This window comes from Corylus avellana, chromosome 2 (genome assembly GCF_965113065.1).
Source record: "Corylus avellana chromosome 2, dhCorAvel1.hap1.2, whole genome shotgun sequence".
NCBI classification, from domain to species: domain Eukaryota; kingdom Viridiplantae; phylum Streptophyta; class Magnoliopsida; order Fagales; family Betulaceae; genus Corylus; species Corylus avellana.
In genome coordinates this window covers 14662031-14734119 of record NC_142491.1, presented here as the reverse complement: position 1 = coordinate 14734119, position 72089 = coordinate 14662031, and the positions used below count along the sequence as shown (strand labels likewise).

The 72089-nt window shown below is 34.4% G+C and overlaps 4 protein-coding genes across 4 annotated transcripts; 2 read left to right on the top strand and 2 right to left on the bottom strand.

Annotated features, from left to right (window-relative positions):
* Window positions 1-48625: 48625 nt before the first annotated feature.
* Window positions 48626-50080, top strand: LOC132171289 (uncharacterized). The gene is made up of 2 exons (XM_059582576.2): window positions 48626-49441; window positions 49526-50080. Exons 1-2 carry the CDS (start codon window positions 48626-48628, stop codon window positions 50078-50080), a joined length of 1371 nt encoding a protein of 456 aa, XP_059438559.2.
* Window positions 50081-51493: 1413 nt separating this feature from the next.
* On the bottom strand, window positions 51494-52246 carry LOC132171299 (uncharacterized). Its single transcript, XM_059582587.1, has one exon. It carries the CDS (start codon window positions 52244-52246, stop codon window positions 51494-51496), a length of 753 nt encoding a protein of 250 aa, XP_059438570.1.
* Window positions 52247-52890: 644 nt separating this feature from the next.
* Window positions 52891-54648, bottom strand: LOC132171308 (protein NUCLEAR FUSION DEFECTIVE 4-like). Its single transcript, XM_059582598.2, has one exon. It carries the CDS (start codon window positions 54646-54648, stop codon window positions 52891-52893), a length of 1758 nt encoding a protein of 585 aa, XP_059438581.2.
* Window positions 54649-67096: 12448 nt separating this feature from the next.
* On the top strand, window positions 67097-67489 carry LOC148587390 (uncharacterized). The gene has a single exon (XM_088512586.1). The coding sequence runs from the start codon at window positions 67097-67099 to the stop codon at window positions 67487-67489; it is 393 nt and encodes a 130-aa protein (XP_088368712.1).
* Window positions 67490-72089: the final 4600 nt, after the last annotated feature.

Genomic DNA, 72089 nt, shown 5'->3' with positions numbered 1-72089 from the left:
TCTACCAGCGTTGGTGGGAAAATCTCGAATGGCGGCTTTCAAGAAGCTAAAAGATAGAGTTTGGAAGAGGCTATAGGATTGGAAAATCAAATTTCTATCTCAACCAGAAAAGGAAATTTTGCTTAAGGCTGTCATTCAAGCTATACCAACCTATGGTATGAATATTTTTCTCTTACCAAAAATGTTGTGTTCAGAGATAAATTCTTTAATGCAACAATTTTGGTGGGGGCATTAAGACAAGTCAAAGATACATTGGATGAGCTAGAGTCCTTTGGGTTTGTCTAAGAGCGATGGCGGAATGGGATACCGAGACCTAAGAAGTTTTAACAAAGCTTTGTTGGCAAAGCAAGCATGGCGTCTTTGGAAACAGCCGACTAGTTTGACAGCTCGTATAATGGGAGCCAAATATTATAGGGGGCAGAATTTTTTAGACTCCTCCCTCGGTCATCACCCATCTTATGTGTGGTGGAGCATTCACAGCTCTCAGGCTTTTTTAAAGGAGGGTTTGATGTGGCGGATAGAGAATGGGATGACAGTCCGCATTTGGAAAGATCGATGGGTTCCTCGCCCTTCCACTTTCAAGATTCTTTCTCCACCTGTTTTGCCATCGTCCAGATGCCAAGGTCAGTGAAATTATTGACGCAGACACACGTTGGTGGAAGACCTAGTTGCTGGAAATTTTATTTTCTGAAGAGGAAGTGCAGTTAATTCTTTCATTACCAGTTAGCCATTCTAATAAAGAAGATGTGTGTTTTTGGCGAGGAACAAAAAATGGCTTGTTTTCTGTTCGATCTACTTATTATATCCAGAAGGAATTGGAAACAAAAGGGCTGGCTGAGAGCTCTTCTGCCAAGGGACACTATTCAATTTGGAGAAAGATATGGGAATTGCGAGTACCAAACGTAGAAAAGAATTTCTTGTGGCGAGCTTGCCACGAAATTCTTCCTACCAAGAAAAATCTGCAACGGAGGAAAATTATTGATGATCCACTATGCCCTATTTGTGGATTAGAGGAGGAAACAGCGCTGCATATTCTGTGGGAATGCCCTTCGGCGAGGGAAGTTTGGTGTGTGGGAAGCATTAAATTACAAAAAAGCTCAAGCTATGGAACAAGCTTTTTTGAAATTGTGGATGAAGTTTTTAAGAAATGTAAGCCGGAGGAAATAATTCAATTTGTAGGTATTACTCGACGGTTGTGGCTGAGGCAAAACACGGTCGTGCATGGGGGGACATTCATGACTCCTAATGCACTGGCGTAGAGTGCGTCACTTGTTGCAGCAACTTATGCTGATTCGCTGCAATTCAGTACCATACACAGAAGTGGGAGAATGATGGAAGCTTGCTCGAAATGGAGAGTTCCTACCCCGGGTTGGTTGAAACTGAACTGGGACGCCTCTATCGAAAAAGGGACGGGAAGGGTGGGTTATGGAACTGTGTTGCGGGACAAGATGGGCCTGGTTGTTGCTGCTCAGTGTAAAACCTTCTCGAGCACTCTTGATCCGACAGTGGCTGAAGCAGGTGCAGTTTTGATGGCAATTGACTTATGTAGAACCTTGGGTTTCCAAAGGATCCACTTTGAGGGCGATTCGAAGCTTGTGGTAGATGGAATAAATCGATCATAAGAAGACTGGAGCCCATTCGGAATGGTACTAGAGGATACAAAATTTGAGCTAAAATCAATCCCCCAATGGCAGATGACTTTTATTTGTCGAGATGGAAATAAAGCGGCTCATACTCTATCGAAGATGGCTGTAAAAAATAATGTAACCACTTAGTGGTTATTTACTATTCCTGATTGTATCACTGATATTATTAGGATGGAGTATTCCGCTCTATCCTCTTAAGTTTTATATCAATGAGAACGTATTTCTACTTAAAAAAAAAACTGCTGGAGTAGGCATGAAACCGTTATAAATGATGCCAACACTCTCTTAAATAGCATGCACGAATGGCAGATGAGCCATGCAAGACGAACTGCTAATGTGGGTGCTCATATGTTGGCCAAATATGGGTTAATATAGTTGGAGAGGCCCAAGTGTGATGGGATGAGGTCCCGAATGTATTCGTCATATTGTAGCCATGGAACTTTAAGCTTTTTTGCTGCGATAATGAAATCTCAATTCAAAAAAAAAAAAAACTAGTGAGTTCATAAACTAACATATTATCTAGTTAATTAATATAAACTAAGTAAATAAAGCAACTCAGTAAATATAATTAACAATAGGTTACTCAATATTTTTATATATGTTATTTATATTATTATATATGCGTGTGTGTTATATGTTAATAGTAACGTACTAACTAGTAGAGCATCCCAACAGAGTAGCCAATCTAGATTATTTTTTCTTGTACAAGTATAACTATATATTATATATATTTATAACTTGCTCACATTATAAATGTACTATAGTTTCTATTATCTAGTTATATATAATAATATATTGTTAATTTGCTACCTAGGTAATTGAAACCTTTTTAAAAAAAAACAGTCAAAAAATAAGGGCAGTTTTTTCAATTTGTTACAAGAACTGTCTTTTCATTCCTAAGAAAAATAGTTAGATAATTTAGTTTGTTGATCCGCGTGATTCTAAAGAGAAATTTGGTTTGCCTACTTGACGAAATTTTTGACAAATGGATGAAAAAATTTGGCTTCATTCCTTTAAAAGTTAAAATTCAAATCGAGTATTTTAACTGTTCATGAACATATTTTTTACTGTAAACCTCTTCTTCTACTTCTTCTTTTTTCTTTTTTTTTTTTTAAATGTAATTTTTTTCCAATAAATTCTAATGAGAAGTTCAAAAGTTCAACAAAATAGTATGGAAGGAGTATGGCGGGCAGACAAGGGCATGGGAAATGAATTTGTAGAGGCTAAAAAAATATACCTTTTACATTTTTTATTTCAAATATTTTGAGCAATATTTTTGCAAAAATAAAGAGCAGGTTGGTGAGAGTAAGTACGTACGAAAGGCATAAATTATAGGTTTATAGCACTAATTTCTTTGACGTATTCATGACACTTGCATTTAATTAATTCTCTGAAGAAATCGCAACTAGGAAAAAATTGGTTGGTTAGTTTATAATAGGGCATTATTGTAAATAATGATGAGGCTGATTGATTAGTTTTCTTTTCTTTTTTTTTTTTTTTGAATTGGAACTCCAGATTAATAATCAGCTTTGTCGGTGGATACAATGTCATGCCTAAAGGGTGGGAACTCATCACTCTATACTTTATCCTGCCCTAGGGACTCAGGGAGATCGAGCTAATTTTGCTTCTATGCCATATCTGTCTTGCAACGATGGCCACCAGTTTCATCTCCTTCCTCACTAGTTCGCTTCATCATCTTCTCCATGCTGCTCAAGAAATCAATGTAGGCTGATTGATTAGTTACTTAACTAAATGCTAACATTTTTTTCTTTTTTATACGAGTTTTAAACTAATTATATTGCTAGGGTGTTTTTTTTTTTTTTTTTTTGTGCAAACACATGGTTATTTTGTTTACCAAATATTGAATGTTGAAATGAATTGATTTGTCGATGTTATCCTAAAATAGTTTCGAAAAATAGTAGACTTACAAATAAATGTTATAAAGTAATGTGTCACAGTATAATTGGATTTCTCAAAATTTAAAAATAAAACCTAATTTAGACTTTCGAATAGAGTAAAAATAAAAAATGTTATCGGTCAGACTGCTAAGATAAAGGTTTTAGACTTTTACTATGAATTATTATATGCATGACATAAAAATGGAGTATATATAAGCCTTGAACTGTCCAATGGCTTGGCCGTGGGTTTAGACTTTAGAGTGACCCACCTGAAGAGTTTTCAGAATTTGTTTTTTTAATTTTTCGTTTTTTTTAAGGGGTAATTTAACAAAAAAAAATTAGTGAAATTAAAAAGGGTAAACATGAGTTATCAACATTACAAAATTTTAAACCTTGACATTATGATTGTAATGCCACTTATACCTTAAGAGGTGTAAGTGAAGTTTTCACAATATTTAATTTAAATAATAGGTAAATTATGGAGATAGAGTTCGATGAAGAAGAAAGTTTAAATTAGGGCGTTACATATGGGCAAATAATATCTACAACTATTCACACCTGCAAATGCAGATAGTAAAAATCACTATCCTTATATAATATATTTATATATTAAATTCACCAAAACAACGTCGTTTCGGTGATCATAATATACTACACAAGTATGGCCCCAAACTATTTCAAAATTGTTTAAAATATGCCTTGCTCAAAAGACTAAAATGAACCCATTACTTAAAATTATGAGGATAGCGAATAATAACCATATCAATGTGGATAATAATTTTATGATGCTGATGCAAATGCAAATATGACTAATAATTGCATTTGTATCCGTATGTGCAGTCATAGTTTAAACTTATAAAAAAATAATTAATTTAATAATTTAATTAATATTTTAATACTTTTTTACATACGGACTCAAAGTAACTTGAATAAGTGGGGCTTAATACCTAAAGTATTTATTATTATTATTATTTAAAAAAAAAAAAAAAAAAAAAAGAAGATAAATTGTGAAGACAATGTTCAAATTCAAGAAAGAAAAAAAAAAAAAAACCAATATTTTGATCTCATATTAAATTAATTGTACGGTTTTATGTGTCCAAGAAGAACCGAGTTCAGTGACCCGCAACTGTACCCGAAAGTGGGTCCGAATATGTCGAGTATGGTGGTGCGAAGTTGCTTGTGTTGTATGGCAGAGAAAGATTGGTTAAGAGGTAGAGCATGGCTTTTTTGTTTGTGGCATTTAATACTCCGCAACCACTATTGCCGTTTCCCTCCTAGGGGGGGGGGGGGGGGGTGGGGGTTGGATGAAGGACAAAAGACTGAAAGATGAAACATTTGACTAAAGCTACAGTAATGAATTACGTGTGGGAGTTTAGCATGTGAATTTCAACTATCTGTCCATTTGCTTTTACTTGTACCACACACTAATTATGGAGGGCAGGTAGGCAGGTAAGAATTTGAAAGAGTAGGTGAAAATATAAAATAAATGAGACTCTGAATTCACCTGAATCTGAAAACTGGTTTCACGTACAGCTGCTTTCATGTAAAACTAAAGCCTGCTCCACCTGTTCTTACAGTTGTCATGCAAATGCATTTAACGTGAACCATCTCCTGGATTTATCTCTCTTTTTTTTTTCAACCGATTGATTGGAGGCAGTAAAAAATGTGAGGACAAACACAAATAAAATCATACATAAAATATGGTTCAAGTACTGTTTGACTTTCAAAGTATATATACAGTAATACTAATTTAACATCCTATTAATTAATTAATAAAGATAAGAGAAGGCATAAATAAGGATTTTTAATGCAATCAAAGCCTTCTTCAAGCATTCTGAGTCTATTATTAATGTACAGTGTGTTAATGTTTGAAATGGTCTAATCCAGTTGTTAAGTCATCGCATGTTTTTGAAAACTTTATTCCCTTGAGCATTTAAGCATTCTGAGCCTATTATTATTTAACCATCTCTAGCGATTATACCTGTTTGGCTGGACGTACAATTTGGGAATTTCATTGATGTGCCAAAAGAATTGCCCAAGGCTAGATACTTGAGTACAAGCATTTGAAAAAGAAAGGAACAGAAACATGTGCCAAAAGCCTATGTGCAAACATGACAAGTCATACGCTTTTAGACTGATTTATTACCATGTTGTCCCTCATTGCTAATCATATAATTTCACTAGTAATTTCACTGTAGATCAGGAGTCCTACCATATATTTCAGCTACCGATTTGGGTATGTGCTGTAAAATTTTATATGAAATTCATATCTTCAAATAAATTTTAGGCATTATACATATGCACGTGAATTCTATATGGAGTCTTTTATATTATTTATTTATTGAAACGTACCCACGTGGAAGGAGCTGGGGGCATCCCACGGACACCCAACATATATTCCTTCCTTCAGAATTCCCAGATGACAAATAATGCAGTTGTTTGTTACCAAAAATAAACAAAAAAAGCTCTAAAGCAGAAGCAGATAACAAATTTACATAATTAACCATCCTTCCATTATTACAATATCCCACCACAAGGACACTATGGTAATCTGGCCGCCAAATGCTTATATAAAGACAATATGGTAATCTGGTCTCCCATCGCCACCAGAAGCTCGATCTCTCCCTCTCCCCCTCCCCCTCTTTGTTTTTCTCTTCCCCACAAACTCTTGCTCACCTAATAATAAAGATACTATGGTAATCTGGTCTCCCATCGCCACCAGAAGCTCGATCTCTCCCTCTCCCTCTCTTTGTTTTTCTCTTCCCCACAATCTCTTGCTCACCCAAACACTCTTTTGTGAAACTCTGCTAAAATGTTCCCCACAAGCTCTTACTCACCCAAGCACTCTTTTGTGAGTTTCCCACTCTCACGGTAACTCTGCTAATGGGTAGAAATGGTTGAGTCAAAGGCCGAATGGTGGCAAGAGGCAGATCAGATGTTTGCAGCTTTTCTCATCATGGCCGGCCACTTCAGGTGGGGCGTTATTTTTTCATTCTACTCCAGCCATGGGATTGCAAGGGAAAGCAATGCTTTCGCTTATCTTTTATGATTATGGCCATTGCAACTTCATCATCTTGGCATCATCAGCCTCCCGATCTTCATTACATTTTTTTTTTTTTTTTAAATATACGCTTGTCTGCTGATCATTGTCTTTTTTCTCATTCCACCACAACTTCATCATCAGAAGATGATGCTACGTCAGCCTCCCGATCCTCATCACCTTGATTAGTAGAAGATAGTGCCACCTCAGTCTCTTCCTTGCCACCTCTATACCTTTGGTATATATAACTCTTGTAAAATTCTAGCGTTCTTGCCGCCAAAATCAAGGAAAGAACAATCTTTTATGTTTATGGTCATTGCAACATTGTTTTTTAGGTATTATTTCCTTGATTTTGGTGACAACAAATTTTACGAAAGTTACATACAGCGAAAAAGAGACTAAGGTGACATTATCTTCTGCTAATCAAGGTGATGAGGATCGGGAGGCTGACGTGGCATCATCTTCTGATGATGAAGTTGGGGTGGAATGAGAAAAAAAGACGGTGATATGTAGACAAGCATATAACAAGTCTAGTACAGAGTGTGTTATCTCTCTTTTTTTAATGTTTTTTTCTTTTATTATTATTAATTCAGTCGGAGGAAGGGAAAAGGGATGTCTCGATGTGTGTATGTTATCTCTCTCTTTTTTTTATTTATTTTTTTTTTCATTTTTTTTTTTTTTAATGTTATTCGGTATGAAGAAGGGGAAAGGGGATGTGTTATATATCTCTTGTTCATTATATATCTTTTGTTCCTGATGTGCTGTAAAAATTTGCAACGTGTACGGCTAGCAGTTTTTTCTTTTTTTTTTTGTTAAGTGGCATGGCACAATTATCTTAATTTTTGAAAAAATAATGCTACATTTACACTCAATTGTTTTCACAATTTTTTTCACTCATGTGACTTTTAAAACTATCATTAAATATGAAATTTTTTTAAAAATTTCAATCTAATAATAATTTTAAAAATCACATGTAAATATGAAAACAATTATATAAAAAAATCAAAATAAATGTAGCATTGGGCTTTCAGAAAACCTCAGCTTATCTTTGTTGTGAGAGCAAAATCCAATAAGCAGAACATAATACAACATTTACACAAGGCTGGAATATACATGGTCCACAGCGTAAAATTTACTAAAACAATTGTGTATATATATATATATACACGTAATGTGCTCCCAGCTGGCTCCCGGCCATCTCCTCCGTCACTGGCTCCGGTGTCCTTTTCCATACCAAGGTTGACGAGTATAGCATAACACTTTTTCACTTTTCCATACCAAGGTTGACGAGTACAGCTCAAAAAAAGCTCAAAAGCAGAATTGGTAACTTTTTCACTTTTCCATACCACTTTTTTATTTTTTTTATACCAAATATTCTTACTTTTTTTCACATCAATTTACATCAACTACAGTATTTAGGCCATCCCATTTGCCAAACACCCCCCAATTGATTCAATTCTGTGCCGCATCATATGAACTCCAATCAACTCAGCAAAGACTTAATTACCACCTGCAAGTTCTGACGTAAAGTGAAGGATACTATATATTGAACTTAGACACCATTTGTTTTGACGTAAAATAATTTTTAAAAAATACTGTCCATATTTACGAGTGAAACTGTCAAGAATAGTCAACGAAAAATATTTTTCGATTTGACTGAAAGAGCCTCTTTAATTTTCGAACAATAATCCGGGACCCCACTGGGCCACCACCCAGACTTTGCTAGGACTCTGTTGCGACCTGGTTGGAACCCTGCCAGGACTTGGTCATGCCACCACCGGGACTCAACCAGGACCTTGTCGGGCCACCGCTCAAACTTCGTTGGGACCTAACTAGGGCTTGACCGAGAACTTGTCGAGACCTGACCGCAACCTAGTTGGGACTCCCTGGACTACTATCAAGGCCTGGCTGAGACAACACCAAGACTTGGTTGAGACAACACCGGAACCTGGTCAGAATTCGTCGAGACTTCACCAGGACTTGGTGTGGACTCGACGCAACCCAGCCGAGCCACCTTCGGAACCCAATCGAAAGTCGCTGGAACCACGCTTGGACCCCGATAGGTAATTTTTAGTTTTTAATAAAAGAATGTATTTATCTTGAAGAATGCTAGGTCTTTTTATTTTTATTTTTTTAAAATCTAGTTTCCAAAAAATGTGTCACAATTCCATTACTATATGCTTCTAATCTATATTGACTAGAATAATAAATACACATAAAATGGTAACACATAATTTGAGAATTTAATTTTTTAGAAAAAAATTAAAAATCCTTATGCTTTCTCTTATCTCTATTAATTAATAGGATGTTAAATTCATACCTGCCTAGTGCCTGGCCTCCATAATGAGTCTGTGGTACAAGTAAAAGCAAAACGACAAGTTGAAATTCACATGCTAAACTCCTAGACATTATTTTACCTTTAGATGTTTCCTCTTCGAGTTTTTTGTCCTTCATCTAACCCCCTAAGCTCTCTTCAATTTCTAAAAGCAAAAAAATTTTAAGATAAAAAATATATATATTATAAGGTACGGGCTCCTGTCCATAATAATCTTGCCCTCTGCCAATTATTATAAGGTTCTGCTCTACATCATTTTAAGCTAATGAATTCTTCTGCTTTTCCCCTTCCTTTTTTTTTTTTTTGGTTAAAAAAAAAATAATGAATCTTACAACTATTCAGGTGGGAGGTTTACGAGGTAGGGTAGATGGATATATTAATGGGATTCTTGGCCTTCTGACTTTATTCACCAAAGGTAATGAACTCTTTCCATTTTAGGAAGGTTCTTCACGGGACCAATGCTTTTATTTTGTTTTTTTAATGTAATAATGGAAGCCGACCTGCAAAACAACGGACAGATGAAATCTCTCTGTCCATTTCTTCAATAAATGCCTCCCATCAATATGTATCAGACGTAGGTCCACTAAGCTTTCCAAAAACTGGACCAGTGGATGGGAATAATGAACGTTGAAGTAATTATTATTTTTTTAAAAAAAAATTCTTTAAGCAAAAATTGGATTTCAACTTATATTATTAGCTCTTTTAAGTTCTGAAATTATTTATGACGACCCTACGCATTATCAACAATAGCTTTTGGCCTCACTGATAATGCGAGGACTTATCCACAACAACTTGTCGTTGGTAAAAGTCATAAATGATACTTATAGACTTTTAGCAAGGACATTACTTTTTTTTTTAGTGTGAGTCAAAATTTATTAATTTATCTGCTGAAAATAAAAATCATAAGTATGGTGCATCTTATCCATACCATTCAAATTATTTAGTAGGATAAAGATGATTAATTTATCAATTAAAAACGACAGTTATAATGATTAAATCAGCCACAAATTAGTGAGCTTAAGTTTGTCAGTTGAAAATTTTAAGAGAAAATTATACTTTACGTCCTAAAGTTTTATGTAATTTTCAATTTAACTTTCAATGGCTCAAAAATTATAATGCACCCCATCAAAGTTTCAAAAATTTTCAATGTTGCCCATCTGTTAACTATTTCCATCCAATTTGACTGAAAATTGGTCATGTGTCAAGCACGTGTATTTTTTTTGTCTTAAATTTCTAAAATTGTCCCATATATTTTAACAAATTTTAAAAAATACCCTCAAATCAAACCAAAATAATAATAATAAATAATAAATACCCTTGGGTTGCCGGCCATTTGGGGGTGGACGAGCCACCCCCTTTGGTCACTTGGGGATGGCAGAGCCGCCCTTTAGAGGTGGTTTCGGCCACCCCCATTTGGGTCCTTGGGAGTGGTCCACCACCCCTCATGGGTCGTGTCGACTAGAGTCCATCTCCTTAAAGTTATATAAAAAGAGAAGTAATGCTAGAAGGAGGACTAGAGTTTTATTTGTGTCCCTCTAAATGTGAGATGGCTTTTAAAATTACAATTGAATTTGAGATGATTATTATTAAATTTTGATTATTTTAAAAGTTTTACGAGAACATAATGAGAACTCTAATCCTTCTAGCATTTCTCACAGTTTACTTCTAAGTTCTCACTTCCTGGCGTGACAATGAAGATCACCAATGGATGCTATATATACATTTATTTATAATTTCATTCAAATATAATTTTTGCTGCCACGCTAGAGAATGAGGATTTGGAAGTAAATAGTTAGAAGAATGAGCATTTATTAGTTATTAAAAATAGTTTAAGACTGAACATTTATTTGTAAAAAATTCTTGAATTTGTTTTTCGTCAATAATTTTTTTAAAAAAATTGTTATAGTACCAAAGAATTATTTTATTAATTTCAATTTATCCGCTACAGCATTCTCTAGCCCTCCCTTTTCATTTTCACTTTATTTTATTTATTTTTTTCTTTTTTCATATATATCCTTGAAATCCATAAAATTCACAAGCTAAACAACTTGTGTACAACCAAGAAGTTCAAAGCAAGCACGAGCGCCTTTACCATTACCTTGTCCGGCCTAGTACAATTCAGGATTACACCGTAAGACAAATAAAAAACAAAGAAATGAGTAAAAACGTATATGCACCCCTGAGATTGATGAAGATATTTTCGTTTCTAGAAGTAAGTTGTTGACTTTTTCAAAGCTCATAATAAAAGGTGCGTTTTTTTTTTTTTTTTTCCAACCTTTAAAAACTCATAAATATGTTTTAATTTTCGACAGTTGGCTGACTAAGAAAAGATGCAGAGCATGAGAGTTACTTAATGGGAGTAGTCACGGGTCTAACATGAACTGGCAAGGGAGACATGGGACCACGCCCAGGAGAGATGGACGTTGGTGACGCAAGAGATGAGGACACCGGAGCCAGTGACGGAGGAGATGGCCGGGAGCCAGCTGGGAGCACATTACGTGTATATATATATATATATATATATATATATATACAATTGTTTTAGTAAATTTTACGCTGTGGACCATGTATATTCCAGCCTTGTGTAAATGTTGTATTATGTTCTGCTTATTGGATTTTGCTCTCACAACAAAGATAAGCTGAGGTTTTCTGAAAGCCCAATGCTACATTTATTTTGATTTTTTTATATAATTTTTTTCATATTTACATGTGGTTTTTAAAATTATTATTAGATTGAAATTTTAAAAAAATTTTCATATTCAATAATATTTATTTCATATTTAATGATAGTTTTAAAAGTCACTTGAGTAAAAAAAATTGTGAAAACAATTGAGTGTAAATGTAGCATTATTTTAACAAAAATTAAGATAATTGTGCCATGTCACTTAACAAAAAAAAAAAGAAAAAACTGCTAGCCGTACACGTTGCAAATTTTTACAGCACATCAGGAACAAAAGATATATAATGAACAAGAGATATATAACACATCCCCTTTCCCCTTCTTCATACCGAATAACATTAAAAAAAATAATAATAATAAAAAAAAAAAATTAAAAAAAGAGAGAGATAACATACACACATCGAGACATCCCTTTTCCCTTCCTCTGACTGAATTAATAATAATAAAAGAAAAAAACATTAAAAAAAGAGAGATAACACACTCTGTACTAGACTTGTTATATGCTGCTTGTCTACTAATCACCGTCTTTTTTTCTCATTCCACCCCAACTTCATCATCAGAAGATGATGCCACGTCAGCCTCCCGATCCTCATCACCTTGATTAGCAGAAGATAATGTCACCTTAGTCTCTTTTTCGCTGTATGTAACTTTTGTAAAATTTATTGTCACCAAAATCAAGGAAATAATACCTAAAAAAGAATGTTGCAATGACCATAAACATAAAAGATTGTTCTTTCCTTGATTTTGGCGGCAAGAACGCTAGAATTTTACAAGAGTTATATATACCAAAGGTATAGAGGTGGCAAGGAAGAGACTGAGGTGGCACTATCTTCTACTAATCAAGGTGATGAGGATCGGGAGGCTGACGTAGCATCATCTTCTGATGATGAAGTTGTGGTGGAATGAGAAAAAAGACAATGATCAGCAGACAAGCGTATATTTAAAAAAAAAAAAAAAAAAAAAAAAAAAAAAAAAGTAATGAAGATCAGGAGGCTGATGATGCCAAGATGATGAAGTTGCAATGGCCATAATCATAAAAGATAAGCGAAAGCATTGCTTTCCCTTGCAATCCCATGGCTGGAGTAGAATGAAAAAATAACGCCCCACCTGAAGTGGCCGGCCATGATGAGAAAAGCTGCAAACATCTGATCTGCCTCTTGCCACCATTCGGCCTTTGACTCAACCATTTCTACCCATTAGCAGAGTTACCGTGAGAGTGAGAAACTCACAAAAGAGTGCTTGGGTGAGTAAGAGCTTGTGGGGAACATTTTAGCAGAGTTACCGTGAGAGTGAGAAACTCACAAAAGAGTTTTTGGGTGAGCAAGAGATTGTGGGGAAGAGAAAAACAAAGAGAGGGAGAGGGAGAGATCGAGCTTCTGGTGGCGATGGGAGACCTGATTACCATAGTATCTTTATTATTAGGTGAGCAAGAGTTTGTGGGGAAGAGAAAAACAAAGAGGGGGAGGGGGAGAGGGAGAGATCGAGCTTCTGGTGGCGATGGGAGACCAGATTACCATAGTGTCTTTATATAAGCATTTGGCGGCCAGATTACCACAGTGTCCTTGTGGTGGGATATTGTAATAATGGAAGGATGGTTAATTATGTAAATTTGTTATCTGCTTCTGCTTTTGAGCTTTTTTTGTCCGTTGTTTTGCCGATCGCCTTCCATTATTTCATTAAAAAAACAAAATAAAAGCATTGGTCCCGTGAAGAACCTTCCTAAAATGGAAAGAGTTCATTACCTTTGGTGAATAAAGCCAGAAGGCCAAGAATCCCATTAATATATCCATCGACCCTACCTCGTAAACCTCCCACCTGAATAGTTGTAAGATTCATTATTTTTTTTTTTAACAAAAAAAAAAAAGGAAGGGCAAAAGCAGAAGAATTCATTAGCTTAAAATGATGTAGAGCAGGAACCTTATAATAATTGGCAGAGGTTAAGATTATTATGGACAGGAGCCCGTACCTTATAATATATATATTTTTTATCTTAAAATTTTTTTGCTTTTAGAAATTGAAGAGAGCTTAGGGGGTTAGATGAAGGACAAAAAACTCGAAGAGGAAACATCTAAAGGTAAAATAATGTCTAGGAGTTTAGCATGTGAATTTCAACTTGTCGTTTTGCTTTTACTTGTACCACAGACTCATTATGGAGGCCAGGCACTAGGCAGGTATGAATTTAACATCCTATTAATTAATAGAGATAAGAGAAAGCATAAGGATTTTTAATTTTTTTCTAAAAAATTAAATTCTCAAATTATGTGTTACCATTTTATGTGTATTTATTATTTTAGTCAATATAGATTAGAAGCATATAGTAATGGAATTGTGACACATTTTTTGGAAATTAGAATTTAAAAAAAATAAAAATAAAAAGACCTAGCATTCTTCAAGATAAATACATTCTTTTATTAAAAACTAAAAATTACCTATCGGGGTCCAAGCGTGGTTCCAGCGAGTTCCGATTGGGTTCCGAAGGTGGCTCGGCTGGGTTGCGTCGAGTCCACACCAAGTCCCGGTGAAGTCTCGACGAATTATGACCAGGTTCTGGTGTTGTCTCAACCAAGTCTTGGTGTTGTCTCAGCCAGGCCTTGATAGTGGTCCAGGGAGTCCCAACTAGGTTGCGGTCAGGTCTCGACAAGTTCTCGGTCAAGCCCTAGTTAGGTCCCAACGAAGTTTGAGCGGTGGCCCGACGAGGTCCTGGTTGAGTCCCGGTGGTGGCATGACCAAGTCCTGGCGGGGTTCCGACCAGGTCGCAACAGAGTCCTAGCAAAGTCTGGGTGGTGGCCCAGTGGGGTCCCGGATTATTGTTCGAAAATTAAAGAGGCTCTTTCAGTCAAATCGAAAAATATTTTTCGTTGACTATTATTGACAGTTTCACTCGTAAATATGGACAGTATTTTTTAAAAATTATTTTACGTCAAAACAAATGGTGTCTAAGTTCAATATATAGTATCCTTCACTTTACGTCAGAACTTGCAGGTGGTAATTAAGTCTTTGCTGAGTTGATTGGAGTTCATATGATGCAGCACAGAATTGAATCAATTGGGGGGTGTTTGGCAAATGGGATGGCCTAAATACTGTAGTTGATGTAAATTGATGTGAAAAAAAGTAAGAATATTTGGTATAAAAAAAATGAAAAAGTGGTATGAAAAAGTGAAAAAGTTTTGTTTTGTAGTGATTTTTTTATTTGAATAATAATAAAAAGTGAATGATTTGATATTAAAATTGAAAAAGTTAGAATGTTTTGATGTTGATTTTTTTGGGATATGGTGATGAATAGTATTTGGGTCAATCTCATCCCCATTACCAAACAAAGCCTTGATCAGAAAATTGTGCGAAGCTTAAAATGGTCTAATCCAGTTTTTACATTATCACATGTTTTTGAAAACTTTATTCCCTCGAGCATTTAAGCATTTTGAGCCTATTATTATTTAAGCATCTCTAGCCTCTAAGAAAATGAGATTATACCTGTTTCGCTAGACGTACAATTTGGGAATTTCATTGATGTGCCAAAAGAATTGCCCCACGTTACTTGAGTACAAAGTACAAACATTTGAAAAGAAAGAAAAAGGCAACCATTTTAAATTTTAAGATAAATCATAGGCTTTTAGAATGGTTTATTACCGTCTTGTCCCTTAGTGCTAAGCATGTAATTTTACTAGTAATTTGACTGTAGATCAGGAGTCCTACCATGTTCCTCAAAAAAAAAAAAAGGAGTCCTACCATGTATTTCAGCTACCAATTTAGGTATGTACGGTAAAAAACACTTTTTTAATATATATATTGAAGCCCTCATTCATTTTGATACTTAAGTTATTCTATTTAGTCCCGTTGGTTTACGTATATACCTTTGAAATTGTCTTGCTAATTTTAGGTATAACTATTTCTCTGTTTGGTAACACATTATTCCAGCAAAGAGTTCAGGGTGGTACGACCACCCCCGTCGCATTTTGGGCGGCTACGGCCACTCATATTTGCTTCAGGGGTGACTGCGGCCACCGACAGAGCTCCTGTAGGGTGGTCTCGGCCACCCCACAGGTCGTCGGGGGTGGCAATAGCCACCCCCATTGCTTCTGTGAGGGTGGTCGGCCACCCATTTTATTTTAGGTTTTTTTTTTATTAATATGAGTTTGAAAAAAAATTATAGGTAATTTTGATTCAATTATAATTTTTGCACGTGTATTGTTACCAAAATAAGGAATATGAATAGTTATTTTATTCTACACTCTTCTAGTCCTAATAGTAGCTATTTTTTTTTCAATGAACTAGACATTCTGAGAACCAAACAAGGCATAGTCTTCGTTCTTTTAAAGTACATCATTAACGAAGATAAACACTATAATCTAATTCTGAGAGATTGTGTGTCAAGAGATCCAATCAACCGAGTTATATATTCTGGTAGGCACGAATTAACTATTAATGATAACGCTCTTGTGTATAGCATTGTAAAATTTTTCTTACTCTAATTTTATTCTATTGCATTCTATAATTATTTTTAAAATGTGAAATTGCAAGCATGTCTTGATGCATGAGCATGATTACTGACCCATCTAACCAAACTTATCCCAACCACCCAAACAAATAAAGATGAATGCTCCCGATCTTGTTGGCTTTATAGATGAACCCAAACCAACACCCATTGAGCCCAACCAACCCAGCATTAGATTCAGATCCTCTCCAGTCCATTATGGACTAGAGAATATCCAGTTAATGGTCAGAATCTCTTTCGAAAGATCCTGAGACTATAAATAGGACATCTATCTTATTAATAAAAATAAGGGTTAAATACTAAAAAATCCCCTAGGCTTTGACATTTTTATTTTTTGTTCCTTAGGGTTTGATTTTTATCACAGAAGGCACATGTGGTTTTCATAAAGACGGAAATAGTACCTCCGTTAAAATTCCGTCCAAAACTTAACGGAATGCCACGTCAGCACCAATCAAACGTCGACACGTGTCATGTTATTAATTTTTTTATTATTATTTTTTTAAAAGAAAATTAAAAAGATTAAAAAAATATATATTTTTTCAAAAAAAAAAATTGGGGGTGGCCGTAGGCCCGTAGCCACCTCCTTGGCCATTTGGGGGTGGCCGAAATCACCCCCAGTGGATACTAGGGGTGGCTCGGCCACCCCTAGTTGGTACTGGGGGTGGCTTTGGGATCTAGTCTCAAAGAAGAAGATTGTTAGTAGAGACGTGGTGTTTGATGAGGCCTATATTTTACGAAAGGGTGAGAATGAAGCATCGAGTGAAAGCCATAAAGGAAAACATGTAGTGGAGGTGGAGCTTGATGAACAACGTTCACTCACAGATATATGTGATGAAGAAGAATCGTCAAGAGATTTAGAGCATCGATAAGTGCCTTATTCTTTAGCAAGAGGTAGGGAGAAACGTGTCTTATTCTTTAGCAAGAGGCAGGGAGAAACGTGATTGCAAAGCACCAGAGATGTATGGATTTGAGGACATGGTTTCTTTTGCTAACATTTGGTAGTGGAGACTCATCGTCTGTTCAGAATGGCATGCCGACAGATGTGGAGTTACTACAAAAAGGTAAAGCTTCGAATCGACAGAATTGGTCAAGGCAAAGAAGGCTAAATGGTGCAGATGAGTCTACAAAAAGAAAGAGCCAACAGAGAAAGATGTGTGGCTAAGAGGACTGACAGAAAAGCATGGTAGTCTGTCTAAACCAGGTCCTATACTCAAGTTCAAGATGTGCTTGGACTTAAGTTTCACTTGTAGATTGTGATAGCCCTTAGGGGCTTGGACGAAGCCTTCAAAAGAAGATTCGTATTGTTGCAATTTGATGGATTGCAAGTCAAGGTGGAGATTGTTGACATTGTGACTTTTTTACCGATCAATTAAATAGGTGGGGACATTGTTTTTCTTTTTGATTTTGGTCTTCCGTAACCTACTTGGAGTAGGATAAGAAATCTCCTTTGGCTTGGAATTCAAGGCTAACTTGTATAAAAAAATAGGCTAACTGACAAGAGAAGACAAACATGGCGGCACAAGTATAATTTTGTGGGCTGTTGTGTTTAAGGACAGCAAGCACCATATATCGCACATAGAGCCGTACAAAGGCTAGTTTCAAAAGGAGAGGAAGAGTGGGCTGCTGTGTGCGGTAGAAGAGGGCGCTGATTGTTTTCTTCTTGATTTTGGAGGAGCCAAAACAATAGAAAAAAAAAAAAAAAAAAAAAAAGGGTGCTACTATAGAAGAGAGAAAAATAGAGAGACCAACCGCCATTGTATCCAACAAAAGAATAATAGTTTGTATTTCTGTTTTTTTTTTTGTATTCTCTTAAGGAAATAATTTCGATTGTGTGATAGTGAGATTTGGGTGTATTGGAATCTTGGGTCAGAGTGATTTTCTCTCTACTATATTTTTATACTCTATCTTTCATAGTGAATTTCTTCGTGATCGCCTCCACCAGTGTACGTACCTCACATTTGAGGGAACCACATAAATCTTAGTATTATCTTGTGTGTGATTGTTCTCGCTTTATTTAATCATAATTATGATCGTGTTTTTTGCACAACAATATATATAATAGGGTTGCCAATTTTGATACGACCCGACAACCCGACACGAACATGACACGGAATTACCAGATTTTGGTTTACCCAAAACGGGTTTGGGTCATAAACGAGTCATTCATGACCCGTTTATTTTGTGTCTAGCCGGTCAACCCGCGGGAGTGACCCACCACACCCGTTTAACTTTTTTTTTTTCTTTTTTCTTTTTTTCAAAAGGCATGTCGATACCAACTGCCCTTCCTCAATCTTTCTGCTATAGCACGCTTGTCTAGTAAAAACTGAAAACTGAAAGCACATCACGTGTTTCAGTAGAATGCTATCATGATGGATACCTACCGGAAATATAAAAAATTAGGGTAAAATCCACATATCCTCTCAAACTACTACCAAATTGATAATGTCCCCCCAAACTTTCAATTGCAACAATGTACCCCCAAACTACCAAAATATTGTCAATATCCCCCCAAAGCTAGCAAAAAGATCAAAATGCCTCTATATATTTCTCAATATGACAAAAATACCCCTATAAATCTTTTTTTTAAAAAACGAAAATTTTAATTTTTTAAAAAAATGATTTTTTTTAAACGGAAATTTTTATTTAAAAAAAAAAAAGATTTTTTTTTTTTAATTTTTTTTTTTTAAGATTTTTTTTAAAATATGTTTTAAAAAACGAAAATTTTATTTTTTTAAATGAAAATTTTTTATTTTTTTTAAACGGAAATTTTTATTTAAAAATTATAAAAGAAAACATTTAAAAAAAAAATACAAACGAAAATTTTCAATTGTTATATAAAAAAAAAAATCAAAATTTTTTAATTTTTTTTCTTATAAAAAGATTATTATTATTATTATTTTAATTTTAGGTTTTTCCATCAATTTTAGTATTTTTTTTTTTTTACTTCACTAAGGGTAGTTTCGTCATTGGGGGGCATTGACAATGTTTTGGTAATTTGAGGGGTATATCACCGCAATTGAAAGTTTGGAGGGATATTATCAATTGTTTAATAGTTTGAAAAGGGTATTTAGACTTTTCCCAAAAAACTAAATAAAAATTGATTTTTTTTTTTTTTTCCGACAGAAACACGCACTGTATTAATTTTCACTTCCCGGTAGTGCCATCATCTTATGCTTTTGGCCTTTTCCCTTCCCCAACATTGAATATAAAATTTAAAAAAAAAAAAAAAAAAAAAAAAAAAAAAAAAAAACATTGAATATAAAAAACTAAATAAAAAAAAAAAATAATAAAAAAAAATTTTGATACCCTCTTCATCTTCCTCTTCCCTTATTTACAGTTTGCAAATAGTATACCCATCACCTATGGCGTCTCTCTTTCTCTCTCTCTCTCTCTCTCTCTCCCTCGCCTCTAGCCTTGCCTCTCTCTCGCAGTGCCCCTCGCTAGCCTTACCTCTCTCTCTCGCTGCCGCCGCATCCCTCTCACTCTTAGCTCGCGTCTGTTTCTCCTTCTCACTCCGTCTCCGATATCTATGTTTCTCTCTTGATCTGAGCCTCTGATTTTGTCTCAGGCTGAGGATGCTCATATGGTTTAAGCAGGTCATGTCGAGTAACTCATGAAATAGTCGTGTCGTGTCTGGATTTGGTGGGACAGACCCGTTAGCTAAACGGGTCGTGTTTGGGTTTACCCTAAACAGGTGGCGGGTCAAATTATTAAAGTGTGTAAAAAATGCCACTTTTTTTTTTTTTTTAATATATTCATATAACACATCAAAGGGGCGAATAAATACAAAAAAAAAAAAAAAAAAAAAAAAAAAAAAAAAAGAAGAAGAGTTTTTTATGGAATAAATAAAAAATTAGTCATTTTTGTTGGCCTAAATTACAAATTACTTTATATTGTATAGAGTGAAATGAGAGGTTTCTAGGGTATGCCGATAAAAATAAAAAAATAAAAAAAATTTAGCCCTTGAGTCAAATCCCATTAAAAAATTTTGACAATAAAATAAGTGACACATATCATTCTTAACAAAAAAAAAAAAAAAAAAAAAAAAAAAAAAACAAATGATTTATGAAAAAAATTAATTTTTTAGTTTTTTATTTTATTTTTTTAAAAAAATAAGAGTATTATAGGAATATAATTTTTTTTTTTTTTTTTAAATGTGGCCTGATTGACACACTTTAGTAATTTGATAAGTTACTTTAACACATTTTGAACATTATGAAGCTCTTCGAAAAACGGCTTTTAGTTTGAAAGGTTTTTTTTTAAAAATAAAAAATAAAAAATAAAAAACTTTTAATTAGGGTTGAATTGGGATGAGGAGATGAGAACTCATTAATAAAAGGAATTGCATGTTCCCAGTATTTATATTCATGTATTGGGGCTTGAAAAACACAATTCTTTAGCTTTGTAAATTCTCTTCCAATTAAAACAATCAAAGTAACTGCTATACAATGATGACTCCATCATTAAGAAATAGAGATATATACGAAATTCACAATAATTTCAGGTAGTGAAATTATAGGACTTCATCCCAAGCCTTTGATTATCATTACCGGACAGTGAAGTAAAAGAAGAACTCACAAGTGGTAAAACACTCTTCATAAAAATAAATGACAAGTAGCCCATCATCCAATTTAAAAGGGAAATACTATACATTCTTTCTTGATTTTTTTTTCTTATTTTCACAATTTTTAAAATTACTATTAAATCTGTAAAATTTATGTGAGTCCCACACATAAGCTCACAAATCTAATAATAATTTTAAAAATGCGAAGGATAAGAAAAAAAGGGAAGGAACAATCATTTTTCTAATTTATTAGGTTAATATGACAAATGCACTTTAGCCTTGAGTACTTAGAAGTTAGAATGGTAAACTTGCATGAACATGACAAAATGTGTTAAATAATATCCATGTGCAGTTTATTAGGGGTTATGGGCTTAAGCCTAGGCCTATTTATCCATTTAAAAAAAAAAAAAAAATTGCATTATTCGACCAACTATGAGCACGATATTGTTCACTCAAAAAGAGATGGCTCCATAAACATAAAGTCATTTGGGCTGGCAATAAAACTTGCTCCATTTGGATTGAACATCTTTTAAGCCCAATAAAGGCCCATTTTATATAACGAACATGCATGTTATGGTAGGCGTGCGCTAATTCATATCAACAAGACCAAATCCCTCTAAGAGGTTGGGCATAGAGATACACTAACAAAGGCTCAAAGCCCATGTCATCAAGCTCATCCAAGTATGTTATTTCTATTTTTAATAAAAAATAAAGTAAGATAAAAACCTTCGCCTTTTCTTTCCCTTTCCTCCGTGTCTCGTGAAAGTATAGCATATTGGCTGGGAAATAAAAATAAAATAAAAGGATAAAATCATTTTAATTTAACCCCCACGGCCCATCCTAACACTTGTTTCACATCACTATAAAGTTTTCTGGCGAAAGAAACTACAACGTCCTCCCAAACTACCAAAATATAGTCAATATACCCTCCAAACTTACATATCTGCACAAGTGGAGAAAAAAAAAGGAAGGAGGTTTTGATCTAATGACTTAAAGACGTGGTTTTCAATTGAATGAGATACCAAAAAGTTATTAGTTATGAATATTTTAATGGAAAAAAAATGTTTATAAAGCATTTTATTAGGATATATAAGAGTTAAGTAATAATGTTCTTTTTATGATAGCCATCTATCACCTTAGGTTTAAGACTATTTGTATTATTTAATGGCATTTACTAATGAACGAAAGGAAGTTGAATATTGGTATTATAATACAATATTTTGGGAGTTCTCGACTCACTTGAATTAGCCAAGTCAAAGCTCCCTCAAACCAGCCCATCTATCATTTTCCTGTGTTTTTAACTAATTGGTTTACATCAATTGGAATCGGAGCCACGCTAATTGTCTTCTACAGCAATCATCGATCCATTTGCCCATCACCTATCATCGGAAAATCAGCCCTGCCTATCAACTTCTACTTCACTGCAGAAGAACGTGCAAGGATATAAAAGATGCGATCCGAATTCATGGCATGGAATGAAAAATTCACCAAGAAGATGGAGGAGTGTATGAGAAAAACTGAAAGTTTTTCTCCGCCACACCTACTCCGGTAAGCCAATCCCCTCCCATCACACCACAACCGGCTGACACCGTCACAAAAAAGAGGAAGAAAAGAGTTGTTAAAGCAACGAAAATCCATCCATGCCGGCGTCAAACCAAATCGCCGCCAACCAGAAGCAGAGCCACCCACCTCCGTCGCAGATCCAAAAGCCACCGCTGACGCGCTTACAACCACCGCACCGTCCCTCCGCTCTACTCATCCCGCGCCAGCCCATGCCGCGCCTCCATGCCTCTGGAAGTCAGTTTCGTTACTGGGACGAGAGAAAAGACCGACAGCATCTTTGTTTGGCTCATAAGAAGAAAGTGGAAACTAATTAATAAAATGAAAATGAAAATTAAAAAAAAAAAAAAAATGTGTGCAAAAGAAGAGCTTCATGTGTGTTCTGGAAGAGAAAGACAAGAAGAAAAGAAAAGAAAAAGAAGTGACCCATGAGAATTAACCACGTGGACTTCAAAGGGCATTTGTAGTTTTACTTATTTATTATTGTTTATTAGTTTTTATTTAGATTAGTTTTTGAATTTTTTTATTGGAGACAAGAAAATTATAAGAGGAAGGGAATGATACGATTCTAATAATTAAAGATATTATCTAAAGAATTGTAGATAATGGTAGAGTTATCAATAAGAGTCTTCTCTACATGATAATAGGAGTAGTGATTTTTTATTAGGATATATAGGAGTTAACAGATAACGTTCTATTTATGACACTACAAAAAAATGGAAATCTTTTGACGTGGCAAACAGTATTCAATTTTTGCCATGTCAACAAATTTATTTTTGACGTGCCAAAAGTGGCCCGTCAACATTTATTGATGTGTTGAATATAACACGTCAAGATTTACTGACGTGTCAATATTTGACACGTCAGTAAATTTGAATTCAATTTAATTTTAAAACTTTTTATTTAAATAACTTAAAAATTTAATATTTATTGACGTGTCAAAGTTAGACATGTCAGTAAATATTGACATGTCACTTTGACACATCAGTAAATATAATGTTTATATATATTTATATTAGGTTTATTTATATTATATTTATAAATAATATATAATATGATCCCAGCATTCAATGATAGTTCTCTACAAAACAAACACTTTATTTCCCCCTTATAACCTCATTTCAACATTCAAAATTACAAGACAATTTCTGACTGTTAGCCATGCATAAGAGCATCTTCAACAGTGTAGCTAAAATGGAGATATTAACTACATTTAGCTATTTTTGCCCTCTTTTTTTTTTGCTCCAATAGAATAGCTTCATATTAACTATTATACCTTAATTGCTACAGTGAATAGCTTCATATTGCTATTCACTGTAGCACACTAGATTGTTGAATATAATATTATTTTCACATTATTTTTTCTCTCTTCTCTCTCCCCCTCAACGTTTCTCTCCCTTCTCTCTTCTCTCCCCCCTCAACGTTTTTCTCTCTTCTCTATTCATTAATTTATGATACAAATTTAAGTTTTTTGAATCACTAAAAACTCCCAAAAGAAAATTGTAGAGCTTGCCATGGGGGGTTTGGGTTGAGAGGGAATAGCTGGTCATGGGAGGTTTAGGTTTAGATTGAAAGGGAAGAGTGAGTGAGTGAGAGAGAGAGAGAAAAGTGAAAAAAATAAAATAAAGAAAGATTAAAAAATACTATTTAAAAAAAAAAATAAAGAATGATGTAAATAATCTGTTGGAATTGGTATTAAAAAATGAGTAGATAAAATAGAGAATTGTGCTTTTTGACTAGGTAGAATACCTCTTACTGCTGGAGATGCTCTTACAAGAAAGCGTGCATGCTTTAATTGGGATAGTATATATACATAGCAAAACCAAAAGGATATATAACATTTTAATGTGCATGGTTCAAACCTAAAGGATATATAACATTTTCCTCATTAAATTAACATGCTTTAATTTGGAATCTCATTAAAATAATTAAAGTAACATTAGTTATATTGAAGTTTTGACACACACACACACACACACACACACACACACACACATATATATATATATATTTCATCTAACTTTTGTTTTTTATTAGGAAGGATTTTAAATGAAAATGAGAGTCAAAATCTTTCTGGATCTTTATTAAATAACTCTATTGCTGCTCTTGGCCTTCCGATCCGGATTTCTTTGATTTATTATTCTTCATTCGCTTAGTATAGTAATTAAAAAAAAAAAAATTAAAATCTGTTTTCTGCTCTGTCTTTTTTTTTTTTGCACGAAAAAACACTATTTATTTGTAGATAAAACAAAGAAAGATGAAATGAAATTGTCGTTCCATCTACTAGGTTTTCTTCTTCATGAATTCTTTCGTCTTTGTCTTCTTCTTCTTCTTTTCTTGTTAATCAATCGGACCATTTTACAAAGCTGTTTTAGTGTACAACAAACAGTTATATATAATACGGGCACGATGACAATTTGATATTTTCCTATATATATATATATATATATATATATATATATGTGTGTGTGTGTGTGTGTCAAAACTTCAATATGAATAATGTTAATTTAATTATTTTAATCAAATTCCAAACGAACAAGGAAAATGTTATATATCCTTTAGGTTTGAACCATGCATGTTAATAAATTTTTATTTAGTATTAGATCAGTGTGGGTTAACCACATCTTACTTATTGAGTGCATTAATATCTTCATTCATCTTATTTACTCTTGTTAATAATTTTCACCATCACCTTATTATTTAGTTTGAATTTGCCAAAAAAAAAAAAAAAAAATTAGTTAATAGAAATTCTGATGTGCCATCTTTGTCAAGTCAGAAATTAATGATGTGCCACATATGGCACATCAGAATTTCTTTTGTTTTTTTATTTTTATTATTTTTTTTATATCATGTTTATTTTATATATATAAATTCCTGATGTGCCTATGTGGCACGTTAGGAATGTGCCTTGGGAAGGCTAGCAGGCCCATCGCCCATGCCTTTTTTTTTTTTAATTTATATATATATATATTTCTGACGTGCTAAAACCAGCACGTCAGTATTTCTTAATATTTTTTATTTATTTATATATATATATATATATATATATATATATATAAAATAAAAATAAAAATTAAGAAATACTAACGTGCTATATTTCTAACATGCTAAAACCAGTACGTCAGAAAAAAAAAAAAAAAAAAAAAATAGCGGGACACTCAACTTAATTTTCCCTCTTCTTTCCCTCTTTTATTATTTATTCTTTTCCCAGATATACTTTTCTTATTTAATTCAAGATCTTTCCCTCTTCTCAATCTCCTCTCTGCACGCATGCAGCAAAAGCTCGCTCTTCTCTCTCAATCTCTCTGAATCTCCCTCTTCTCTCTGAACCTCCCTCTTCTCTCTCAATCTCTCGGCACGGCAGCAGAGCTAGAAGAAAAGCAGATCAAAAAGAAGAAAAACAAAAGGAGAAGAGAAGATCGAAGAAGAGAAGCAGAAGGGAAAAAAAAAAAAAAAAAAAAAAGAGAAGAGAAGAAGATCGAAGAAGAGAGATTTTTGATTTGAAGAAGCTCTGATTTGGTTTATTTTGATTTCATTTGAGAGATTTTTTATTTTGATTTTTGATTTGAAGAGAAGAAGATCGAAGAAGCATAAGATTTATTTTTTGATTTGGGTTTTTGAAAATGGAGGAAAGAAGAGAGAGAGAGAGAGAGAGAGAAAATGGAGGAAAGAAGAGATGAGGGAGGGAGCTGGGGGAGAAACGTACGGTTGTATTCCAGAATTAAAAAAAAAAAATATATATATATATATATATATATATATTATTTTAATTGAAAAATAATTTAAATTAATAAATTTTTTAATTGAAAAAAAATATTTGACACGTCAGGAAATTTAAAAATTATTAAAAAAAAATAATTTTTCTTTTTTTATGTTTTTATTTTTATTTATTTTTTTATTTTTTATGAATTTTTTTTTAATTAAAAAATTTACTGACGTGTCAAGTCAGAAAGTGACACGTCAGAAAATTTTTCTGACGTGCCAATTTTGACACATCAGAAAATTATGACGTGTTAAATCTAACATGTCAAAAAAATTTTCGTTTCTGACACCCATAATTTTAACACCTGAAACACGTAAAAAATGCCTCACCATGAGGATTTTCTGAGGTGTCAAACCACCCGTTAGAAAACTTATGTCAGCAAAAAATTGATTTTTTGTAGGGTGATAGACATCTATCACCTTTAGGCTTAGGACAATTTGTATTATTTAATGGCATTTGCTAATGAATAAAAAGAAGATGAATATTGGTATTATAATACCTTCACTCGAAGTAGTCAATTTTAGGAGTTCTCGGCTCACTTGAAGTAGTCATTGAAGGTCACGGCTCCGTCGAACAAGCCTATCTATCATTTTCTTGTGTTTTGAACTAATTGGTTCACATTAATTGGTATCAGAGCCAGGATGATTGTCATCTACAGCAATCATCGATCCATTTGCCCATCACCTATCATCGGAAAATCAGCCATGCCTATCAACCTCTACTTCACTGCAGAAGAACGTGCAAGGATAGAAAAGATGCGATCAGAATTCATGGCATGGAATGAAAAATTCACCAAGAAGATGGAGGAGTGTATGAGAAAAATTGTAAGTTTTTATCCACCACACTCCGCTCCGGTAAGCCAATCCCCTCCCATCACACCACAGCCGGCTGCCACCGTCACAAAAAAGAGGAAGAAAAGAGTAGTTAAAGCAACGAAAATCCATCCATGCCGGCGTCAAACCAAATCACTGTTAGCCAGAAGCAGAGCCACCCACCTCCGTCGCAGATCCAACTGCCACTGCCGATGTGCCTGCAACCACCGTACCGTCCCTCCGCCCTGCTTATCCCGCGCCAGCCCATGCCGCGCCTCCATGCAATGTGTGCAAAAGAAGAGCTTCATGTGTGTTCTGGAAGAGAAAGACCAAAAGAAAAGAAAAGAAAAAGAAGTGACCCATGAGCACCACGTGGACTACAATTAAAGGGCATTTGTAGTTTTACTTATTTATTATTGTTTATTAGTTTTTATTTAGATTAGTTTTTGAATTTTTTTTATTGGGGACAAGAAAATTATAAGAGGAAGGGAATGATACGATCCTAATAATTAAAGATTTTATCTTAATAATTAAAGATTTATCTGAAGAATTGTAATTAATGGTAGAGTTATCAATAAGAGTCCTCTGTACATGCGAAGAGGAGTAGTTTTATTTTATTATTTATTAAGATATATAGGAGTTAAGTGATAATGTTCTATTTATGATAGACATCTATCACCTTAGGCTTAAGACTATTTGTATTAAGTGGATGGCCCCTTCTCTAGGTTGGCACAAGGTTAATTGGGATGTGGCTATTGACAAATTAAATGGAAGAGTGGGGATAGGTGTCGTGATTCGAGAGGAGCAAGGACGGGTTATAGCGGCGATGAGCAAAACTAGATTGGGATTACTGGAGCCGACGACGGAGGAAGCATATGCAGCGTTTCTTGCAGCCTGCCTAGGTAGAGATCTGGGTTTGCAAAATTTATGGTTGGAAGGAGATGCAAAACAGATTGTGGAGGTAGTTAACTCTCACACGAGTACATGGCATAGGTTTGGACACTTAATAGATGACACAAAGCGCATTTTATTATCTTTTCCAAGATGGAGATGCAGTTTTGTATTTCGAGAAGCCAATGAGGCGGCACACCGGCCGCAAAAGCGGCTATAACCGATGTCAATGACAGAATTTGAAATTTTACAACTCCAAATTGTATTAGGGATATTGTTTTGATGGAGCAATTAGCTCTATCTTGTGATTGTTAGTGGAGTCTTGATGCTCCACTTTCTATTATATTATCAATGAGAATTCTAAATCTTTTCAAAAAAAAAAAAAAAAGACTATTTGTATTATTTAATGGTATTTGCTAATGAATGAAAGGAAGTTGAATATTGGTATTATAATATAATCTCTATATTTTGAGAGTTCTTGATTTACTTGAAGTAGTCATTGGAGGTCACGGCTCCCTCAAAGAGCCTATCTATCATTTTTCTATGTTTTGAACTAATTGGTTCACATCAATATATACTTTGAGAGAAATGCTATTTTTCCTTATCATAATCAACTACAATCCAACTCTATCTATAATTTTTTCAAATCTACTATTGAATTTATAGAACTTATATGTGGGTTATACAAATGTAATGGATTTAAAGGTGAATTCAAAAAGGAGATGACCAAGAGACGGAAGAATAGTAAGTTATATATATAGATATGGATGAGCAAAACTACATGCTAAGAGGGACTAGCTAATTTTGATTTGTTTTTATGCTTGCTAATATTAGATGATGACAAAATTATCAGTGCTAGTTAATACCTTGGCAGGAAGAATACTTTAAGACTGAATATTTATTTGTAGAAAATTCTTGAATTTTTTTTTTCCAACAATGATTTTAAAAATAAAAATAAAAGAGAAAGAAGCTGATGATACGACCAAAGCATTATTTTATTCATTTCTATTTATTCGCTACAACACTCTAACCAGAGACGGAGAGAGGGGGGGACCGGGGTGGGCCATGGTCCCCCCCAAATAAGGAAGAAAAAAAAATTATAAGTAAAAAAAAAAAGAAAAATTAAATTAATGTTTTAAGTTTAGTCATTTGGCTCCCTCCAAAAAAAAAAAAAAAAATTGGCCCTATTTTTAGATTTTTTGGCCATATCCAATAAAAATTTTTGTCCCTATTCGTAATTTTTTTGGGCCATACCTATTAAGGTTTTTTATTTTTGGTCCTTACTTTCAAAAGTCCATTTTTTGGCCCTTACTTTCAAATGCTCACTTTTTTTGGCTCTTACGGTAGTCTTTAGTTCATAAAAAACAATCAAAATTATTTTTTTTAATAAAAAAATTCTAAAGAACCGAAAAAAAATTTTGGTTGGCCCCTTCCCATAAAATTTCCTGGCTCTGTCCCCGACTCTAACCCTCCTTTTTCCTTTTCACTTTATTCAATTTTTTTTTTTTTCATCTCCTTGAAATCTATAAAATTCACAAGCTAAACAATTGGAGGTCGAGGCTGGCAACAACATTTATTTGGATTCAAACAATATGCAATAACATCAACCATGCTGCAGTGGGACACGCAAGTCTGACTAACACAGTCACAAAGCTCAGAGCAAATTCTACCATCTTGTCCTGATACCATTCCTGTTATTCAGGACAAAAAAACAAAAGTTATTAAGGCAAATATAATAGTTTTATTATGGTGCTAACACACCTATATTGTAACAATATTACATGTTAAAACTTAAGTACGACATAAAATAATACAAATAATAAAAAGAGAACACTTTGTATGTACTAGGTTGAAATATATCTTAAACTACATACACATTCTCACAATATAATTGAAAGATATTGAAATTTAAGCAGAATATTTGTGCCTGAGAGAATTAATAGGCTCATCGTTAGGCTCAACTAATGAAAGTTTGGAATCATGTTGTGATGATAACAAAAAAAAGAATTAAGAGCAAGTAAGAGAAAACAATGTAATGGTCAAATTAGTACCACCCTACAAAAAAAAAGTGTGGCCAATTTTCTGAAGACTAAATGTAAAACCTATCTTCTTCGTTTTTTTAGCACCAAATAGAATTAGCAACTAGTAAGAAAATTTATACACCAATATGAAAAAATTAAACCAAAATAAATTTGAATATTAAGAATTTGTATTTTTTGTTGAATATAAACAACAACAACGATTATATTTATGTATATGCACGAAATTTGATATTGCATTGTAGAAAAATTAAAAGAGATTAATGCTCTTCAAAAAAAAAAAAAAAAAAAATTACGAAGCAGAGGAAACAATACCAAAAGAGAGAACCACGAAAGTCACCAAAAGGAGAGAAAATGCTGCAAAGTATTTCATATATTGAGATTAAAAAAGCGCACTAAAACACTTCACTTTAACCTAAAATGAATGAAAAACACATATGGAGTTGTCATATATATATATAGCAAAGAATGAGCGCAATACTTCTTAAGCAAATACCATAATATTAGGTAAAAGATTTCAGACGAGAAAAGAGATTTTTTTTTTTTTTTAAAAAAAAAAAAAATTAATAATAAATACATATCAAGAAACGTCAAACAAGGAAAAAACAATATATCAATAAAAGGAAACAAGGAAAAATAATGTCGTTTTTGAAAGTCTTTCTCAAAATAATCTTCTTTTGGTTTTATTTCTTAAATAAAGTCTTACTCAAAACAAGGAACGATGAAAATAATGTATAGATCACTTCAAAAAAAAAAAAAAAAAATGAAAATGATGTATGGAAAGGTAAAATACGATATAAAACTAGAAAGAAATCAAGAATAAAAAAAAAAAAAAAAAAAAAATTAGAGCTTTTTCCTTAAAACATAACAACGTATTTTTATCATTTTTTTTTTTTTTTTCAAAATAGTCCTCTTTTGGATTTATTTCTTTTAAAATTAACGTCTACTTGGAAAGGACATTAAAGTCATCTACCTCTACTTGGCAACACTATCTTTCAAATATTTGATTGATATCTTTGTAAAATTGTACTTGTCTACTATTTTCCTGTATATAAAAGTCAAAGAAAAATTTATTGCTTAATTTTCATTCTGCACGTTTAGCATCTGCCCAAGGTTGTTTCCTTATATAGTTGGTTGTTTTTTTTTTTTTTTTTAATATATAGTTGGTTGTTTAACGTCTCTTTTTCACAGCTGTAAGATTTGGGATCTGGTTGATTGACAAAATGCAAATCATCTGCTGATATGAGAATTAAGAAATATACATCCTTTGTCCCATATATGATATTTGTAAAATTAAAGGCTATTTTTTCACTCCTAAAAATAAAATAAAAGCTTATTCATTTTTTAGGTAAATTTGTTCGTTATGTAACCCGATTAATTCTTTTACATTTGTTGTATCTAGGGGTGAAAATGCGGGCAGATAATAACTGTCCGCATCCGCTATTTGCACTTATCCGCAATCCGCATATGCAAATGTAGATGTGGATTACAAAAACTAATATCCACAAATGCGGATGCGGATAGCGGTTTTAGGGTATGCAGATGCGGATATTATATCCTTTATATATTTAATATATATTTTATTGGGATAAATGCAAAATTGGTCCCTGTGGTTGGCTTAATTTACAAATCACTCCCTGTGGTTTAAAAAATAACTTATAGGTCCCTAGGGTAGGCCAAAATAACATTTTACTCCCTGAACTCATTTTCCGTTAAATGTCTTAACGGAAACCGTTACATTGCCGCAACACACCCAATAGAAATAAGACACGTTTTATTTTTTATTTATACTTTTAAAAAATGACAAATAAGCTTTTTCACGTCATTTTGAGGCTTCAGCACACACTTCACATCAAATTAAATAATTCTAATCCCCCTATCCTCACCGTGCCTCTTCATCCTTATATCCCACAGTGCGTCGATAATCTTCCTCACCAATTCACTTTCCCGAGTTGAAATTGCCACCAGAGAATTGCTGGAAACGTCACGACGGTAAGCCGCCTTACTTTCGAGTGAAAATAAAAAAAGCTCCAAAGCAAGGTGGCTTACTGTCATGACGTTTTCGACGATTCTCTGGCGGTGATTTTAGTTGTACTACGAAACCCAACAGCTCACCTGGAGATGTAGGCAAGAGTCGGTGGGAAGATGAAGACAACGACATGAAGACAAAGATGAATACGACGGCAAGAATCGTTGGGGAAGATGAAGACGACAACAATAATCGGTGGGGAAGATGAAGACGACAACGGCACAGGGGATATAGAGGGATTAGGTTTATTTAATTTGATGTGGAGTGTGTGTTGGAGCCTCAAACTGATGTAGAAAAGCTTATTTGTCATTTTTTAAAAGCATAAATAAATAAAAAACACGTGTCTTATTTTTATTGGGTGTGATGCAACAATATAACGGTTTCGGTTAAGTCATTTAACCGAAAATGAGTTCAAAGAGTAAAATGTTATTTTGGCCTACCCTAGGGACCTATAAATTATTTTTTACACCATAAGGAGTTATTTGTAAATTAGGCCAACCACAAGGACTAATTTTGCATTTATCCATATTTTATTTTATATATATATATATATATATATATATATATACATAATTACATATATATTATATTTAAGATTTTTTAATTTCTGTTTGTCAGATTTGTTATTTATGTTTCTTATATTTGCTAGATTTGCAGTGTCATTGAATTTCACTTTTAGAAAACTCTTTTAATTTGTTCTAATTCATTGCCTTATATGTTCTTCCCTTATTATTATTATTTCTTAAATGTTTTTCTTGTTTCCAATTATAGATTTACTAGAAGCTAAATATTAATAATGTATGTGATGAAAATTTATTGGCAAAATGATTAAAAAGTGTGATATGAATAATAGTGCTCAACTATAAATAACGGTTTTTTTTTTTTTTTTTTTTTTTTTTTTGTATTTACTAGAAGCAATAATTAGTGAATTACAATTTTAAGGTTTAAAATGCTCATTACCTCAAATGCAGATAGCGGATAATATCCGCATTTATTATTCGCATTAACCGTGCAGATGTAGATAGTAATCGAATAATGCGGATGCGGATATTGCTATTATCCGCATCCGCATTTTCACCCCTAGTTGTATGTGTAGAATTTAAAGATTGATTATCTTCATCATCTTCACAAGCAAACAAAGTTGTTTCATAATTAATGTAACACTCTATCCCAATGACATACTATATTGTCCACTTTTGACCCTTCCAAACTAGATTTTCCAGGAGGTCACCCATCTTGGTACTACTCTTGCAGAAGCACGCATAACTGCAGAGTTCTGATGAGATCATGATCATTATGACTTTAAAAAGCGTTGTTTGGAATCAGAGATACATGGCATTAGCAAAGCAGAGCCCCTCCCACAACAATATTGTCCTCTTTGGAGCCTACCAGGATTTGAACCCATGACCTCCTTGCATTCCCCGTGGCTTTGTTCCTCCCTAGCCACCACTAGGTTAGGAGAACGTGTTGCCACCACTAGGTTAGGAGAACGTGTTGCTAGGGATCAGAGATACATAGTAGCAGCGTAGTAGAGCCCCTCCCACAACAATATTGTCCTCTCTCTCTCTCTCTCTCTCTATATATATATATATATATATATATATATATATATATATATATATATGCTTATATCATCCGTGCTTATGCTCATGTTCATGTCATGAAATGCTCATATGCTATCTACAAGTCATTTCATAAATTCATAGAATCATATTATAAACCATGTGAATTATCATAAATTCATAATACTCATAATAACATAATTATCACATAATCTTGTAAACCCATAGAAACTCATAAAAACATTACATCAAACATTCATCCAAAACATCTCATGAAACATCATTGAATAATTATAGTATCACAAAACATGTTTTATTCTTCAAAAATATTATCTTTTAGCCCAGTAAGTAAAATATTGTGGCGTCTCACATCGCTTCGGTATGGAGAAGGGGATGTACTTAAATGTATACTTACACTCTTAATGACAACAACGCATTTTAAAGCCGTAATGGTCATGATCCTATCATAACTCCGCAATTAAGCGTGCTTCTACGATAGTAGTACCAGAATGGGTGACCTCTTGGGAAGTATGGTTTGGGGGAGCCAAAAGTGAACAATATTATATGTCATGGGGGTTGGGTGTAAAATGAGGTTTTCATTTTCAAGATAAGTTGTTCTTATCTTTTCTATGATTTTATTTCGTTCTTGGACAAAAAGTTGTGGAACTTTATAAAGTTCTCTTCAATAATCCAAGATTTCCTTAACATTCTCATATTCGGTATGATTATATTCAACCTCTTGTAGAAGGACCATTATATCATATGCTTATCAAAGATTAAATGTCATTTTTCACTTATTATCAACATACAACTTCAAACTGGTTTGTAGATAATTCATACAAGTACAACTTCAAACTTGTTTGTAGATAATTCATACAAACACATCTAATAAAATGATATGTACGTGTCTCTTAACATGTGAAAATGATCACTTGTTTTGTTAATAACATGTGCTTCTCACATGGTTTTTTAATAGCTACGGGACACATGTCATTTTATTATATGTGTTTGTATGAATTTACGATAAAATTAAGATATGCCAACAAATAAGTAGATGAGCAATGCAAGGCATTTTTTTTTCTTTGGGTCCTCTCGTAGTTAAGTGTGTAAATTAGGGCCGAATTTTTTGAAATGACACATAAACTTGAAAGAATTTAACTCAAAATTAATGGGTTATGGTTGATGAATCTGACCCATTTAATTAAATAAGTTGGGTTAGTATTGACCTATGTAATCTTATACTATGTCTCGACATGATCGGAATCCGACATGTGAAAACAAATTATTAGAATGTAAGTTCTTTTAATTATATCATTCTCAAATTATTGGTTGCTCCAATATAGTTTTTTTTTCTTAATATAATCGATCTATTATATTAAGAATAATAGATCGATTATGTAAAGTAACTTTTTCTTCTTCTTCTTCTTCTTCTTCTTATTTTTTTTTTTTATTTTTTTTTTTTCAATTTGAGTTTGTTCTCTAACCATTTGCTTCAATAGTAAGATGATAAAATTCAAATCACTAAGGCTCCATTGTTTTGGCATAAAATGATTTCAACGGTGTTTGGCTTCTATGGTTATTGTTGAGACAGTTATTAACACTGGTAGCAACTCAACTTCAAAGCCTGGTAAGAGCGAAAATGGATCAGTGATGGAAGGCCACGAAGTGGGGGATGTGGTGGCCGTTCCACCTCTAATGCCTAAGTTAGAACTTGAGTAAAATGAGAGTAAATGAAAATAAAGAAATAATACTGAATTGAGAGTATTCAAAGATAGAATTCACTATGTTAGTGTTGTAGCGGGCTCCTACTTTTATAGATGTAGTGAGTGGATCATTGTGGGACTCTTGTAGTGCTCCCTTGATCTTTGGGAGTATTTTAATTGATTGATATTCTCCAAGATACTCTCTGCGAGGTTTGCACCATGCTTCCCTTATGCACCTATACTCCTTTTGGCGAGACTTAGTTTGTTATCTTGGGATCGGGTTTCTTGAATGATAGTTGTGCTTCCTTGATTATGGGATATATATGATTCTGAGCTTAACCGTTTGATTTGGAGTGGACTAGGCGACCATACCAAGATTTTGGGGTTTGGGCTTAGTAGCTTAGTGAGCCATGGGCCTCTTATTTCAATGGACTATTTACTTAGGCTTTGAGGAACATTCTGTCTCATTAGTATCCCGCCATTTCCCTAGGTCATAGTGGTGGCCTAATGGAAATAAAATGACAATTTGTTTCTGGGCCTATTATACCAAGAAAAAGGAGGGACTTTTCCTATTTTGAGAAAAAAAGCCTTTTCCTTTGAAACTTCCCTTTCTTTTCTTTGGCACCTTTTCGTGGAGTTCATTTATGCCATGTGGCACGCCCTTTAAAGACGTGACTCAAGTCATGATGGGGAAAATACAGCGCACGTCTTTTACTGCTTGTAGTCGACACACGTCTACTCAGGGTTCATTTACAATAGGCGGTCATGAAGCGACGATACGGTTTTGCTGTCAGCGTTCCTTTTCAGACACATCCATTAAATTTTTCGAGGGTCGTTTGGGTTTCTCGATGACACGTGTCTACACCAGATGCAAAAGACCCTTCGAAGACGTCTTAAAAAATAGGGATTTGCCCTTCTCAAGTTATTTTCCCTTACCGCCGTCAAGCGTACTATGAAAAACAAAACAAAGGAAAAATCATGTCACTACAAAAAAAAATCAAGTTTTAATGATTACCTATTAGTGACGTTTTAAGGCCCAAAAAGTCACTAATAAGGTGGTGATGTGTTAATAGTGATGTGGGTGACAAGTCAAAAATTATGAGGTCAACAATGGTAATTAGTAACGTGTGGAATTGACCACACGTCACCAATTGGTGACGCGTCAAATATGGCACGTCACCTTTTTTTGAAGACATGCCAAGTTTAATACGTCACCAAAAAAAGTTGGCACGTCTCCAAAAAAAGGTGACGTGCTGTATTTGACACGTCCCCAATTAATGCAGCATGTCACCCTCACAAGGTGAAGTGTCAATTCTGACACGTCACTAAATTGTGTAATTTCTAAAAAAAAAAAAAAATCATCCCATATTTATTTTTTGAATTTCTCGTGGGTGTTTCACCCAAATTTTGGAGTTGCACGACTTGATATACGAGTTATTCATCTACTACCACTACATTAATTATCCATCTTTCCATCAATCCATCAAAACAACTATCAATTATCCATCAATTATCACAAATAATCAATTACAAAAAAAAAAAAAAAAAAATCCATTACAACAAACAATCAAAATTATCCATTATCACAAATACATCCAACTATACATCAACAATGTCACTATCCATCAACAAAACATAAAAAATATACAAGTGCACTAATACAACTTCAAAACACTTAAAAAAAATATATATACAACACCAGCATGACCGCCCGACATCTCCGCAACAAATGCAAATGATAAAACCAACAGTCAACAAACATGATAACATCTTACCAAGTCTAGGTCACTAAGTATTGAGCAACGTTAAAGTATACGAAGGTCATCATAATCAACAAATTTAGGTTTATAAACGGCGCCTAAACCATAGCATAACAAGTAACCATATCAAACATAACAAATAATGAAAAAACTGTAACCATACCAAACGTACCAAACGGCGCCTAAAATTAAACAATTCATGTTCATAAATAAAATAGCATAGCCTAGCATTATATATGACACTTGAAAAAAATGAAACAATTCATAAATAAATAAAATAGCATAGCCTAGCATTATATATATGATACTTTAAAAATTAAACAATTCATTTTCATAAATAAAATAACCTAGCCTAGTATTATATATGACACTTAAAAAAAATTAAACAATTCATGTTCAAAAATAAAATAGCCTAGCCTAGCATTATATATATATGACACTTAAAAATGCTAGGCTATGCTATTTTATGAGAGAGGTGCTAATTGTTTATAAGAAAAAGGAAGAAAACAAACATTTTCCTATTTTATTATGTTAATATGAGTCATATATAAAAAGCTCTAGCATTGCCTAGCATAGCCTCTCTCATAAAATAGCATAGCCTACAATTTTATTATGGTGGCGAAGGGGGAGGTTGCAGAGATAAGGAAAAATGTGCTAATTGTTTGGTTGGTAAATTGTGGTGTGAGAAAGTAGTTAATAAGGAAGCTTTTAAGTCGGTGCTCTAATGGATATGGCAAATGTTAAGCGCCAAAATATTCATATTTTAGTCCTTAAACTTATATGTGTTAATTACTTAAGTATGATTAATTTGTGCTATTTTAGTTCTTTTATGTGTTTTCCATGCTTTCGTAAGCTTTTGGAAGATAAGGAAGTAAATATGGAAGATTTGGATTCAAAGAGAGAAATTGGAAAAAATTGGAGTCCCTAATAGTGCTATCGAGCGCAAGGAACCTGCGATCGAGCGCACTATCAAAGAAGACAAGCAGCGATGTAGCCACCTGCGATCGAGCGCCGCACACATAGGATCGATCGCAGTCCTGCGATCGAGCGCACCCGTGCACTGGTGACACATCAGCTGCAATAAGACTCACTTTCCTTTCATATTAGGGTTTTTCAAGTCCTACTTGTAATAGGACTAAAACCCTACGAAATTTCTAGGTTTACAAGTGTAACAAGAAATTCTAAAGCCCTTTAAATAGACCTTTAAACCTTGAGAATAATCATCCGGGAATAGACACAACTTTGGGGAGAGGAATTTGAGGCTACTTCTATGAGTGGTCTCGTGAGGGCTTAAAATAAATGATACCCACAAACATTATAGTGTTATGTTGTTAACAAGAAAGAAGTTTCACATAAACCATAGTTCTTATTCATGAGCGAGCTTAAAAAGACAAACACCATCATTTTAATCAAAAGAAAATCCAGAATCAACTCACACTACAAAAAAAAGGGTATTTTTTGACGTGGCAAACAGTAACTCATGTTTGCCACGTCAAAAAATATTGACGTGTCTAAGTATACACGTCAACAAAAATACTATTGACGTGCCGCATTTTAACACGTCAAAATTTTTTGACGTGTGAGTATAACACGTCAAAAAGAAAACAAAATTTGTAAATAATTAAGAAATAATTGATATAAAAAATCTGTATTAAAAAAAAAAAATTAATTGGCATAAACAATTAATTTTGATTGGATAGGAAAATTAAGTTTATCATATTATAATATACTAATTTAGTATAGTAAATTGGTATATATGCATACGTATATATATCACATGCATGCCAACATGCATGTGATGTAATTTTCACATGCATGCATATAATTCAACCATTTCATTAACATTAATTTGAACATGATATTGTCATGCATAAATCAATCTAGTAATATTAACATGATAGTCATATTAATTTTTTTACAATATATAAGACATACTGAATACATTTATTTTATAAAACCTGCAAACTTCACATGAACTCGGCCAACACAAAATATGTAGTCGGTGAGTGGATTATTGAGCCATCATTAAAAAATATATTTAATTATCTATACATCTAGAATATTAATTTATTTTTTCTCTAATTAATTATAATTGTGTTGTATGGATAATGTGTTATATAAGAGGAAAAAATTATATAATAGAATACATATAATTTTAATAGAAATTATATGATACAGTGAATATAATTTTAATAAAATAAAAAGTAAAATAAATATAATTCATAATTATATTTTAAATTATATAATATAGTTAAATATGATTTTATTGGTTTTTGACGTGCCATGTGTGGCACGTCAAAAGTTTTTGTTGTGTCACACATGGCACGTCAAAAACTTTTGACGTGTTGTAGTTAACATGTCAAAATATTTTGACGTGTCTAACCAACACGTCAAAAAGAAAAAAAAAAATTGTAAATAATAAAGAAATAATTGATATAAAAAATTTGTATTAAAAAACAATTAATTCAAATTGGCTTAAAAAATTAATTTTGATTGGATAGGAAAATTAAGTTTATCATATTAGTATAAATTAATTGGTATATAATACGTATATATATCACTTGCATGCCATATATATATATATATATATATATATATATATATATATATATATATATATTGTATACCAATTAATATTAATGTGAACATGATATTATCATGCATAAATTTTTCCTACTAATATTAATATGATAGTCATATTAATTTTTTAAAATCTGGTAAGACATACTGAATACATTTATTTTATAAGACCCACAAACCTTACATAAACTCGGTGAGTGGATTATTGAGCCTTCATTAAAAAATATAGTTAATTCTCTATACATCTAGAATATTAATTTATTTATTGTCTAATTAATTGTAATTGTGTTGTATGGATAATGTGTTATATAAGAGGAAAAAAATATATAATACAATAAAATATAATTTTAATAGAAATTATATGATAGAATAAATGTAATTTTAATATAAATATAATTTATAATTATATTTTAAATTACAAATTAAAATAAATATGAATTTTTGACGTGCCACACATGGCGCGTCAAAAGCTTTTGACGTGCCATGTGGCACGTCAAAAAGCCTCTTGATGTGTCTGTATTGACATGTCAAGAGGCTTCCTCGGGAAGGCGCATCCAGCTGCGCCTTCCCAGCTTGCTTTTCCTTGAATTTTTTTTCTTTCTTTTTCCTTCTTCCCTCTCTTTCTTTCTCTCCCCCGCGCAACTTTAGATCATTCGCCAATTTTTTTTCTCCATCGATCAGCCCGGCTGGTCACCTTTGCAGCATTTCTCTCACCTGCGTCCTCTTAGTTAGCCCGGCTGTACTCTCTCTTTTTCACGTGGTGGTTCTCTCTCTCGGTGGTTCTCTCCCTCGCCGGCGCACGTCACCGTTGCTGCTCCCTCCGGCGACCACGACCTCAAGCCCCGAAGGCCCTCCCACGCGTTCTCCGACTCGAAAATCAGGTATACATATATGGTTTAATATATATATATATATTGGAATATAGATAGTAATTTATTTATTAGATAATTAAATAAATTAGTAATTTACAATGTATATTATTATATATTGTTGATGTAGTTATATTAGCAAATTAATTTTACATGTTAGCTAATTAATTTATTTGCTTAAGATATATGCTTTGTAATATTACTGCTTGTTTGACATATATGTTTTGTAAATGGTCATGAGAATATTGTTTAATGTATTTGCATGCATGCATGCACAGTTATGTAACATAATAGTTTGAAATTAGGTTTTTTTTGGAGAATTTTGCATTTAGATTTAGACCCATATTTTGTGTAGGTTTTGCTTGTGCACCTTATCATAACCAAAAAAAAAAAACAAAAAAAAACAAATAACAAGGGCATATCTATTTTGGTCGTTAATTTAGAATAAGTATGTAAATGCTAAGATGCGTAAGTACAAAGTAAAAAACAACTAACATAGGTTGCTGGATTTATTTTGTCTACACTTCCCATACAAATGCATAAATTTTATAATAAACGCAAAAAAGAAAATCAACATTTAACCTAGCTAGCTATATGTAATTTATTTAGGGTCCTCATATGTAAAAAAATTAATGGGGTTTTACAACTTTAGATTATGTAAATGTCATAAAAATGAAAACAAAAAAATTGCAGCAAATAAGATAGCCACATATATTTTATCAAGGGTCCCCATGTGGCACGTCAAATGTTTTTAAATTTGGACCTTAATTTTGTTTAGGTTTTGCAAATTTAGATTATGTAGATGTTATAATTAAAACTCAATGTATGTGTTTATTTGTTAAAAATAAACACATACATTGAAACGATGTACTTAAAGAAACACAAAAAAAAAAAAAAAAAAACATCTAAGTAACTAACTTAGATTTATTTTATTCAGTTACTGTTCCAGTAACTAAAGCTATGGACAAGAGTTGGATGACAAAGTCTAGGGGTACGAGGGAATACAGTGACGGGTGTAGATCATTCGTGGAGTTTGCAGTTAGGAACTGTACAATCCCTAATAGAAAAATTCACTGCCCATGTAAGGTGTGTCGTAATAAGCAGTGCCACCTGCTGGGTTTGGTATTTGACCACTTGACAAGGGGTAAGGGAATAATGATTGCATACAGAACCTGGTATTATCACGGGGAGAAGCCTGTCCGGTCTCTTGTTGCAGTCTCTACTTCGACTACCACGAACACAGATCAGGGTATAGGTGTAGCACAGGGTGAAAACTTGCAGTCAATGTTGCGTGATCTATTCGGCATGCACGGTGTTATGGAAGACAATTGTGAGCCTGAAGTGGCGGTGTAGGGGAATGAAGAAACTGTGAATGAAGAAGCCGGCGATGGTGACGTACTAAAGTACAATAACTTGCTTAAGAAGGCAGAGAAGCCACTTCATGATGGGACCAAACATAGCAGACTTAGTGCTACTGTACATCTGTACAATTTGAAGTGTGTTGGCGGACTTAGTAATGTAATATTTTCATCTTTTCTTGAATTCATCAATTAGTTGCTGCCTCCTAGTGATGAAGCTTTGCCAGTTAATACATATGAGGCAAAAAAGTTTCTAAGGAACATGGGCCTCGGGTATGAGAAGATCTCGGAGTGTCATAATAATTGTATGTTATTCTGGAAGAATAATAAGGATTTGGATGCATGTACTGTTTGTGGAATATCTAAGTGGAAGGATGAAATTCAGTTGGATGAGGATGGTCAACCCATATCATCGAGTAAGAAACGCTCGGTCAAGGTGTTTGGGTGGTTTCCACTCATACCACGACTGCAGAGATTGTTTATGTCAGAGCATACTGCTCCTTCTATGAGGTGGCATGCAGAAGGCCGGACTAAGGACGGTGTTTTGCGGCATCCGGCCGATGGTGAAGCGTGGAGGGCATTCGATAATTTTCATCCAGACTTTTCGGCGGACAGCAGTAACGTCAGGCTTGGACTAACCTCGGATGAAAGATATTTGTGAACTTTGTGTATGAAATTTTGGCTATTGCAAGGTAATTGGAATCAGTTCTTTCTAGATTTTTCTTAAATGATTATGTATGTGGATTAGAAGTATTGGAATATCAGGAATATTGGAATTGGAATATTGTAATCATTTCTTATTAAAAAAAAATATCTATTTTTTGACGTGTCAAACGGCGTGACACGTCAAAAACCATACATATAAATTTTTGACGTGGCAGAAAACTTTTGACGTGGCATTGTTCCCACGTCAAAAAAATCTTTTTTTGACGTGTTGCTCCCAACACGTCAAAAATCTGAGATTTTTGACACTCACCCTTTTAATCGTTAATAAACGTCAAAAAGCACATGTCAAAAGGGGTTTTTGACATGTCAATACCATTGACACATCAAAAACTCCTGGTAAAAAATTATCACAATTTTTGTAGTGTCACTCATAAATGAACAATTGAGACCTCATATGTTCTGAAAAGTGAAAAGTGTAATTAGCATACACTCATGAAGCTTTCAACTTAAACTCAAGATAAGTTCTATAAAATTTGTAAGAATTCCTAACAAATGCAACAACCAAGGCAAGATATGCATATTTTTTGTTTTTTTTACAGGCTCCGTAATGTCTAACTTCCTTAAGCTTTCTAATTGACCTATCAAACAAGTGTTAGGCCAATGACTTCCAAGCTAGCTTGCTTTAGGGTACTAGATGTAAAACATCCCTAATGTCTTATTAACTTAAATAGAAAAGGCTACAAAGTCAGATTAGCCATATCATAAATCAACACTAAACTTTACGCCTTTTGACGCGAACACTCAATGCTTAAAGAAAGATCATGATCTTTCTTTTCTTGTTCCTTCTCTTATTTATTTATTTATTTATTTTTTTATATATATCTTGCAAGCCAATGGTTATTCATCAATTGGTCATCCAACAAATCTCAAAGAGAACAAGCTTAAGCTCAAACATCATGCTTCACAGAAAACATGCTAATGTGTTCATAAAAATTTATCTCAAAACAAATGAAATCTCTTTTACCCAAAAATAAGTCAAAGGACTCAGACTCCTAATGACATAATGATGTGTTTAACCCTTTAACCAAGCTAATGAAATGCAAATCATAGTTATAGTTCAACTTAAACTTGACAACAACATAGCACAATTTTTTTTTTTTCAAACTTTTTTAACACAAAATGACAAATAAAAAAAAAAAATAAGAACAAAAATAAATAGACAAAGTGTTTTTCCATACCCCCAAACTTCAACACCAAAACACCAGTCAACAAAAACTAATAACAATATTTTTTTCATCAAAACAAACATGAAAAGATTAATTGCTGTTAGAAACAAAAGCAAATAAAAATAACATGTAATGAAAACGGAAAGAAAGAATTTGTGAAGTGAAGTGCAAAAAATAAACTAGAGGAGAAAACTTTACAGCGCTCCCCCTATCATGCGGATGTCCAAACAATCCATTCCACCCCTTCTTCTTCAAAACTTCATACCCCTCTGGAATGATATTTCGCCATCTTATCTAAAATTGCTTGCTTCGAAGGATCTTTTTAGAAAAGTGGTTCTTAGATTTGTGTCCTTGTGTGCACAAGTCCTTGAGTATCTTGACATAAGATGGCTCTTTGAGACATTCAGGCGATGAAGCTTTGGATTCTTGATGTGTCTCAAGAGGGACAGTGATGCAGGCATGGGCTTCAATACTCACTTCCATGTCATTGGGAGATCAGGATTTGTTGGGGCTCACTGTTCTCATGGTGCTCAACTAACTTTGAAACTCTTCTTCCTTATTGTTATCCTCTATGCTCTCATTGTCCCAATATTAAGTCATTGGGTCAAGTTGATGTTCAGATGAGTGTTCATTCTCACTCTGGCCAATCTATTCTTCCCTCCCTGCGGTAGCTTGAATGTTGGCATCTTTGAGTTCTTGATTGAATTGTTGCAGTTCTTGTATGGTCTTGGAGTTGGAAGTCTTAAGCTCTTGTATAGCTTGTTGGATATTTTGACTGGATTGTTGCATATTTTGCATGAATGCTTTGAATGTGTCTTCCAATGATAACTCTTGTGGAAGAGGCTATGGCACTTGAGTGATGGATTGATAAGCAGACGGTTGAGCTTGGTGATCGAACTGCGGATAGTCTAAGTGGTGCACTTCATCACATTGGTGAGCGTAATTTTTTGTAGCCTGAGCTAATCATGAGAAATTAGATTGGTTGCTCCAGTCAGGGTTGTAATAATTGAAATTTGAATCAAACCCTGGACTAAAGAAATTGGTGTTCATTTGCTCATATGAAAAAGTAGAAATTGTCCCCATGATAGACAATCACTATAATGATGATAAGGATTGGAGTAGTATGAACATGGTTTATGTAGGTAAAAATTTTGAGGGTAGTTGGTAGGAGTTAGTGTCCTACAACTAGGGGAAGCATTTTGTACAGAAAAATCATAAAAATCATAAAATGGAAAATCCATACTGCATCCTCACTTTTTAGCATGCAATTATCCCACATAAACATTAACCATTTTTTTTTTCTTTTTAAGTAAAATAAACTTAAAAAAATAACACAATAATTAAAAAATAATTAAATAAAAACTAAAATTTAAAAACTCACAAAAATGACCAAAATAAATTTTTGACAAAATTTTTCAGTTACTGCCAGTCTGTTGGTGCTGCCTCTAGAGGTGCACTCGAGTGCAGGCTGGATGAGATCGAGTGCAGGTGCGTTGATCCGTTAGTGATGTTGCAGCTGCGTGCGTGCGCTCGAACTGAAGCAAGGAGTTGTCGAGCGTAGGCACGCACAACATGAAACAGATGTTGCCTTTGACCGTGAGTGCGCTCGAGCGTACTGCGGTTGCGCTCGATCGCACTTGCGTTGGTGTTCAGAAGGTGCTGTCTGCTGCGCGCTGGTCTATTGACTGGTGCTCCTTGCGGCGCAAGTGCGCTCAAGCATGCTGATGTGCGCTCGATCTCGCTCGGATCAGTGTGCAGATCAGGATTCGGCAAAACTGCAAAATAATCCCAAAAACAACAAAGAAAAAGAATTTTTTTATTTTTTTTATTTTTTTTTAATATATATATTACAAATAGGAATAAAAATTGCAGAAAAATAAAATCCTAATTATAACTAGTATAAAGATAAAATCAATTTAAATATATATTGTTTTTAAAAATTGAACAATTCTCCGGCAACGGCGCCAAAAACTTGTTGTGCAAATTTTAACATACTTGCAAGTGCACGAATCGTTTGCAATATACTGTTTTGCAAGTGTGAAGTCGAACCCACAAGGAATTGTATTTTGGCAAGATCAATTTATATCTAAACTAATTAAATCCTAACCTAGTTCCAAAAGGTTTTTGATTTTGGGTTTTTAAAACTAAAAGACAACATAAACTAAATAAAGTAAAACAAAAGATAAATGTACTAAAGCTTGGGACTTCCTACTCACCAAATCATAACAACATACTTCATGTTCATCAATATTAATCCGAAGTTCTCACAAATTAAAATCTTAGATATGTTTTACTATGCTTCAACAGTTAATTGAAACCATCCCATGTATCCATTCATTGCACAAATCACAAAAGAAATCCAATATCAATTAAATCATTAGATGTATGCGTAAATCACAAAAGATATACAATTTTAATTGAACATCTAATGTATCCGTAGAACAAATTACAAGGGATATCCAATTTTCAGGCAAATAAAATCAATCAATCAATTGTACTAAATTATCTCAAATCATCAAGTGTATCCTTGAATTACAAAAGATATCCAAGAATCATTCAAACCAACTGAAAAGAAGTTAAACAATTGAAATATAAAACTCAATAAAATCGGATAAATAAAGACTTACATAAAAGTGATGTCATTCTTCATCGGTGAGGCTTCATCCCCAACCTTAGTTGAAAATTTAGCTCCACATAAAAATAAAATTTAAACCTAAACCTAAACCTAAAGAAAAACTAAACTAAAGACAAAAGCTGTAGAATTTTGCTCTCTGGACTTGTATAACTTTTCTTGAATGCAAAGAGGTCCATTTATAGGCTTAGGAAAGTCCTAGAAACCCTATTAAACCTAGATAATTAGGAGGTCTGTCTCCCAGTGAAAATAGAAGTCTGAAATCGGAATAAGATTCGTCCAGATTTGTGTCCATTTATTGCGGGGCAATTTTGGCATAGTAACTGTCTGAATTAGAAAAATCCTCTTTCACAATGAATCGTAGTATTTTGAGTTAGCTTTCCAATGTCGTTTTAATCACCTCAAGCCGATACTTTAGAAAAAAATTATGATCAAAATACTGAGATATGTGTAGAATCTGAATTTGAATCCAATCTGAAATTTAATCCAATTTGATCTTTAATCTGATTTAAACTTTTTCTTGGATTTGGTTTAACTTAACCCCATCATCTAGGTCTGCTCAAAGTATGCTTTCTTCCAAACTTTGCATTTTTCTCTTTAAAGCTATAGTTTTTCTTCAACAACCTACAAAACACTAAAAACACAAAACTAACACAAGACATTAAATAACGACACAATTAAAGGATTAACTAATGTAAATAAAGGAGTCCAAACATGAAATATTTGGCACTTATCAGTGAGCGTAAGTTTTCTGATAGATAACGGGTATTAAAAGCTAAAAATAAGCAATTGGAAGAATTACAACGTCAGGAGGGAGGGGAGGATTGGGCTGCCATTAAAGCATTGGAAGGAGATATTGAGGTTATTCTTGAGAATGAAGACATGAAGTGGAAGTAGCGGGCAAAGCAGAGTTGGTACAAGCATGCAGATCGTAACACACCTTTTTTCCGTGCTTGGACTAACCATAGGCTGAAAATTAATTGGATTGAGAAAATCAAGGATGAGGAGGGTAGGGAGTGGAAAAAATAGAATGATATTGGCATGGCTTTTACCCAGTTTTTCCAGCACTTGTTCATGGCAGGAGACATTTCTGGGGTGGATGATTGTGTTGCTAGCTTGGAGGCTCAATTTTCGGGGGGAAATGAATGCTACCCTTATGCGGGATTCCATCGTGTTGGAGGTGGAGAAGCCCTAAAGTAGATGCATCCGCTCAAATCGCCTAGAGCAGATGGATTTTCAGCTTGCTTTTATCAAAATTCTTGGACTACGGTGCAAAGGGAGGTATGTTAGGCGGTTTTGGGTATCCTTAATCATGATATCTTTGATGTTGATCTTAATGTCACTCATATTGCACTCATTCCAAAGATTAAAACTCCCTCTAAAGTAACTGATTATAGGCCGATTAGCTTATGTAATGTGATGTATAAGCTTATTTCTAAGGTTCTTGCTAATTGCTAAAAGCTTGTATTACCCCATATTTATTACGCCATATTTATTACCCCATATTATATGCCCCATACAAAGTGCTTTCATTCCGGGTAGGTTAATCACGGATAACATTTTGGTGGCCTTTGAGGCTATGCATACTATGGATGGGAGAATGAAGGGAAGGCAAGGGTATATGCATTAAAATTAGACATGAGCAAGGCCTACGACTGGGTTGAGTGGGATTTTTTTGGAGGCGGTGATGTGGAAATTGGGGTTTATGGAAATATGGATTCAGTTGACTATGACCTGTGTAAACTCTGTGACTTATTCGGTATTGATTCATGGGAAGCCTTATGGACAAATTATTCCAACAATGGGAATCAGGCAAGGGGATCAATTGTCTATGTATTCCTTCATTTTGTGTGCTGAAGGCTTGAGTTCTTTCCTACAAAAAGCTGAATCAAATAAATTGATTACGGGTCTCCCTATCACTTGTGGGGGAACAAAGTTAAATCATTTGTTTTTTGCAAATGATAGTTTGCTGTTTTGTAAAGCAAACACCCTTGAATGGTTGCTTATCCAGCAAATCCTTAAGGTATATGAGAAAGCGTTTGGGCATAAATTGAACCGGGAAAAAACGTCCATCTTTTTCAGAAAAAATACTCATAGAGAAGCTAAGGATCACATTCTTTCTATAGCGAGCATTAACTTCACAAGAAGGTATGAGAAGCATCTTGGTCTCCCCACTTTAGTGGGCAGATCGCATGTAGAAGCTTTCATGGGTATTAAGGCAAGAATATAGTAGTGTATTAATGGATGGAAAGAGAAGTTTCTGTCACAAGCTGGAAAAGAAGTCCTATTAAAGGTTGTTATTCAGGCTATTCCGACGTAGACAATGAGTGTCTTTCAATTACCCAAAACGTTGTGTAAAGATACAAATTCAATGATGTCAAAGTTTTGGTGGGGGCAAAAAGGGAATGATGCTCGAATAGCTTGGATGAGTTAGGAAAGATTGGGGAGGGTAAAGGAGAAGGGTGGGATGGGGTATCGGGATTTGGAGAATTTTAATTTGGCGTTATTGGCAAAACAAGGATGGAGGCTTCTCCAAAATCCTCTTTCATTGGTGGCAAATATTATCCGGGAGGCTCTTTTCTTGAATCAGGATTGGGACATCGACCATCTTTTGCATGGCGTAATATATGGAATGCAAAGTCACTTCTAAACAGGGGTTTGATTTGGTGGGTGGGGAATGGATCATCTATTAAAATTTGGCATGACCGATGGGTTCCGGTGCCTTCGACTTATGCGATACAATCGCCTATGAGGATATTAGATAGTGAAGAAACGGTTGATGCTCTTATTGATGAGGAAACTCAATGGTGTAATACTCCACTTATTCACGAAATTTTCTCGAGAGATGAGGCAGCCATGATTTGTAGTATCCCCATTTGTCCAGGACGGCAACGTGATAGATTGGCTTGGATGGGTACAAAAAATGGAGAATTTTCCTTCAAAAGTGCATATCACTTGGCGAAAGATATATGTGAAGGTAGTAGAGGGAGCTGTTCGGAGTCTTCTTTAGTTACTCATCAGTGGAAGAACGTATGGCATACTGCTGGGCCTATGGCGGTGAAGACTTTTTTATGGCAAGCATCTAATGAAATTCTAGCCACTCGGGTAAATCTCGATAAAAAAGGTATTACATATGATCCTTTGTGTCCTATATGTGGCTTGGCTAGTGAGACTGTCGTGCATATTCTGTGGACTTGTCCATCAGCAAATGATGTTTGGATTGAGTGTATGAAGTCTATCTATAAAAGCTCTTTGAAGGAGGACACTTTTCTAAATGTATTGGAGATGTTACAGAGAAGGTTGGATGATGAAGGGATGCAGTTAGTGGCCGTTGTGGCACGGCTTCTCTGGTTTCACAGAAATTAATTGGTATTTGAAGGAGTTTTTCAATCCCCTTCAGTGCTGTTTCGATTGGCGCAGGAGCAGTTGGAGAGTTTCAGGATTGCAGAACTGGGTCGTTGTGTCCATGGTAGCCCATCGCCTCCACTGCCAAATCCTGTTATGCAGAGTTGGAAAAAACCTCCTTATGGGGTTATCAATCTTAACTGGGATTCTGCTATTGATAAAGAGGGGCAGAAGATGGGAATAGGCATTATTGCCCGTGACCATAATGGAGATATATATGCTGCTTTTGTGGCGTCAAGGCAGTACATCATTGATCCCACCACAGATGAAGCTCTGGCAGCTTGGAAAATGGCTCAGCTCTATGTACCTATGGGACTTAACGATGTTATGCTAGAAGGTGATTCTCTAGAAGTGGTTCAAGCTCTTTGCGAGGAGGAGAGTACGTGGGGAAGGTATGGGGCTTTGATAACTGATGCAAAATTTCTTCTTCAAAATATTCAAAGATGGAGCGTATGTCATGTGAAAATGCGGCAAATGAAGCAGCACATAGATTTGCGAAAATGGCTCTTTCTACTAGTGAGGAGAGAATACGGAGAGAGGATTACCCTTTGTGTATCCATGATATTGTAATTGCTGAAGCTATTTCTGATTAATGATATTTGATTTCTTTTCAAAAAAAAAAAAAAAAAAAAGAAATGGAGATTTGAACAAGTAACCTCCAATGATGCGTAGTCTTTAGCCGATTGAACTACCCGGAAACAATCTTAATTAGATAATTAAGCAAAGATTAAATGTCATTTTTCATTTATTATTAACTGTGTAACTTTTTTTTTTTTTTTTTTTGAGCCTATTAACTGTGTAACTTAAGATATGCCAACAGAAAAGTAGATGAGCAATGCAAGGCATTTTTTTTCTTTTGGGTCCTCTTGTGGTTTCTAGTGTAAATTAGGGCCAAAAATTATTTAAACAACCCATAAGCTTGCAGGAATTCAACACAAAATTAATAGATTATGGTTGATAAGTTTGACCCGTTTAATTAAATGAGTTTTATTAGTATTGACCTATAATCTTATACTATGCCTCGACACGATCTAAACCCGACACATGAACAAAATGTATTACTGAGGACAATATATTTTGTAAATTTAAAAAAAAAAAAAAAAAAAAAGACCCTCCGAAAAAACTTCTCATTCAGTTTTGCAAATTAAAATAAAAAAAAAAAAAAGTTTTTAGTTCAAAGCCTTTTTATAACATAAAGAACAAGATCCTGATTTTTAATGCCCAAAACAAAAACAAAAAAAACAAAACAAAACCGAAATCTCGTAATTTAATCATCTGCAATTTTTTTTTTTTTTGAAATCATAAGAAATTTTGAATCGAAGTGACCAAATTAAATGAGACTAATATAATTAGTGATTTCATCCTCGTAAAAATTGCTAGTGGATGGAATCATGGAAGTAACATTTTCAATAGGAGGTGATGGTGGGAAAAGGGCTGGACTGGAGGGAGCTTGGTGGGTTTTCTGGAGGGTGTCCGGGTTGTGGGTTGAGGTTTGAAATGGTAGCTCGGGTGTGATTCTGGGTCGTGTAGAAGTTGGGTTATGGGTGGAGAGAAGGGTGACCCGTGACCCTTTGTGGGTTGGTCTCAACGTAACAGAGCATTCAGTAATCATGCTCATTGCTCAAGACATGCTTGTAATTTCACATTTTTTACTACACTATTGCAAGTGGCCTTAATTTTAATTCTATAGGATTTTTTTTTTTTTAATGGGTAAGATAAGATTTATTAAATTTAAAGATGACGAAATAACCCCCAATAAAAAGATGGAAATCACCCCTTGATTCCATTGCTGATAATTTTGTAGGCCGTTGAGCATGCTTGGGTGATTTTAAAGATATTGTATGTTTTTTTCCCTTGTTAACTTTTTCCTCTTTTTTCATTTATTTATTTATTTATTTGAATTGGTATTGCCTGATTTCATTTCACCAAAAAGGCTTACACAACAATCACAAAATCATGAATACAATCAGGAAAGAAACCGTTTCATAAGCGGTCCTCTCCTATGGATAGTGCCAATCTTGCTAGCTTATGCGCCTCTGCGTTGCCTTTTCGCTTCACATGATGAACCTCCCACCTTTGTATATCTTGGAGAAGAAGTTTTGTCTCATTTATTAGAAGGCCACATCTGCTCCTGCACACTCCATCTTTCCTCAACCACTGCACGATCTCCAAAGAGTCGCCTTCCAACACTACATGTGAGAAACCAGACTGATGGCTCAACTCAACCGCTAACCAAGCACCTGCCGCCTCAGCAACAGCAGGATCTGTTAAGTCTGGCTTCATCGCGCACATTGCCACAATAATACGTCCTTCATGGTCACGAGCCAGGATACCCACTCCCATCCTCTTCCCAGCTTTGTCGATGGATGCATCCCAGTTAACCTTAATCCATCCATGACGTGGTTTCTCCCATCTCGTGATTGCTCGTGCTCCTATTCTGAAACTGCTCCTAGTTGGCCGTTGATCCACGGACTGGAACAGCTCCAGCTGTTCTGTGGCAATTTTATTAACTTTAGCTGGAGAGAGCAAGTCTTCGCCGAATACATATTTATTTCTTCTCAACCAGACTTGTCTTGCTACAAATGCCACTCGTTGTATTTCCTCTTTTTTCAGCCGTTCCATAAGCCTTCCCACAATGTTGATGAAATCAACTTCATCGCTAGAGCATTTTTGGATCCCCTTTCCATTTTCTAACCACACGTCCTTAGCAGCTGGGCAAGACCAAATTAAGTGCATGATCCACGGTTTCTGTAGCCCCTTCGCAGATTGGACACATGGCTTTTTCCTCTTAAAACACTTTCTTTGCTTTCTAACAACGTTGTCTGATTGTTCTTGATAGAAAATATATAATACTCTTAAGAGTAATGATATAAGGAGGACTAGAATTCTCCTAAAGTCACCCCAAATGTGATGTGGCATTGAAAATCACCAATAGATTAAAATTCAATTATGATCATCTCAAATTGAATGATGATTTTAAATGTCACATCACATTTGAAATGATTCTAAAAGGACTTTAGTCCTCTTTATATCATTATTCTACCCTTAGTGCATTGTTATCAAAATTTATATAGTGAGGCCTATATTTGGATAAATTAATTTTACATTGTGGGCTATATTATGTGTAAATATTCCAGCCTTGTGCTAAATGTCCTATTTTGCTCTTGACAAACAAAGCTACACTGAGGTTTTCAGACAGGCAGTTGTAGCATATAACTTTGGATTTGAAAGTCCATTATAGTCACTAAGCTATTAATTAAGGATAATCACCAAATTATATATAATCACCAATCCTTATACAGTAAACCAAAAGAGATAAACCAAATTATACATAATCCCCAATCAAGAGTAGAATAGAACGTAATACAATATATCATGAGCTATCGATCAGCTGAGAGTGTGGAAGCCACGATAGTCTCCAACTCCTCACCTCTATACCTCCTATATATATCACTTTGGTAAAATTCTTGCGTTCTTGCCGCCAGAATCAAGGATAAAAGACCTCCAAAAAATGTCGCAATGGCCATAAATGTAAAAGATAGGCAAAAGCATTGCTTCCCCTTGCAGACAAGTGGCATCCCCAAACCCTCCGGTCCATGTAGCTGCATTGCCTCTATATCATAAAGCCTTCTAGTGAATTGATTATTTAGCAAATATTGCCCAAGTGGACTTGCCACTTGCCCACAGTTGAACAATGTGGCATAGTGCTTAAGGCCAAAGAGGTCAAAAATTACAGACAAAGCCAACGGCAACTGTGCACCAAGTGTAAACGAAATGATCACTGACGCCAAATAGATTGAATTCTTGAAGGGGAAGGCGATGAAAAGTAGACCGATGCACGACATAAAAAGAACAGCCGACAACATAAGGGGACGTGGAACTTGATATTTCCTAACTAGTTTTTCAGAAATAAACCCACATAATACACGCCCAAAGAAATTCCATATGTTAATCAGGGAGATCAAAGTGATTACCGTCTTAGGCTCATATTGAAGCGCCTCACCAATTTGCTGCATGTTCTCCAAGGTGGTCAAGCATGAGCCAAGTCCAACAAATGTTGCAAGGAATATAATAAGCATGTCAGTGCTCACCAAAGCTTGCAATATTCCAAAGTCTTCTCCTCTCTTCGGTTTGTTAGAAATTGCAGCAAAGCAAGAGGTTTGTGTCACCTCTGAAGAATTCTGTTCTTCCTCAACAACAATTGTATCCTCTTCCGCTTCCTCTTGATTGGCAGAAAAATTTTGATCTTGTTCAACTGCTCGTGGGATCTCAACAATTATTGTAGTTGGAGGTGTTTGCATCTCCTTCAAAAGGACTACCTCTTGTCTTAAGGCGACCACTCCAGGTAAAAACAATAAGATGCACAATACTATTGCAAATCCAACATAAGCAGCTCGGAAGGCTATATGCGATTGAACCAAGGTCATAGTCATCAAATAGGCAGCAAGAGCGGCTGATAGATAGAGAAAATGATAAAACACATTAACCTCTTTTTGTTGCCTAATATTAACCTTCTTCTCCCCAATTATGTACATAGCTGATAGAGATACTAATGCCGGGAGCCACGCTGAGAGAAGGATCAAAGAGGCTGAATCATCTCCATAAATGGCCGAGCAAATTATACTAAGAATAGACCCACTAAGTCCTTGGTAGCCTTTAAACAAACCCAACAACATAGATCGTCTTTCTGGAAAATTTTTTAGAGAAGTGACCACAGACGCCGTGACTGCAAAATTCTGAGCATGGGCTCCAATAAATATATAAACACACATAAGCCAAAATTCTGGCTTGTGAATTCTTTCGGTGAAAGCCAACCATATCATAAAGTAGCCTAAGAAATTAGTGATTGAGCCCATGAGCAATACAAACCGTGTGGGAATGACCTCAACTATAAGTCCCGACAAAATTCCCATAGTTGTACCAATATCATTGCACTTGTTCAAAGTACTTGACATGGATTGGCTATATCCAAAATTTGTCTTGATGTCAGTGGAGTACATTGAGAAAAGATACTTCGTACCTGAAGTGGACATGATAAGAAAGGCTGCGAAGACCGATGTCCATTTGCCTCTTGCCACGTGTGCAGCAAAATTGAAACATTCGGTCTTTGACCGGACCATTTCTCCCCATCCTTTCATTTTTGCAGTGTTACCGTGAGAGTGAGAGTGAGACTGACAAACTTACGAAAGTTTGTTTTGGTGAGCAAGAGCTTGTGAGTCCTTGACGAAAACAAAGCGAGAGAGAGGGAGAGGGAGAGAGCTTGTGGTGGTGATGGAGACCCGAGAGGGAACTTCGTCGAACGGTGACGGTCTTGAACAAACTAGTGCAAGGAACACTCACCTAAACACAAACAAAAAAACAACAAGAAAGACATCAAAAAGAAGAAGAAGGTGGGAGGAAAGAAGAAGATATATGGATCATGAAGAGAAAAGATACCGGTGTCACAGTCACAGAAGTTGCTGGTCGCCTGTCGGAGGAGGAAAGGTGGTCCGGAGAACAGGCAGTTTGTTGATTATCTCTCTGTGTTTTGGGATTAGATTAAGATACCGGTGTCATAGTCACAGAAGTTGCTGGTCGCCGGTCGGAGGGGGAGAGGTGGTCCAGAGAAAGGCAGTTTGTTGATTCTCTCTCTGTGTCTCTGTTTTGGGATTAGATTGATTGTTGGGACAGACTTCACCGATCAAATTAACACGTACGTCAACCAGCTGTTATTCATGAAGAATCGAGTAAACAACAGAGGACCACAATCCTAATCCTTAAAGTGGAAAATAAAGGGACCACAATCCACAATCCAGAATCAGAGTAAAAAACAGAGGGCGCATGTGTGGGTGGATATGTTGCAGGAACGAGCTAGCTTGGGTTAATTTATTTACTACTTTTATTCCTGCAATAATGCATGCTTGGGTTTCAGCTTCATTAATCTCTTTCCTTATCAGATAATTATGGGGTAAACAGATTAATGGGATATATGTAATGTAATTTCCATTAATCATTTTCAATATTAACAGAACGGTTGCCTACATTTGTCATGTACAACTTGTTTTTTTAAAACAAATAATAATGTGGAAAATAAAGCCCCTCAATACCTGATTTAAAAAATTGAGCTTTTAAAGGTACCGTATATATATATATATATATATATATATATATATATATATATATATATAACAGCCCACATCAGCTATTTTGCTATCCATTATCCGTACAAGTGGATGCAAATGAGATTAGTAAAAATTACTATATGCATCTGCGTACCCTTTATATATGAGAGACCCTACTATTAGGTCCATCCTGATAATACCAATTTTACCGTTTTCAATTATCATGTGATATATCATCAATTTAAGAAAAATGCAAAAAATAAAAGTGAGAATAATCACACCAAATCAGAGAAAAAAACAAAAAAAAACCATAGCCGGCAAGACTTAGGCCGGACCCACGGCGTTGGTCTGGTCGGCCGTGAACACCTCAAACCCCGCCGGCCGTGACCCGCTTCTAAACTTGTTTTTAATGCTTCAAAACCCGTTTCTAATGCCTTAAAACCCGTCTCTAATGCCTCAAAACCCATTTCTAATGCCCCAAAATTCATTTATAATACCTCAAAACTTGTATTTGCATTCAAAACTAAAATCTAGAAGTAGAAGGTTAACTCTTTAAGAATTTTAACACCCTAAAATCTAATGTATTTTGGTACAAGTTACTTTCGTGCACTTTTTATGTTTTTGCTTATGTGTCGGTTATTGATTGAAGGCTGTAAAATTAGTGTTATCAGGATGGTCATGATAAAAGATTTTCTCTTTATATATATATACAATAAATTCACCCAAACCACATTGTTTTGGTGTTTAATACCATAATGACGTATTGGATTATGTATAGGTTATATTTACATTGTTTTCAAAAGAAATGTGGAATTAATATGTTTTCAAAATATTCGGGCTTAAAAAAAAAAAAAAAAAAACAAACAAACAAAGCACTAAAAATCGGTTTAAATTATTTTCAAAACCGTTTAAAATATGCTCTAATAAAGATTTAAAGAAGACCAAAATTTGACAACAAGGGGATTTCGTTTCAAAATTAGGATTCCCAACAATATTTACCGACTTGAGTTATTAGCAATTCGAATAAATAATATAAAAGACCCCATATAAAATACACGTACGTGTATAATGTCTAAAATGTATTTGAACATATGATTTGTCATGTTTCATACTGAGGGATAACACGGTAATAAATCATTGTAAAAGCCAATGATTTGTCATGTTTCATAAACTGCAACTGCTCTTTATTCTTAAAATTTAGGATTAATTACTTTTTTAGTAATACATTTTTATTTTTTTTTTACTTGGGATTCAAATCTTATAATAAATGCTACTTAATTTATGAGAAAATATTAACTTAATACTTCCGTCACACATGTCACCACATACAAATGTCGCTTGTCTTAAAAAATAATTAAAAATTATAAAATTATAAATAATTAAAAAAAAAAAAAAAATTATGGGGGCCAGAATTTTTACCTGCCTAAGTGCATGCCCTCCATAATTAGTTTGTGGTACAAGTAAAAGCAAAGGGACAAGTTGAACCCACACATTAGTCAGATGTTTCCTCTTTGAGTCTTTTGTCCTTCATCCAAACCCCCCCTAAAACCTAGGACGCGCGTAAAGGGCAATAGTGGTTGCGGACAGAGAAGCAACTTCGCAACCAGCCATACCCAACAAATTCGGACCCACTTTCGGGTATAGACTGTACAGTATCGGGTCACTGAACCCAGTTCTCGTTGGACACATAAAGCTGTACAATTAATTTAATCAAAATATTGGTTTTTTTTTTTTTTTTTTCTTGAATTTGAACAGTAAAGAAAATATCGTAAAATATTTTAATCTCAGGCAATAAAAAATAAAGGAAAATTGTATAATAAATCTCTGAATCAACCCTTCAAAATTTTTAAATACTTAACTTTTTTTTTTTTTTCGAAAATTTACTCATTGGGTCAATGGAAATGACAATAAAATTTCTACCGACAAAATTTTTTAATAGCCATTAATCAAATTTAAAACGCACTGTTTCAAGTGGGTCGGTTATAACCAACCTGCCAACCGATAACTGATTATAACTGCAAACCGATAACTGATTTTATATTCGGTTATTAAAAACCGTTAACCGACTAGGGTGGTTGCTATTAGCGGTTTTACGAGTAGAGAAATACAGTTATAACCAATAACCGCCTTATATATATATATATATATATATATATATATATACTATTAAATAAAACATCCAAAACCACATTGTTTTGGAGGGAGATTAAAATGAAACCCATAAGATTTGGGATTTATCTTTTTAATTTTTTCATTTTAATTTGGATTAATGGTTTTCGGCTATGTTTTTTTAGCAACGTTTTTGGGCTAGAATTTATTTGGCCATGTTTTTTTCATCTTTTTTGAAACATTTTGACCTTAAACCCTTAAAATAAGACCAAAATAATAGCAAATTAAATGTTCAGCACACTTAAAAAGCCGAAAAACCTATTAAAAAAAAAAAGGTTATAACCGCGCAGTTATAACTTATTGGATTGAATAACCGCTAACCTTCAGTTATAAAATAACTGATAACCACCTAGACAATTGCGGTTAAGGTTATTAAAAATCAATAACCACCCAAGTCGGTTGCGGTTGCGGTTATAGCCAATAGTCGACGATTATAACTGTTTGAATACCCCTATCGCCAAGGATGGCCTCGCCACCCCAAGGGTGGTTTGCCCACCCCTGGGGTGGCTTGCGGCCATCGCTTGGGTGGTTTGGGGTGGCCTGTAGCCTGTAGGCCACTCCCTAAGCCCTTGGGGTGGTTGGCGACCACCCTATGGGAGGTTTGGGGTGGCTCACGGCCACCCCTAACCATCCACAAAGTGGCAGCGAGCCACCCCTAACCACCCAGGGGGTGGCTCGAAGCCACCCCTAGGAGTGGCCGCAAGTCACCCTAGGGGTGGGGCCATCCCATAGAGGTTGGGGGTTTTTATTTTATTTTAAAATTAAATTAATAAAAAATTAATATTTTAATGGGGGTGAAACAGTGCGTTTTGAATTTGACTAATGACTGTTAAAAATTTTTTATGGCAGAAATTTTATTGTTATTTCCATTGACTCAGAGAGTAAATTTTTGAAAAAAAAAAAAAAAACTTAAGGATTTAAAAATTTTGAAAGGTTGACTCATGGACTTATTATACAAATTTTCAAAAATAAATGGTGTTTACTCTCAAAAGTGCCTATTATATTGCAAAAGATAGGGAGTTGTAGAGGCAGGTAGAATGCTCTACCAAAGTGGCTTCTAGTGAGATGTGGGGATCCCTGTGAAAGATATCAGTGGCGAAGCCAGGATTTTGGTTCAATTCAAGGGTTAATACATTTTTTTAATTTATGAACAAAAAAATTTAAAATTGTCCAAAAATTAATTAAAAATATTTTAAAAAATATATAACTAACGAAGTAGATAAATAATTCAAAAAAAAAAATTAAAAGTTTTCTAAAACATATAAATCTAAAATATAATTAATTTATTTTGTCAGTTTGTTTATTCAATTGTTTTTGGATTTGGTTTATATCACTAGGATGGTAATGAGAATTTTATCTATGGACATATTTGTTAAATCTATTTCAATACGAGCTTTTTTAGAATTTGATTAAAGTTCAAAGAACTTCTCTATAATCTTAGGTAATTGCAATTATATATTTCATCCAATTAAAGAAAAAATGTAACAAAAACTATATATATTCATAAAAAAATTAATTTAATTAAGCAATCTAAATATAAAAGTTTAATTATTTTAATTGTTGAATGGGTTGAAGACAAAAAAACAAAAAACAAAAAACAAAAAAAAGGAGCATACTAAAAAAGTTTCAGTGTTTCGTAGAAGTTTAAATCGCAATTCATAATTTTGTTTTTCATTGTCAATGCCCTTCTCTTACTCGGCATTTCCTTCTTGATTGGAATCTTATATACTTTTGGCTTTTGTTTTTAAAGTTGCCTTAAGTTTTTATTTTTATTTTTATGTCAAAAAAAAATGTTTTTATTATTATTATTATTTTTTAATTTGCAAGTAGTTGCGTTGGTTTGGACTTTGGAAAGCTTTTGGAGTTTGATCTCTCAACCAAATCCACATGCCCAAAATGGTGGACCACAAACCCTTCCAAAAAAAGTTAGTGATACACAAAAAGTCAAAAAATAAAACTTAATTAAACATTGCGTAACTTTGCGTTTAATATATAAAAGGGTATTGTGGGTCAAGTTGCATCGTCTTCCTCCATCATCTCTAATCTAAACCTAAAAGTTGAAAGGCTGAAACTATGGCGGAACAAATTCAAAATATTCTAATGCCGCTTGAGTCATTTGCCTATGATGAGCGAGTAACAATTGTCCCAGATGCGTGGATGAGGGTAGGCAACCAGATAATTCGAAAATTTTATACTTGGGTTTAAAAAAAAAAGAAAAAAAAAATTGAGGAGTTGAGGAGGGGGGTTTGACCCCTCTCAACGACTCAACCCCTCCTTCCACCCCTAGAAGATATAAATCCCTAATGGAGAAAAAAACTTTATTTTGAGAGCATGCCATGAGATACTTCCTACTAAGATTACTAGCACAGCTTCTCAACCATTTTCTCTAAATTTAGGAAATAAAACTACTTTTTGATTCTCTATAAAAAAAACATTTCACAATAGATTTCTTTATTTTTCTCTATATGAATTAAATACTATTTCTTTTTATCATTGCAACCAATAAGAGAGGAGAGAGAATTGTGGGGACATGTGAAAGAGAGAGAAGAGAGGAGAGAGAATGAGTTAGTTTATAATTTAATAATGCATTCCGCATCTAGAGTGTTTTTCAACATTGGGAAGCACTGTAGATGCCCTTTGGTTTAGGTTAAATGTAGGGCTTTTGTTGTGGAGGTGTTTTTGTAGTTTTTTTTTTTTTTTTTTTTAATTTTCCTAAAGATAAAGAAGGAAATGATATATAGAACATCTGCTGCTAGTGCTCTAAAGCCAACCTTTGCAAACGAAAATGTGGTTTAGATGAAGAAACCAGTTTCCATATCTTGTGGGACTGCCCTCTACGAGGGATGTGTGAGGCGTTTCAGAAATGCTCCTCCTTTGGGCCAACTTTTTTTCAAGTGGTGGAGGAAGTGTTCAAGAGTTGTGAAGGAGATGATGTGTGGTTCCGTAGGAAAGTTTGGTTCCGTAGGAATGATGTGTTGCATGGTGGATCCTTCACCCACCCGAATGCACTGGTCCAACAGGCCATGGGCCAGCGTCCTTGGGCTGATTTCTCTGCGGCAAATGCACAAACCATAGTGGATCATCCCCCACAACAAAAGAAGAACTGCCCAGATGGGTCGCTCCGCACCAGGGCTGGTTGAAAATGAACTGTCCAAAACGTGGACTAATTTTGTTTTGGGAGAGCAAGATGGAGCAAGTGGACTAATTTTGTTTTGTTTGTAAATGTAATATTTTGCTCCTTAATTAGTTTCTATCGTGTGGGCTTTGTGCGTGTATGTGCTTCCTTTAAGTCTAGAAAAAGAGTTTTGAAGTGCTACATTGCTCACTTTGTGCTTTTTGTAACAAATTAATATAGAATATGGACATCCCTATACCTCTATGAATGACTTATTGGTGGATAATTTTTTGTGGATCTTTGGTTGAGTTTTCCTTGTAAATTGTTATGTCAGGTCTCTAGAGAACTACCATTTGATTTACAGCTTTTGGGACGATGATTAACGACAAAACTCACCTGCAAATGAAACCTATGCAAACTGCTGCTTATGATTTTTCTGAAGAGAATCAAGCCCCCTAAAAAACATTGGTCTGATTTATTTTTTGGTGTTTTAGCATTAGTAGCGTTAATTGGCGGAGCATTTTATCAAAGCGGCATGCAAGTACAAAATAAGCTGCCACCTTTTCAATATGCACTCTGAAGGCAAGAAGATAAACCCCCACTTGAAATTACTATGAATACTAGAAGAATATGAATGAATTGAGCTTTGGGTATCAACACAATTAGATCTGACAGCTACCATGATATACATTAAAAACGTAGAGATATAGGTAAGATTTACCGGAAGATAGAAGGCGATAGAGAAGCAGAGCAGGGAGAGTTGTAGCCCCGTCAGATCCGGCTGCCGGAGAAAAGGCCGTCGATTTTTCTTTGTTTCTGATTTCTACAGGTCAGAGAGTACTCTCTGAACCAGTCTTCATCGCCAGCCGCTTCAGCGTGAGTTTTTTTTTTTTTCCCTTAAAAACGGGTAAAGGTATAAGCTTTGGCTTAAAAACAGGGTAAAGATTTAAGCTTTGGGGGTCAAAACAATTTGATCAGACAGCCATACCTGATACCACGGATTACAACACAAACATAGAGATAAATCTCTATAAAACCATGAAAAAACAAGCCTCTGAGCTGGTGGCGGTCGGTGGGCGTCGCCAATGGTGGTGCGCGGGTGGCGTTCGGTGCCGGAAGTGGTTGGTGGGGGGCTGAGGCTGAAGGTGAGAGAGAGAGGCCGGGAAGAGTGAGGAGGAGAGGGAAAATGAAAATGCAACCTGAAATGCCTAAATGAAAATGAAAATAAATTACTCACTCAGGCGCTTTCAATTTTTTTTTTTTTTTACTAAAAGGCTTGTTAACCCGACAGTTAACCAAAACAGAAAGTCATTTATAGTTCCAACTCAGAAGCTTGCTGCCAAAAAAAGAAAGTCTTGCACATTGGAACATGTACGTCAAATTAACACGTACGTCAACCAGCTGTTATTCATGAAGAATCAGAGTAAAAAACAAAGGGACTACAATCCTAATTCCTAAAGTGGAAAATAAAGGGACCATGATCCACAATCCAGAATCAGAGTTAAAAACAGAGGGCGCATGTGGTGGTGGATATGTTGCAGGAAGGAGCTAGTTTGGGTTAATTTATTTACTACTTTTATTCCTGCAATAATGCATGCTTGGGTTTCAGCTTCATTAATCTCTTTCCTTATCAGATAATTATGGGGTAAAAAGATTAATGTAATTTCCATTATTCATTTTCAATATTACGAGAACGGATGCCTACATTTGTCATGTAGAACTTGTTTTTTAAAACAAATAACAATGTGGAAAATAAAGCCCCTCAGTACCTGATTTAAAAAATTGAGCTTTTAAAGGTACCAAAGTGATTATTATTGTACCTAAAAAAAAAAAAAAAAAAAAACAGTATTAACCGCCCACATCTGCTATTTTGCTATCCATTATCCGTATAGGTGGATGCGGATGAGATTAGTAAAAATTACTATACGCATCCACATATGCCATACCCTTTATTTATAATTATATTTTTATATATATGTATATTATATTTAATAAATTCACCAAAACCACATTGTTTTGGTGTTTAATACCGTAATGACGTTTTTGGATTAGGTATAGGTTATATTTACATTGTTTTCAAAAGAAATGTGAAATTAATATGTTTTCAAAATATTAGGGCTTAAAAAAAATAAAAAAAAAGGCCAAAGCACTAAAAATCGGCTTAAATTATTTTCAAAGCCGTTTAAAATAGGCTCTAATAAAGATTTAAAGAGGACCAAAATTTGACAACAAGGGGATTTCGTTTCAGAATTAAGATTTCCAACAATATCTATCAACTTGAATTATTAGCAATTTAAATAAATAATATAAAAAACCCCATATAAAATTCAAGTACATGTATAATGTCTAAAATTTATTTGAACATATAAATTTCATATAAAATTTTACGGTAAATACCCAAATTGGTAGCTGAAATACATGGTAGCTAGGACTCCTGATCTACAGTGAAATTACTACTGAAATTACATGCTTACATATGCGTGCGTGTGTGTGCTCCTAGAACTAAGGGATAACACGGTCATAAACCATTCTAAAAGCCTATGATTTGTCATGTTTCATAAACTGCAGCTACTCTTTATTCTTAAAATTTAGGATTAATTACTTTTTTAGTATTAAATTTTGTATATTTTTTTTTAATTTTTTTTTTTTTTTTATCTGGGGTTCAAATCCTATGACAAATAGTATTTGACTTATGGAAAAGTATCAACTTAGTACTTTCGTCACACGTGTCGCCACATGTCTAAAAAAATAATTAAAAATTATAAAATTATAAAAATAAAACAATTAAAAAAATAGAACCTAAAAAAAAATATTTATAAATTATAGGGGGCTATAATTTTTATCTGCCTAGTGCATGCCCTCCATAATGAGTATGTGGTACAAGTAAAAGCAGAGGGACAAGTTGAAATTCACATGCTAAACTCCCACACATTAGTCAGATGTTTCCACTTTGGGTCTTTTGTCCTTCATCCAACCCCCCAAAAACCTAGGACGGGAAGGGCAATGGTGGTTGCGGCCGTATTAAGTGCCACACCTTTAAAAAAAACGAAAATTCAAAAAATTAGTTCTGAAAACTCTTGTGACTCACGTGGGTCACTCTAAAGTCTAAACCCACAGCCAAGCCAAATCCCCACTCAGGCACTCTTACTCAAACGTGAGAAATGGCACTGGGTGCCTTGTATATAAAACCCTATTATTATAGGGACCCCTAAAAAATCTTGGGGTTGCCCCGAAGAGAGATGCAAAATGGACGGGAAATGGAGCTTTGGAGGAAGACGGAAGAGTGATACAGATTGCAGAACACACATTCTACTACTGCACTCGATCCTGTGATCAAGCGTATGATCGATCGCACAAGTTTCTGGAAGTGTGATCGATCGCCTGCGTGCATGCGATCCTGCGATCAAGCGTATAATCTTGTAACATGCATTTGCTGTTACACCGAGAGCGAGGGTCGTATCGAAGTATGTGTATAAGACTATATAAATTAATCATAATCGGACACATTTAATTAAACGGGTCAAACCCTTCGACCCTAATCTTTTAATTTTGTATTGAGTTTTATAATTGTGGGTTGTCAAACTTATTAGAACTTGAGGTTTGCTTTGTTGAATGTACCACATTTAGTTTTATGCAGCGCATGGGGTTACATTTAATAACTATTTAGTATATATGTCAGAGTCCAGATTAATTTGGTTTTTTCTTAAACATAAAAATTGATTGATTTGTGGGTTCTAAATCATCAATTATGACACTGTACAAATGGCTGTTCTATCTTCATGCTATTTATTTCTGTTTTCAAAGTGTTTATTGATCAGAGTGCTTTATGTCTTTATTCTTGTGAAACAACAACGTAATATTCTTTCTATTTTGATAATAATAATATTAATATTCCAGCAAAGCTAAAAAAAATTATGACATAAAACATACCAACTCTCAATTAATGTGTATGAGTATGGATGTTATTTATTTATTTAAAAAAAAAAAAAAAATTGAATCATGTTTTTTTTTCTCCATATTTTCCTCTCTTTTTTCTTTTTTTTTAATTAATGTTCATTAATAATACAAAATCGATCCTCATGTTTTTACTTTACCTAAAGGGTTAAGGGCTAAATATCTTGTTGTCCCCTATGGTTAGTTAACAACTTTAGGGTTTAGTTCTTATCCTTCGTCTCTCTGTCTCACAGTGAATCTCTTCCCTTCTTTTTCACTGTCTTCGTCTCCATCTGCCCAAACTCTACATCATATCACGATTCACGAGCTCTCTTTCTCTCTAACTCCCTCTCTGTTTCTCTGTCCCAGTCTCTCTCTCTCTCTATCTCTCTCTCTCTCTCTCTCTGCCTCTCACGATCTCTCTCGCTCCAACTCTCCCTCTCTAACTCTCGCTTCACTCTCTCCCTTTCTCTGCTCCCAATATTTCTCTCAATCCCGCCCAGTTCTCCCTCTCAATCAGCCCTAGCTCTCTTCTGCTCTCTCCCTTTCTCTGCTCCCAACATCCAGAAAAACAAACAATAAAACTATTTCAACTAAAAAGAACACCTTAATCCAGTATATAAAACAAAGACCAAGCATAAATCAACAAAAAATATTCAATATTTACCAATGTAACCAATGGGAAAGCCAAAAAAGAGTTGTAATCGCAATATTTTTAGGGATTTTAGCTATTTATATATATATAATTTGTATACTGTGAGAGAGTGGAGAGAGAGATCGAGTACGTACTAGAGAGAGGTGCACCAGAGAGAGCTGAGTGGGCCGGAGAGAGAGAGAGCTGCCGGATCGGAGAGAGAAACTTGCGCCGGAGTGAGGGAGAGAGAACCGAGTAAGAGAGAGAGAGATTGATCGAGAGTGAGAGTGAGGGAGCTGAGTGAGAGAGTCTGAAATCTACATGCATAAATAGAGTCTATATTAAAACTTATTTAAACATGAATTTCATATAAAATGTCACATTACATACCCAAATCGTGAGCAATTAAGTAATAATTGCTCTTCTGTGGATATATTCTACATTCACTAACATGTGCTTTTTGTATCACATGGCCTACGACTCAGAAGGCAGATCCGATGGACCACAACAAATCCCAGCTTTCACATTATTTTAAGCTAATAATTAATTCTTACTACTTTTTCAGGAGGTGGGGACCATAGTGAATTCTGCTCCCTTCTGGCTTTACTCGATGAGATTTTCCATTTTGGGAAGGTTCAGTGTAACACGACTGGCAAGATTTTTTTTAATTTTTAATTTTTTTCATGTGCTATGCTTTTACCAAACTCATCTTCTCTTGTGCAGAAAAAAAATCTCTGTAAAAAATCTTGTATTTGGTGCCCTTATATCATAGGTGGTAACTACGTTTTTGGTGCTAATTTATTTTAAGACATATGTTAGAATTTAATAAAAATTCTATATTTTATCTATAAAAGTTCATGTGGCAAAATATTATATCATTTTCTTTTTGTTTTGTCTTTTTTCCTCCACAATAAAATGATGTGGCATCTTTTCATATGAATTTTTATGAGCAAAATATGAAATTTTTATTAAATTATAGCATTTCTCTTATTTTAATTGGCATCTTGGTGCAAGTGACTTGCTAAAGGCCGGAATGCAGTGGAGGATCGGTAATGGAGAAACGGTGAAAACATGGGAGGATCAATGGGTACGTTACCAGTTTCTTACAAAATCCAATCACCTCCTAGGATTTTGGAGAACACGGCAACAGTGAAACAACTAATAGACCCAGATTCGAAGTGGTGGAAATAATCTTTATAGTCAACTTTATTCAATTCGGCTAAAGTGGCAGCAATAAGTTCAATCCCTTTAAGCAGCAACAATCAACCAGATAAGAAGATATGGCGAAGTACAGTGGATGGAGTATTTACAGTTAGAAGTGCCTACCACCTTGCAACTGAATTGGCTGCAAGGGATAGGCTGGAATGCTCTAAGCAAATGGGAGGTTGTGAGATGTGGAAAATTTTATGGGTTTAAATGTTCCTAATGCGGACAAGAATTTTTTGTGGAGAGCATGTAACAACTTATTGCCGACGAGGGATAATCTTATGAGAAGCAAGGTTGTTAAGGAACCTTGGTGCCCGATTTGAGGACGTGAAGCGGAGACAGTTAGTCACATTTTATGGGAGTGCCCGGCTGCAATGGATGTATAGGGTGCGGGGGATTAAGTGTTCCAAAAATGCGCCCTCAAAGGCATGGAGTATATTGACATGGTAGAGGAAATGTTCACACGCTTTGGCCCCGACAAGCTTATTATTTTTGTGGGGTTGGCGAGGTGTATTTGGTTTCGAAGAAATGCCGTGGTGCATGGTGAATTTTTTAAGCATCCAAATGATATTGTGCACGAAGAGAACGTGGCGGTTGAAGCTTTCTGGAAAGCCCAAACTGTAGTTCCTAGCTTGCAGGTGGAACGGATCCAAAAAAGTCCAACTGTGTGGACACCGCCCACTGAAGGCTGGTTCAAAACCAATTGGGACGTAGCAATCGACAAGGATAAAGGAAATATTGAAATTGGAGCAGTGGTGAGAGATTGGATAGGGGGATTAGTAGCGGCAAGGAGCCTGACCAAACCTGGTTTTATGGAGTAATCCACAGGGGAGGCGATGGCGTCTTGCCATGCAGCATCTTTAGCAAGGGACGTGGGTGTTCAAAATCTGATACTGGAGGGAGATGCGATGCAAGTAGTCCATGCAGTGAATTCAAAGGCTCCAAATCTTAGTCGCTTTGGGCATCTAGTTGACGACACGAGGCAAGTTCTGTCTTATTTGAATAATTGGAAGTGTAGCCACGTGAGTAGATCAGGAAACATAGCAACTCATCTTTTGGCAAAGATGGCTGTGAATCATGTCATAGATATATAGGATATGGTTGGATAATTTTTTAGATTGTATCCGTGATATTATTCTGAAGGAACGTTTTGCTCCTTCTTGTTGATTTAATGAAGTAGAATGCCACTTTTTCTTAAAAATAAAAAAAAACTTGGAGTTACAATTATTATTTTATTTTCTACTGGATACATGGCACTACAAATATAAGTATCACCGATATGGTTGACTTAAATATGTGGCATTAAGGACATGTGTCATGTTTTTACGTATGCTAACATAGAGATCCGTTAAATATTTAGACGGAAGTACTAAGTTGATATTTTCAATAATTACAGGTATTAGTTGTAACACTTTTTAAAAGAGAGGGGGCTATTTGATTTTGGTCATAACCACAAGCACTAAAATTGCATTTAACCCTATATACTAATAGGCTCAGAATGCTTAAATGCTCAAGGGAATAAATTTTTAAAAAACATTTGATAATTTGATGATGTAAAAACTGGATTTGACCATTTTAAGGTCCACACAACATTTTGATCAATTCTATACAGACTATACCAAGCATATGAACTCCAATCAACTCAACAAAAAACTTACCATCCACAAGTTCTAACCAATAAAATAAGTTATAGGGAAAAGTACACTTTACCCTCCCAAAGTTTGGGGTGATTTTCAATTCGACCACCAATGTTTCAATTTTTGCAATGCACCCCCCCAAACTTGCAAATTTTTTTCAATTCGACCAATTTCATCCAAAAATTCTCATATTGCCCATAATTTTTTTTTTTTTTTTTTATAAAAAATTAAAATATATATATATATTTGGGGTGGCCGTAGCCACCCCTTTGGCCATCTGGCCATTTTTGTAACCCCAAAAATTTTTTTTTTTACAAAAATTAAAAAAGTAAAAAAATTAGGGGCAATATGGAAATTTTTGGATGAAATTGGTCGAATTGAAAAAAATTTGCAAGTTTAGGAGGGTGCATTGCAAAAATTGAAACATTGGTGGTCGAATTGAAAATCGTCCCAAACTTTGGGGGGGTAAAGTGTAATTTTCCCTAAGTTATAATCAAACAAAATCTGAACATCAAATTTAGCAAAATTAAGAAAAAAAATATATATAAATGAGTTATTTTATTGAACTTGGACTCCGTTTCGTGTTTGGCGTAAAATGATTTTCTGAAAAATATTTTTTTATATTTTTTGGTGTTTGGTGCGGCGAAAATAATAGTCAATCAAAAAAATTTTTAGTTTGACTGAAAGAGTCTCTTTAATTTTTGGAAAATGGTTTCTATTTTTTAAAACCGTAAACCATTTTTCGAGTTTGAATTCTTAAATCGACAGACCCAACCATGATGTCGCCGGAACCCTGCCACAACTTCATCGGGGTCTGCTAGGACCTGACCAAGGCCCGATGGGCCACCACCCAGATTTCGCAAGGACCCTGCCACAACTTCGTCGAGGTCTGCTAGGACCCGACCGAGGCCCAATGGGCCACCACCTAGATTCCGCAAGGACCCGACCGAGAACCCGCCTAGTATATATATATAAACAATTAAAAAACTAAAAAAAAAAAAAAAATGAAAATTATGGGGGTGGCCATAATTTTTACCCTCCTACTGCATGCCCTCCATTATTAGTCTGTGGTACAAGTAAAAGCAAAGGGAATTCACATGCTAAACTCCGACACAGTATTGTAGCACTGAACCCGGTTCTCGTTGGACACATAAAGGTGTATAATATGAGAAGATCAAAATATTGGCTTTTTTTTTTTTTTTTTTTGAATTCGAACATTTTCTTCACAATTTATTTTATTTTATTTTTTTAAAAAAAGAAAATTAAATATTTTAGGAATGAAGCATCATTTATTCAGGTGAGTTTGAGCCCATATGTAAAAAAATATTAAAATATTAATTAAATGATTAAATTAATTTTTTTTATATAAGTTTAAACTATGGCGCACTGTACATACCGATGGGAATGTGGTTATTAGTCATATTTTCATTTGCATCCCATCATAAAATTATTATCCACATCGGCCCAATTATTAAATATGGTTATTATCCGCAATCTTCATTTTAAGTAGTGGGTTTATTTTAATCTTTTGAGTAAGGCATATGTTAAATAATTTTGAAATAGTTTGGGCCATACCTGTGTACGTAGTATACAACATAGTTTTGGTGAATTTAATACTATATTATATAAAAGGATATAAGGAGAGTGATTTTTACTATCCCCATTCGCATGTGTGAATAGTTGTGGATATTATCTGCCCATATATAACGCCCTAGTTTAATTTTTCATTTTTTTTTTTAACTTTATCTCCACAATTTACATACTATTTAAATTAAATATTGTGAAAACTTCACTTACCCTTGCAATTATAGTCTATAGGTTTAACAATTTTTCTAATGTCAATATCTCATGTTTAATTCCTTTTAATTTTACTAATTTTTTTTGTTTAACTACAACGTACCCGTTTAAAAAAAACGAAAATTCAAAAATAAATTCTGAAAACTTTTGTGACTCACGTGGGTCACTCTAAAGTCTAAACCCACGGCCAAGCCACAGAACAGTTCAAGGTTTTTTTTTTAAATAATAATAATAATAATAATGTCATGCGTATAATAATTCATAGTAAATTGAATTTTTACTCTATTTTAAAGTCTGAAACCTTTTTGTTAGAAGTCTGACCGATAACATTTTTTACTTTTACTCTATTCTAAAGTCTAATCTGAGTTTTATTTTTAAATTTTGAAAAATCCAATTATATTGTGGCACATCACTTTGTAAATTTTTTTTTTTCTTTTTTTTTTTTAAATTAAAAAAAAAAAAAAAAATTGTTTGTAAACTTAGCATTTTTCGAAATTTTTTAGGATAACATTGAAGAATCAAGCATAAAGTCCACGTACCCATCAAACTATCATCCAATTGACAATGTCGAGTAATTTTAGAAGTCTTTATCTCTTATGTCTCTCCAAAAATGATGTAACTCTCAAAAATTACCATTTAATCAAAATCTAATAATGATCGATCTTAGAGGGACTTATAGCGTTGTCAATATCAACAAAACTATCAAAACATTGTCAATCAACTAAAACAATATAGAACTGGTCGGAGGAGGAAAGGTGGTCAAGAGAACACCCAAAAAAAATTCCTGCTCAGCTTGACCACAAATAATTGTGTCTTGACTTGTTCAACTGTGGATTTGCACCCTTCTGACTTCTCAAAATGAAGTCTTTCCATTTTGAGAAGGTTCTCCGCGCGGGACCGCAGAAAGTCTGGAACACGACAGATTACCATAGTGTTGAGATTCTTGAGAAGCATTGAGCGGCCAGATTGCCATAGTGTCCTTGTGGTGGGATGTAATAAATTAATAATGGAAGGATGGTTATGTAAATTTGTCATGAGCTTCTATCAAGCAAACTGGGAGTTCTGATTCTTCTGAAGGAAGGAATATATGTTGGGTGCCCTCCTTTCACGTGGGTACATTTCAAATCGAAAGGGCAATTTTGTTGCCCAAAACAGAAAGTCATTCATAGTTTCAACTCAAAAGTTTGTTGCCAAAAAAAGAAAGTCCTGCATATTGGAAAATCAGCTGTTATTGATGAAAAATCAGAGAGTGAGATAATTAGGATGATCACATGCACGCAATCTTTTGACAAGAAGATAAAGTAAAAAACAGAGGGACCATGTGACAAGAAGATAAACTAAAAATCCACTCAAATTATTTTCAAAACCAAAATTTGATAACAAGTGAATTTCGTTTCAAAATTATGATTTATGGCAATTACCTATCTGAATTATTAGCAATTTGGATAAATAATATAAAAGACTCCATATAGAATTCAAGTACATATGTATAATGTTTAAAATTTATTTGAAGATATGAATTTCATATAAAATTTTACAGTACATATCCAAATTGGTAGCTGAAATATATTGTAGGACTCTTTATCTTCAGTGAAATTACTAGTGAAATTATATGCTTAGCAATGAGGGACAACATGGTAATAAATCATTCTAAAAGAGTATGATTTGTCATGTTTGCACTTAGGCTTTTGGCACATGTTTCTGTTCCTTTCTTTTTCAAATGTTTGTACTCAAGTAGCTAGCGTTGAGCAATTCTTTTGGCACATCAATGAAATTCCCAAATTGTATGTCCAGCCAAACAGATATATATTAATGGGATTCTTGGCCTTCTGACTTTATTCACCAAAGTTAATGAACTCTTTTCATTTTAGGAAGGTTCTTCATGGGACCAATGCTTTTATTTTGTTTTTTTTAATGAAATAATGGAAGGCGACCGGCAAAACAACAAATGAAATGTCTCTGTCCATTTCTTCAATAAATGCCTCCC

Bases quoted from the DNA above. Each gene is read 5' to 3' on its own strand.
- LOC148587390 (XM_088512586.1), top strand. From the start codon at position 67,097: ATGGAGTATATTGACATGGTAGAGGAAATGTTCACACGCTTTGGCCCC.
- LOC132171299 (XM_059582587.1), bottom strand. From the start codon at position 52,246: ATGCACTTAATTTGGTCTTGCCCAGCTGCTAAGGACGTGTGGTTAGAA.
- LOC132171308 (XM_059582598.2), bottom strand. From the start codon at position 54,648: ATGAAAGGATGGGGAGAAATGGTCCGGTCAAAGACCGAATGTTTCAAT.
- LOC132171289 (XM_059582576.2), top strand. From the start codon at position 48,626: ATGGAGGCTTCTCCAAAATCCTCTTTCATTGGTGGCAAATATTATCCG. The intron at 49,442-49,525 runs GCACGGCTTCTC...CGATTGGCGCAG, and splicing joins TGCAGTTAGTGGCCGTTGTG to GAGCAGTTGGAGAGTTTCAG.